Genomic DNA, 68881 nt, shown 5'->3' on the forward strand with positions numbered 1-68881 from the left:
TTGTTTAGACAAGCCCACCACGAAGCTTAGAAAGTTGGAGGCAATTTTATTGCTTTAACTTTTGTACGTTTTAAAGGACGGCGGTGAGTTTCCCCTCCATTTTCTTGCTGTTACTTTTGAGTTTTCTTGCGATCGAGAGCCACGCATAAATCTCACAATTTCCATAGACAAAAACAAACAAACAAACAAACAAAAAAGAAACGAAGAGATCATGTCCACACCCTTTTTTTTATTGACTGTTGTTTTTTTAAAAAACAGCAGATCCATCACCAATTTCTCACGGCAACACAAGGCAAGCATTCAAAATCTCATCTTATGCACAAACCTACCGGCATCCATCAAATCTTAAGCCATTCACACTCCATATTCATCATACCATGCAACCAATCCAGAAGGTCAAGTTCCAAAAACACACACAAGAAACGAAGGCATCGCGGGGAAGGGGAGGGTTGGATGGAGACCAACGGCACCTGAGTCAGAAAGATAATCTTGAAAGCAGAGGTGCAAGTTGAGAACCCCACAAAGCGCCAAAACCACACAAGGCATCAGGGGACGGGGGGGGGGGGGTAAAGAGAGAGAGAAAGTCAAAAAAGGCCAAAAAAGGAGGAGGAAAACCAAGCTTGGGGAGATTAAGAAGTAGTCTACATGGTGTCTGTACAACACAGTTCTCCACAGCGCAGACAGGCTTTCGGGTCCCTCTCCTTTGACCCCCCCCCCAGCCCAGAAATGCTACCTGCTCCCCCCCGTAAGCCTATATTAAGTTGACCCCCCCCCCACAAGGCTCGCAAAGCTTAGTGCCGCAAAACAGATTTCCCCCGCCCAATCGTGTTGTAGAAGCCCCTGGTGCCATCCGGGCCTTGAGGACGCCGAATCACTTTCAGCCGGGCATGGAGCGATTCAGGCACCCTTTTGGAAGCAGGCGCTGAGCTAAGGGTTTCCGGTTTCAGGGAGGGCAGCGGCTGTTGCTGCTGCTGCTGCTGCCTGCAGGCTGGTCCCTGCTGCTTTGGGGGCCACAGAACCCCCACGCCGAGCCCGCTCGTCTCCCAGCAGGAGTTGGGCGTCTTCTGCAACCCGCAAGGGCCGTTGCTGGGCTTGGGCGCGGAGAGAGGAGGGAAGCAGAGCGGCCACGACAGCGGCTTGTGCAGGAGTGGTCGAGGGCCGGCGCAGGGCATGCTGAAGAAATTGGGCTTGAAGGCCTGGCCAGCAGAGGCGCAGAAGCCAGCAGTGGGCCAGACTGGAGCAGAGAGGAAGTTCGGAGGCAGGATGGGAGTGGATACCGGCGTGCCGTCGGACTCTGTCGATGAGCTGTAGAAGGAGTCTTCAAAGGCAAGCGGAGGGCCTTCAGGCAACACGCCGGTCCACATCCTTGCAGGCTTCTCAGCCTCCTCGGCCTCTTCACTGTCTTCCTGACTGGTCACGCTCTTCTTCTTGGAGCCCCTTCCAGAGAGGCTAACCACCTTGATGGTGTCCCCACTCAGGGACGAGCCAGTGGCTTGGCTGCGAACCAGCTCCTCAAACGCCTTCCGGGTGCTTTCCAAGCTGTCGTACTCCACCACGGCACAGCACTTGGTCAAGAGCTCCGGGTACCGCGATGAGCACTTGCTGACATCCGAAGGGAGCTTTTTGCCGGGCCGGAGGATGCGGATGGAGGCGATGTCGCCGAAGGGGCTGAACAGCTTGGTGATGTTGTTGAGGAAGGTCATCTGGAACTGGAGAGAGCTGTGGGTGGCCGGCTCGTACGGAAGGATGTTCCAGGCCAGCAGCATCTTGCTCGAAGGGATGTTCACCAGATGTTCGGGGACGGGGGTCTTCCTGCGCACCTTCGTCCCTTCCTCATTGACCTCCAGCAGCTCCGAAAACTGCAGGGCGTAAAGGGTCACTCGCCAATCTCTGGTTAAATATTTCACCTGGTTATAAAAGGGCGGGGGGAGTAGAAGAGAAAGAGAGAGGGAGATTTGCATGCTTTAAAGTAATAAATTTATTATTATTATTGGTTTTATTAGATTGATTGAATTTATATACCGCTCTATACCCGGAGGTCTCGGGTCGGTTCACAGAATGAAATCAAAATATAAAACCACAAAATGCATAATCAAAATAAGAACAACTGCCCAATAACACCCCCACCCCAAAGAGCGAAGTTTTTAATGTTTGAGGTGTTACTGTGTTTATTTGCGCAGACAGGCGGAGACCCCCCAAACCCCAGGCAACCCCCGGGTGGAATAATGACACCTGGCAACGTGTTATGGGATTAAAATTGGCCACAACTTTATTAAACTTTCAGATGTAGGAAGACCTTGGCTTAGGCATTGGGCGAAGATCTGGAGCCGACTGAGGACTAACAGGTAAGCTACACCCTCTGTTGTGAATGTGGGGCGGTCCTAACTCTACCTGACCAACTCCCCTGGCAATGCCCCGCCCCCAGCCAGGATTGGTTAATTGTCAAAGCTAGGTGGGAACCTCCAGGTACCCAGCTGGGGGGGGGGGGTGAAGCAGGCTACATTGCCGGGATTCTCATAGTCTGGGGCGGGCTGCGGACAACCACACAAAAGCCACCCCCCAGTTAATGTGGGGAGCGGTCATTGCTGGGGCAATCCAGTCAGATGGGTGGCATATAAATAATAAATTGCTATTATTGTTATTGTTGTTATTATTATTACCCACCCATCTGACTGGGTTGCCCCAGCCACTCTGGGCAGCTTCCAACACATACAGTATAAAAACAACAAAACGTCAAACATTAAAAGCTTCCTTAAACAGGCCTGCCTTCAGATGTCTTCTAAAAGTCTGGTAATTGTTGTTCTCTTTGACATCTGGTGGGAGGGCGTTCCACAGGGCAGGTGCCACTACCAAGAAGGCCCTCTGCCTGGTTCCCTGTAACTTCATTTCTCACAGTGAGGGATGGAGCTGTGCAAATATTATTATTATTTCCTCAGGCGCAGCTTGCTAAACATGTGATCACTGCTACAGTGGCTTGGAACAGAGCATACATCAGACACAGAGTCAGACCATTAGTCCTTCCAGCTTAGCATTGTCTGTACTGAGCTGCAGTGGTTCTTCAGAGATTTGGAACAAGAGTCTTTCCCCTTGGAAATTGCAAGAGATTGAAGCTGGGATCATTGCCATGCAAAGCGGTTGCTTGACCACTAAGCTATAGCCCCCTTCCCCCAAACTGCCCGAAGACAGAGGTCCATAGCTGTCAACATTTCCCTTTTCTAAAGGGCAATTCCCTTATTCTGAATAGGATTCCTCACAAGAAAAGGGAAAAGTTGACAGCTATGCAGAGGTCGTAGCTTTGACCTTGGGATCCAAACGCATGCAAAAAATGGAAACAACAATAAATACCAACGAAAGAAGAGTGGCAGATGAAGTTGATGGACTTTGCGGAACTGTCGAAGCAGACCGGAAAAATCTGAAACCAAGGTGATCAAACTTTCCAAAAAGACTGGAGTAAATTGATACAAGACTTGAAGGACCATTGTAAGCAGTTAACAACACCAGCAGGGTTGTAAGAAGACTTGTAACGATAATTGTCACTGCCCTTTATTTATTTAAAAATTGTGACGTTCTGAATGAGTGACACGTAAAATGGAAAACATATAAATGCTATGAATTTTGAAAACCGTGAGGCAGGAGAGAGGGAAGTCAACAGGCTCATATGAGCAATAGAAGTAAAGTGGATAATGAAGATATGTTTAAATATTGTAAAATGGAAAATTAATCAAAATATTATATATATAAAAAAGCGCATGCTGTTCCACCCTCCTACCACAAATGCTTTCTGAGTGCCGCAGCCTTACCTTTTTGAAAGATGTCAGGAGCTTAATGCTGACGAAGCCCAACCTGTTCTTCTGCACGTGCTTCAAGAGGAAGGCATCCTTTGACAGGTTCTCATCAGAGAGGTAGAACTCCACCTGCGAGACAATCCTCCTGATCAGCTGCAAGTCGGGATAGGGCCGGGGGATGCTCTCAAACAGGTCCGGGCTGAGGAGGTCGCTCAGGTCGTAGGGGCTGCTAGCAGGAGGAGAGCGAGGGGGGGGGGGAAACCACACACAGAATTACTGCCAGCAGGTCAAAAGCGTAAGCAGATTCACATTGCTTCAGTCGTAGGAGAAGATACAGTGGTACCTCAGGTTACAGACGCTTCAGGTTACAGACTCCGCTAACCCAGAAATAGTGCTTCAGGTTAAGAACTTTGCTTCAGGATGAGAACAGAAATTGCGTGGTGGCAGCAGGAGGCCCCATTAGCTAAAGTGGTACCTCAGGTTAAGAACAGTTTCAGGTTAAGAGCGGACCTCCAGAACGAATTAAGTTCTTAACCCGAGGTACCACTGTACCTGGCAGATCAGACCAAAGGCTTATGTCCAGCATTTTTTTGTTTTGGGGGGTGGTGGTTGGTATTTGTTTTCTTCTTCTTCTTCTTCTTCTTCTTCTTCTTCTTCTTCTTCTTCTTCTTCTTCTTCTTCTTGTTCTTGTTCTTATTATTTTACTTTGACAAAGGATTAATAATAATAAATAAACAAGAATAAAATGTGCATGCCACCCCCAAGACCATTCCATTGTAACTATCCAACCTCCCAAAATTTCAATGCCTCTTGCGATGGCTTGACCCATTTCCGTTTTAACAATACAAATTCTACAAACGTCTTCCATATCTCCTCAAAATCATTTCTCCTGCATATTCCCCATCTTACCTTAATAGCACATGTTAATTTATCATTAATAGCTACATCCCACACCTCTTTATACCATTCTTCCATTTTATATTCTGCTTGCCCCTTCCACTTCCTCGCTATAATAACTTGTGCAGCTGTCAATAAATCTGTGAGCAAGTCCTTCACTGCCTGCAAACCTTCCACCCCATCGTAAATGGATAATAATGCTACCTCTGGACTTTCAGCCAGCTTTAACCCAGTGATTTCTGTTATCTCCTTATACACCCTTTGCCAGAAAATTGTACAGTCATACCTTGGTTTGAATGTGCTTCAAGTTGAGTGTTTTCAAGTTACACTCCGTGGCAACCAGGAAGTAACAGAGTGCGTTACTTCCGGGTTTCGCCACTCGCGCAAACGTTCAAAATGACGTCTCGCGCATGCGCGGCAGCAGCAAAACGCTACCCACGCACGCGCAGACATGCGGCCGCATTTTACGTTCTATTCAGGATGCAAACGGGGCTCCGGAACGGATCCCATTCGCATCCCGAGGTACCACTGTACATATTTACACCCCCACCACATGTGAACGTAATTCCCAGTTTCCTGGCACTATACAGGTCCAGCATTCTGACTGAATAGCGGTCAATCTGCTGTCTCTGTGAGGCCTGCAAAAGAGTTCCCACATACTAGGTGTACTCAATAGGAGTAAGCCACTGAAATTCAAAGGTGCCACACTTAATATTGTGGGGGGGGGGCTGAGGAAAGCTCCACCCCACATAATCACAAGAAGTAGCACACGCACACCATTTGAATGGCAATGACCACCAACTTGGGGGAGGGGGCCCAAATGCACCTTGGCTCCAAGGAGCTGGCTCCTGTGCTCCTCAGGCTTGGTTCCCCTCAGAGGCAGTTTAGGGGAGGGCAACCGGTTCACCCTTACAGGGCACCGGGCCAAGAGGGGGCTGCAACAACGAGGAACAACGGAAGGTGAGAGTCCGGCGGAGGGCGGGATTTTGGCATTTCACACTGCACTGCTGAAATTTTAAAGCCTGAAGTCCGCCACTGTTTCCTCCTCCCCCCCCCCCACATTGCACATTACATTTTTTAGATGCAGCGACTGGCACTGTACACAATATTCCAAATATTGGTTGCCCTGCAAATTCTAGATGAAAAGCAACAACTCCAACTGCTGAAAGCTTTCTTGACAGTTTCATGATCGTTCTAGAGCCACCAGACCCTCTGAGCTCTTGTTTATGAGATTTTTCTGCTTTGAGCAGGGCTTATTCCCAGAGTTTCCCAAACTTGGGTCTCCAACTGTTGTTTGTTTGTTTGTTTGTTTTTTACTACAGCTCCCATCATGCCTAGCTTACAAGATCAATGGTCAGGGATGATGGGAATTGTAGTCCAAAACCAGCTGGAGACCTAAGTCTGGGAAACACTGGTCTAGTTTGAAAGAAGGTCATCAATTTCCCTCTCAGCCTAGAGCAGGCTTTCTCAACCTTGGGTCCCCAAAGTTCGCTGGACTACAACTCTCATCATCCCTTGCTAGCAGGATCAGTAGGCAGGGATGATGGGAGATGTAGTCTGACAAGCTCTGGGGCCCCAGGCTGAGAGGGCACTTCTTCTGCACACCACTGGGATCGCGACAGCTAGAGCAACATCCCGTCCACTTGCTCGCAACAGGGATAAGAGAGGGAGAAGGTTTCAAGGCAGCCTCAAGAAGCAGTATCTCCAGAGGAGGACCATTGAGGAACTTGACTTGGGATGGACGCAGGTGGTGCTGTGGTCTAAACCACTGAGCCTCTTGGGCTTGCAGATCAGAAGGTCAGCAGTTTGAATCCCCGTGGCGGAATGAGCTCCCGTTGCTCTGTCTTGGCTCCTGCCAACCTAGCAGTTCAAAAGCACACCAGCGCAAGTAGATAAATAGGTACCGCTGTGGCAGGAAGGTAAACAGGGTTTCTGTGCACTCTGGTTTCCTTCCAATTGCACCAGAAGCGGTTTAGTCCTGCTGGCCACATGACCCGGAAAGCTGTCTGTGGGCAAATGCCAGCTCCCTTGGCCTGAAAGCGAGATGAGCGCCACAACCCCATAGTCGCCTTTGACTGGACTTAACCGTCCATGGGTCCTTTACCTTTCTACTTACCCATCCAGAGTCTCTGCCAGCTCCTCCTTGGTCAGCAGAGGGAAAGACCTGTTGGTGTGAGGGAAGAAGTGGAGAGTGGAGTACGGGCCGCCCTGGACCGGAACCGGACTGCTGCGCTTCAGGTGGGAGGCCAAGGCCATCTCAGGATTGCACAGGGCCATCGCCCTTCATCTGTTGAGATGGAGAAGAGGGTGGTTGGGGTGGGGAGTCACACAACAGCACAGCCCTCCAACAAGACTCCCCATGCCCAGAAGATCATGGGGAGCACCTGGAAAAACAACCAAACAGGTAGAGCGTGAGACTCAATCTTGGGGTCATGGGTTCGAGTCTCACATTGGCCAAAACATTCCTGCTTCATGACCCTCATGGTCTCTTCCAGTTCTGCAGTTCTATGATCAAACGCTTCCTGCAAGGCTCTCAGCTATAGGCCAGGCATCCCCAAACTCAGCCCTCCAGCTGTTTTGGGACTACAATTCCCATCATCCCTGACCTCTGGTCCTGTTAGCTAGGGATCATGGGAGTTGTAGTCCCAAAACAGCTGGAGGGCCGAGTTTGGGGATGCCTGCTATAGGCGATATCAGTTTCAAGCCAATTCAGCTTTAAGAAAGAGCAACACAATCGAAAAACTACTTTCAGCCCTGGATTGGGACACGAATTAAGGTTTTAAAGCAACCGAGCTGCTATGCGTTAATATACAAATACAGACCTTTTTTAAAAACAACCTTTTTTGGAGAAGGAGATAAAGAATAAAGGGGGGGTGTTTTACAGTCATGAAGGCAGTAACTGGAAAATCTTCAGACTTTCTGCATTGAGAAACGAAAACAAACTGAGAGCACCAGCTGGAAGGCTGGGAAAGTAACATCCAGCAAAGGGAGGAATAATTGAATAGATCGAGCATTTGACTATTTTGAAGAAATAATTGTATACACAACTGATAGGCGGATAGCTGGAGGTCTTTACTTCTCTCCCTTTTCTCTTTACTTTTATCTCCCTTGGGAGTTTATCATTATTCTTATATTACTGCTCTCTCTCACACACACACACGCTCTCTCTCTCTCTCTCTCTCTCTCTCTCTCATTGTACCTTGGTAAGAACTGCACACAGAGGAAGGGAAAGGAGAGTTTGTACCCCTTTTGAGAGCCTGTAAGAAGGGGAAGAGCCCAGGTGAGAGCTGGGAGGGTACACCTTCCTCTGTAGGGGATGAAAATTAAGATAAGGAAGGATCTTGTAGTTTCTTTTTCTGTTCCTTCTACCTTTATTTTGTTTCTTTACTTCCTGTAGATTGTATCTGAAGAAGTGTGCATGCACACGAAAGCTCATACCTAGAACTAACTTAGTTGGTCTTTAAGGTGCTACTGGAAGGAATTTTTTTATTTTATTCCTGTAGATTAGCTTGTTTCTTTTATTGTATTGTGAAAACTTGCCCCCAAAAATAGAAGCTACTTTCAGCACCTGTGCAAAGCTACAATTGTGAGGGGGCTTGGAGGCAGAGGTGATAAAGCAGTGACAGTTAAGCCATTTCATTTCTCTATCTAAAGTCATCCCTTAATTGCTGTTCTGCCACTCTTTGCAACAATTTCAAGTTCCTAGTCCTTAACTGTCAAGGCCTCTCGTCTATGCCTCTTCGTTTGCCCCCATTCATTTCCCACAGGCCCCTCAACTTGCACACCAAGCCTCCCATCCCTCCCTTCCTTTTTTCATGTATAACTTTTATTAAATTTTCTGTCTTACAATTTAGAATATTCGTTTAAGCAACCTTAAAATGCCAATGACTTCCTTTCTTCTCTTTCCATGGTTCATTTTGCATATCATAAATCCCTGCATATTTTACATAAACTAAACCATTCAGTAATCCATTATTACATCCATCAAAACTTGTTTACACTGTTGAATTTATTGTAATGCTACCAAGGTTTTCAAGTGTACACAATCTCCTCCCCCATATATTCAATAAACATTTTCCTATCTTCTTTAAAAGTATGTTCTTCTTGTTCTCTTATTCTGTATGACATCCCTCACTTCCCAATACTCAAGTACTGGTTGCTAGTTCCAGAAAAGGCACTCTGCATATGCCTAAAGACACATGTTTCCATTTTACCCTTCTGCTTGTCTCCCTATCCTCACTGAATCAAGATAGAGGTCAAGAATGAGTTTTGTCCTTAAGTCTCTTTTCAGGGTACCCTCCTGCTGCCAATTGAGAGACCATTTTTAAAGTGAAATAATAAAAAGAAACATGAACATCCCAGAGCCAATATACTCTGGTGTGTGGCAGGCCCTCTGGAATATACATTTCAACCCTAACCCACCCTTGCAGCTATAACGGTTCAAAAGAAGCTTTACCTAGATTCGAAGAACTCCTGCCAACGAGAGTCGCTCCAGGAGACTTTCGACTTTCCAAAATGGAGGTTCAGGGAAAAGGAAGGAAGGGGGGAAACAGAGACAAGAGCTACAGAGTGATGGGTGGAGAGCAAAGCCTCTGCACTGCTAGGTAGCAGGTTCTTAAGAGAGAAAGGAGCTCCATGAGGGACAGAGGGGAAAATCAGGTGGTGGTCCTTGAAAATTAAGGCAGCAAGAGGAGGAGGAGGAATGGCCTAAACAGAGATCTGCAGGTGAAGTCAATCTCCATCATTAGGTTCAATAGTTAACAGCTGAAACAAGGGAGCTTTGTGTGAGGAGACACATCAGTTTTCTCCTGTGCATGTTTACTCAAGGTCTCTCCAGACCGATGTGGGGTTTTTGTGGCCAGTATTTCCTGCAGCATATCACTGATGCACTCAATAATAGTGCACAAGTCGTGAATTTATTCTGCAGTGCTTCCCTAACGTTTTCACACTGTGGCCACATTCACAACATTATGTTTGAAACACTCTGATACCACGCTTAAACAGTCATGGCTTCCAACACCCCACCCCGAATTTCTGAGAGAATAGGGTGCTGAACGTTGTTTAGCAGCCCATTTTCCCCTCACAGAGCTACCGCTCTCTCAGAGTGGTTTCACAATCTGTCCGTCTTCACAGGGAACTCTGGGAATTGTGGCTCTGTGAAGGGAAAAGGAATCACCAACTCTCAGCACCCTTAACAAACTACTGCTCCCAGAATTCTTTGGGGGAACCCATGGCTGTTTAAAGCAGTATTTTTGTTGGCAACCGTCTGTCTCTAAAGTAGGCATGGCCAAACTTGGCCCTCCAGCTGTTTTGGGACTACAACTCCCATCATCCCTAGCTAACAGGACCAGTGGTCAGGGATAATGGGAACTGTAGTCCCAAATCAGCTGGAGGGCCAAGTTTGGCTATGCCTGCTCTAGAGGCAATGGAGTGCGCCTCTGCGGGTGAAGTAAAACTATTGGAGAATCACAGCACCTGCTGTAGCTGCAGAGACCAGTAATTTGTAACTGCTGCCTCCTGTGTTGGAATCGGTTCTGCCCTCCCCAAATGCAAAGCTTGCTTTAAAGGTAAAGGTAAAGGGACCCCTGGCCATTAGGTCCAGTCGTGACCGACTCTGGGGTTGCGGCACTCATCTCGCTTTATTGGCCGGCGTACAGCTTCCGGGTCATGTGGCCAGCATGACTAAGCTGCTTCTGGAGAACCAGAGCAGCGCACGGAAACACCGTTTACCTTCCCGCTGGAGCAGTACCTATTTATCTCCTTGCACTTTGACATTCTTTCGAACTGCTAGGTGGGAAGGAGCAGGGACCAAGCAACAGGAGCTCACCCCGCCGCGGGGATTCGAACTGCTCACCTTCTGATCAGCATGTCCTAGGCTCTGTGGTTTAACCCACAGCACCACCCACGTCTCCTAAGCTTGCTTTACGGTGGTGCAAAATGTATTTAATTGGGTTGTTTCATCCTTAGTACCATGTGCATCACTTGCTGAAATCAGTCTGTCTCGAGAGACAATAGAGTGCGCATCTGGGGGTGAAATCAAACCACTGCATGAGCAGCACTAAAGTGACCTACCTGGGGCGCAAGCCTGCACAGTGTGTATGGAGGTCCTAGGCTGCCCAAACGACAAGATTCCCTCGCTGGTGGGGTCCAAAGGAAAACAGAGCAGTACATTTAGCACCAGCTTGGCTGCAGGAGTTGCTGGAAGGAGGTGTGCAAGGCACCATTCAACTTTCTTAGGGAGTCCACTCTGGATTTGTGTAGGGCTTACTTCAGGCTTCCTCAACCTCGGCTCTCCAGATATTTTTGGCCTACAACTCCCATGATCCCTAGCTAGCAGGACCAGTGGTCAGGGATGCTGGGAATTGTAGTCTGAGAGGGGAGGGAGGGAAAATGGGGGGGGAATAAGGATGATATGTTTCTGGATAATATGTTTTGTTTTAATTTTGAATAAAAACGTTATTTAAAAAAAAGAAAAGAAAGAAAAATATGGTAAGTTGGTCAGTTAAGCCAGATTGATTCGTATGCTGTCGGTGGATTTTTGTTGTCTTGTTGGGCTGTGTATGTGATAAAGGCGAACCATATCGGGGTGAAGGCGTCTTCATCTGTTTGGCCCCGTGTCAGTTTCAGTTTATTGGTTAGTTTTTCTAATGCTGTTTCTCGTACTATTTGATATCATTGATCTATGCTTGCTCCTGACAGGTCTCTCCAGTGTCTGGCTATGATGCTTCTGGCTGCTGAGATTAGATGGGTTATGAGCTCTTTATGATGTGAGTCGCATTATTATCTTGGAAGACCCCAAAACACACACATACATACCCCACTCATACACAAAAACAGATCTCACTACAGCCAACCAAAGACAACCAACCACACCACCTAGGCTACACCCAACCTCCTTCACCACCAAGGAAATACAACAAGCGAATAGTAACAGAACCCACACAGCTGATGTTGACCCACACAAAACCCCACACATACACTAAGTAGAATAGAAGCCTTGCCACCCCACCCAACCCACCAATTCCCCCTCCCTTTCTCTTCCCCTTTTCTTCCTAACCTAACAATGTATGTGACATTAATGTCTCACAACAAATGAAACTGATCTGTAGAAAACACAACTTGAAAAAAGAGAGACAATGCACGTAATTTTTGTAAACTAAGAAATATTTAATAAAAAATATATTTTTAAAAACCCAAGCACAAGTCAGTTGGTGAGTTGATCTAACGGAAAACGAAATTGTGTCTTTTCTTTTAAGCAAATGCTTCCAGAACCTAAGACGGTGCCTGTTTGATCTTACGATCCTTCAGGGACTACGTTCTTAATTGTTCGTTGTTGCCATAGAAAGAAAAGTAACTGGCGTTGCTATAAATCAGCTAGGGCTGATGTGCATTGTAATCCAAGATGTCTGGAAGGAACCAGCTTGGTGAAGACAGTTACGAATAATTTAACCTCAAGATTTTAATAGCTATATGTAGCATAACTCTCATATTTCAGGAATATCCGTTTATGCACATATATTTGATCATATTCATGGAACGGTTGCAATTTGTTTTTAGGAAAGCCTGACTTGATTATTCACTAAACAAAAACAAAAAATTACTATTGGGGAAAAAAGAAGAAAGGCCCGTATTTTATGGACCAAAATAAAGGGAAACAATGTCAAATGAACCCCCCAGGTGGAAATAACAGGGCATGCACCTAACTTTCCCAAATCCAGTTTGTTGATTGGAAAACTATAAAATCAACAGGGACCCCCCGTATAATTTACCCCCCAAATCAGTCCTTTTTATGCCATACATAACGAGCGCCGCAGACAGACGTAATTTCTGCCACTTTCTCTCTAGCACACAATGGGCTCAAATCAGCGTTGGACGGGAGCCTCAATCTTTATGTATGCCAAATGAGGCAATAAAGGTTTCATGCTGGATAAAAGGAGCCCACGTCGGGCCAGTTTGATCAAGTATGAAATTGTGCCATTGCTGAACCAGTTTGGTGACTTGCAAAATTGTCTTTTTCTCTCCCCTCTAATAATTCCCGCCCCCGCCCCCCCATGAAGCCATCCCACCTACACACATACACACAAACTTCCCCCGCCTTGACTTCGAGGTTCACATCGGGCTTTGGCAGGTACAATTATAGCTTCTCTCGTTACATTTCTTTAAATACCGATGATTTTTCAAAGCACCCTCAAAAAGAAATAACATAAAGGGAGACAATTAAACAGCCAACATCCCAAAGGTTTTCATTAACTGTGACTCGCCAGAGTTATATGTGAGCTTGCGTTACCATAGATACAGTTGCTGGAGTTATTATGGTCCCAGGTTTGGGCTTATTTGGTGTTGTGTGCCGGCTCGTGTAATATAAATATAAACTTGTGCGCAAAGATATGTTTCTCCTTCTGTCAGCCCCATCTGCCGCTACCTGGCCCTGAAATGATGTTCTCGTTTTCTTGTCTAGGAGAGACAAGATGGGAGTGGGGTGGTGGAGAACAAGCCAAAATGCAAAAGCAGAAGAAGAAAATTGAACAGGAAGAGGAAAAACAGATGCCAATGGACATCTGTTGGACAGAATAAAATGGAAAGAAACAGCTAGTTGGCAAACCCCCCCCCCAAAAAAAAACAACCCCAGATGTTGGAGGGGACTGAAATAGAACTTGGGTGTCTTATATTTCATTATTTATTTTTAAACATTTCTATTGATGCTTCAGAATTATGGTGCTGGAGGAGACTCTTGAGAGTCCCATGGACTGCAAGAAGATCAAACCCATCCATTCTTAAGGAAATCAGCCCTGAGTGCTCACTGGAAGGACAGATCCTGAAGCTGAGACTCCAATACTCCGGCCACCTCATGAGAAGAGAAGACTCCCTGGAAAAGACCCTGATGTTGAGAAAGATGGAGGGCACAGGGAGAAGGGGACGACAGAGGACGAGATGGTTGGGTAGTGTTCTCGAAGCTACCAGTATGAGTTTGACCAAACTGCGGGAGGCAGTGGAAGACAGGAGTGCCTGGCGTGCTCTGGTCCATGAGGTCACGAAGAGTCAGACACGGCTAAACGACTAAACAACAACAACAACAAATCCCACCTTTCCAATTTTGCATTTCATGGCACCCAGCATGGAAGCTGGACTCCACCACACAGTGGTACCTCAAGTACAGTGGTACCTCGGGTTACAGATGCTTCAGGTTACAGACTCCACTAACCCAGAAATAGTACCTCGGGTTAAGAACTTTGCTTCAGGATGAGAACAGAAATCGTGCTCTGGCGGCGTGGCGGCAGCGGGAGGCCCCATTAGCTAAAGTGGTGCTTCAGGTTAAAAACAGTTTCAGGTTAAGAACGGACCTCCAGAATGAATTAAGTTATTAACCCAAGGTACCACTGTACCTTGATTTTTAGTTCAAAACAAAAGAGAGAAAGAGATAAAAAAATGCAACATTTTAAAATCTATTTTGCAGATCTGAACATTCAGATTTGAGGCATGGATTTCCCTCAAGCCAATTCGAAACCTGGTCCCTAAGTCACAGACGGTTGTAGGCCAAGCTTTGCTTAAGAGTACGACTACTGACACCAGACAGATTTAAGTTGTTCATGATGACCAATTTATGTTGATAGCTTTCGATGGGTTTGCTCTGAGCAAGACTGGGCTGGCTATAACCCGAGCAAATGTGTTCAGCGCCGTAGACCTTGAACTCAAGATGGTAGAGCGTGAGACTCTCAGTCTCAGGGTCGCGGGTTCGAGTGCCACACTGGGCAAAAAAGATAACTGCATTTGCAAGGGGCTAGACGAGATGACGATCACTGCAGATGGTGACAGCAGTCACGAAATTAAAAGACGCCTACTTCTTGGGAGAAAAGCAATGACAAACCTAGACAGCATCCTAAAAAGCAGAGACATCACCTTGCTAACAATGGTCTGTATAGTTAAAGCTATGGTTTTCCCAGTAGTGATGTATGGAAGTGAGAGCTGGACCATAAAGAAGGCTGATCGCTGAAGAATGGATGCTTTTGAATTCTGGTGCTGGAGGAGACTCTTGAGAGTCCCATGGACGGCAAGAAGATCAAACCTATCCGTTCTGAAGGAAATCAGCCCTGAGTGCTCACTGGAAGGACAGATCCTGAAGCTGAGGCTCCAATACTCTGGCCACCTCATGAGAAGAGAAGACTCCCTGGAAAAGACCCTGATGTTGGGAAAGACGGAGGGCACAAAGAGAAGGGGGCGACAGAGGACGAGATGGTTGGATAGTATTCTTGAAGCTACCAGAATGAGTTTGACCAAACTGCAGGAGGCAGTGGAAGACTGGAGTGTCTGGCGTGCTCTGGTCCATGGGGCCACGAAGAGTCGGACATGACTAAACAACAACAGATAAGATGATGCTCATGACCCCTTCTATGATTTGAATAGCTCACAAATTCGTTCATTGTTCCTGAAACACTACCCCTGGTGTATTTCCTAGTGATGAGCGACAATCCTCAGGATGGAAACAGGCAATGCAAGTATCACAACACGTGGTCTCCCATCCAATGTAAAACCATACCATACCCTGCTTAGCTTTGCAAATGTGCAAGCATTTTTATTGCTGCGCCAAGGCAAGGAAAGACCACATCCGGCAAATGCAGTACTACATGTTGCCAGCCCTTAGCCTGCCCTCTGAGTTGGAATAATATGGCAGTGGGGAAAAGAGAAGTGAATGTTCTTGGACAAGAAAAAAAATACAGTGGTACCTCGGGTTACATACGCTTCAGGTTACAGACTCCGCTAACCCAGAAATAGTACCTCGGGTTAAGAACTTTGCTTCAGGATGAGAACAGAAATCGTGCTCCAGCGGCGCAGCAGCAGCAGGAGGAGGCCCCATTAGCTAAAGTGGTGCTTCAGATTAAGAAAAGTTTCAGGTTAAGTACGGACCTCCGGAACGAATTAAGTACTTAACCTGAGGTACCACTGTAATTAATTCAGCCACTGGGAACTAGATGTACTTCTTTGGGGTCTTGAATTTTGGAGCGATGGGGCAGGCAGAAAACAGATCAGCATCTTACAGGTAGATCTCCAAAAGTGATCTGCAGTGGACCGGCACAGGTTTCTGGCTCCCACAGTTTAACAACAGTGGCCACAAAATGCCTTTCTCCTCCTGCTTCTAAATCAGGTGGATAAAACCTGAGCTTTGCACTTGGCTCTGTTTTTGAGATCTAACAAGCCTGCAGTCTGACCAGCTCCACCTGAAGCCCTCACAGCGGCCCATCTCACAGAAAATTGGACTTCAATAAGGGATACTTGAGGTTGCCGGCGTTCTGCCAACAGATTCGCCCTCAAGTTGTGTGGACTGTTGCGTTAGCAGAAAAAAAAAAAGCCGTCTTGGCAGCTTCATGCGATCCACTGTCCTCCTTTGCAACTTGGCAACCTTTTATCACCTATTTGTGCCATGGCGATTGTACAGGAAATCCAACTCAAACACAGAGGGCTGCAGAGGGGCTTATTGATCTAATTTGTATTTTCACATCCTTTATTAATCTTTTGTCATGCTTAAGTTTCCTAAGCAATGCACCTGCTGGGCTGCATTTTCCTTCATTCAAGTTTCTGGAAAGAAAACAAACAGGTGAACACAATTTCTCCTACTCTAGAGGCTAGGACCCAAACCAAAGGATTCAAGTTGCAAGAAAATCCTATGATTCTTCCTGAGATCCATCTTGATTAGTGGTGGAAACATTTTTTCCGTTTCTCATTTTTCCATTTTCACTAATATATTCAGGGGGGGGGGGCACACTTTCACCTAATATATGCAATTTTGTAAACATCGCTTGCGGTCGGAGAAATTCCTAAATTTGGATAAGCGCAAACATTGAAAGATGGCTGTGTTTTGGTTCTCACATTGTTCCAGGAAGGGTGGATTTGAAAGGGTCAGTTTTAAAGGCAAACTGAATCCAATCACTGCCCCACCCCTAACCTTGGTAGCAACTGGCCCTCCACGTTTCAATTCAAAATTCTGAAAATGAGTCCGTTCCTACAGTGACATTCTGCTACTCCAACCCCATAAGACCTAGAGCGGAGTGGAGGGCTGGGTGAGGAGTCATACTTCACTTTGCTAAGAGACTCCAGTGCAGCCTAATGTCTGGGATGGTGTGGGTGTGTGGGTGAGAGAAAGAGAGAGGGAGAGAGGGAGAGAGGGAGAGAGAGAGAGAGGGAGAGGGAGAGAGGGAGAGAGAGAGAGAGAGAGAGAGAGAGAGAGAGAGAGAGAGAGAGAGAGAGAGAGAGAGAGAGAGAGAATGCCAAAATGGTGGGAGAAAGAGCAGGAAAGATGAGGAAAAGAGATTCAGATCACAAAAAAGTGTTCAAGCGGACCTTTTGTAGCTCTGAACTGACCGCCTTGCTGGGGTGATGCTGGGCTGCTGTTAAACACAGACCTTTTTTGCATAACAAGCATGTCGTGCTTATAATTCCACCTTGGCTACCAGGTGTTATTTTAAATGCGACTTCTGCTTCCCAGAGCTGCAGTAATTGGACAGCTCACAGGAAGAACGGCAAATGCGTACGGCTGCCACCAGGCTGTGACACTCCTGATACACACACACACACACACACACACACACACACACACAGCTCTCTTCTACCCAACGCTACTGTACTACAAAGGGGAATAGAAGGAGGTGGCTTTCCCAAACTTTATTAGGTCCGTTTTTGTCACATGCCAAAACTGTCATTGATGCTGTCCGCCGAGTACACCCACTTGTGAGTGTGTTTGCTGCCATTTGAGAGGTGTTCCACTTTCAACCAAAAACATACCGCCACTGTTTGATGGCAGCATTCACACTCCTTTAATGGTTAGGAGCCTGGCTAAGTGGCAGTGGTCTGGGGGCTGGCCTTGCAGAATTATTTGGTTTCATTTGGAGGGGTTTTTTTTGTGGGGGAGCAATGAATGCACAATGGGAGCCTTAGACAACACCTCCCACTCCTCAAGAATCAGGGCTGGGTTCATATTTGTATTTACAGCATACACTGCCCAATAATAGTAAGATCTCTGGGCAGTGTACCATAAAACCAACATCACACACGTTCTTCAACATAGCTTGGAAACACGCTTGTTTTATTCGCTCTTAAGATAGCGTAACCAAATTCAACACGATGGTTCCAGAGTTTGAGTAGTAGGTTTCTGCCTGTGTTTGCATAGAATTTGTATTGAATCAAGATGGCAGACAGAACCTCTCAAAGCCACACTGATTTTAACCACTGGTTTCAACGATGTGTCTGTTGTTGCTGCTGCTGCTGCTGCTGTTTTCTTGGAATTCCAAAGCAAAACTGATAGCCAAACAGAATATGAGCACCTACCACTTAGAAATAAAGTGGGCCCATGCTGTTCCCCGCTGTTTGCGCCTGGATGTGGGTTTCAAAGCCGAATAAAACAAACGAGGCCTGTCAGCCTTTCCCTCCCCTGCCAGAAGAAACTAACAAGGGAGCTGTCTGTCTGCCTGGGATCCTTCCCTTCCCCGGTCGCTTTTTCAAAGTTCTCCACTGCCTCAAGGCACTAATCAAAAGGTAGGCAAGCAACTGACTGCTCTCCCGTTTGCAAACTCGGTGCTGAAGGCAGCTCTCCACCCTGTGTCCCCCGCCCAAGGCAGCAGGCCTCAAAGGATTGCTAGACACGGCTGGCCTCATTAGGGTAACCTGCAGACAGGCACAGCCGCAGCAAGGGTGAGGCACCCTGGGCTGCCAGCACCACCTAATGAGGCACCCGGATTCCAAGGCACCCTGCTGACACTGACAGGGCTTCAGAAAGGGCATTTTTGCCATCTTTCTCTCATTATTGTTATTGGGTTGTTGTTTCTTAAGCGAGAGAACGGGCAGCGTAATGTCAGTCGAGCTAATTTTCTAGGTAACCGTGCAGAATACCTCCCTCCGTTCCGAGGGAGACAGGGAGGCACAAAGCCTAGATACCCTGAAGCTATTACGCCTCCTTCACAGTTGCAGGCCGCCATCTTTTCTTCCCTTCCTTCCCTTTGTTCTTTCCATACTACAGTAGTACCTCGGGTTACAGATGCTTCAGGTTACAGACGCTTCAGGTTTCAGACTCCGCTGACCCAGAAATAGTACCTCGGGTTAAGAACTTTACCTCAGGATGAGAACAGAAATCGTGCGGCAGCGGGAGGCCCCATTAGCTAAAGTAGTACCTCGGGTTAAGAACGGACCTCCAGAACAAATTAAGTTCTTAACCTGAGGTAGCACTGTACAAGCTGCCAGGGCAACGTACAACTGGGAAACGTGAAGCGCCATTAAAAATAATTCAAATAAGCACCAGTCAAATAAGCAAAGTCCTGTCAGCGTAAAAAGGCCTTTAAGAGATGCCTGGGAATCAAAGGCTTTGGGAAGGAGGCCTTCTGTCAGAGGCCTGGTGCCTCCTTCCCAAAGCCCAGGCTTCTGCCTGGCTTAGTGAGGGAGGCATAATGTCACGCACACCATGTCAGCCTCCCATCGCCTTGAAAGCTGGTGCCTCTGGCCTTGTTCACCTATGAAAAACATGCCACTGTCCCTAACCAATCCTACATGTATAAGTGGGGACGGTGTTCTTTCCCGCCTCAAATATGATGATCAAATAGGCACTGAGATTTAATGGATGCTATCTCAGCGAGGCTTTGAATCAACTTTATGCCACCATCCTTTTTTTCCCATAGTTGCCTTTGTGGTGCCTCAGAGGAAGTTCTCACAAAACGAAAGCACCTCTCATGCCCACAAAGGGAGGAATCAGACATGTAATCACAACATGCCCAGAAATCAATCCATATCACTTTTAACCAACATTTGATTATTTATGAAGCAGCTAGCACCATTAGCCCTAGCACAGAGCAATTAGACGGATAAAGCCCTTTAATAAAAGCTTTTACCCGTAGAAAGTGGCTTTCAAACATTCCGGCTTCGTATGGACTTGTTTACCACCAAAGCCACTGCGGAGAATTCTGGGAAACATTCTCTGGGAAAACACACACAAACACACAAACACACACACACACACACACACACACACACACACACTGCCTCTGGAATACGCTTTTTGAACAGAGGATGCTGCCACTACTCTTCAGCAGCAATGTGGAGGGATGGCCCATAACATTTAGCTTGGTAAAAAAAAAGGTAAAGGACCCCTGGACGGTTAAGTCCAGTCAAAGGCAACTGTGGGGTTGCGGTGCTCATCTCACTTTTCAGGCCGAGGGAGCCGGCGTTTGTCCACAGACAGCTTTCTGGATCATGTGGCCAGCATGACTAAACTGCTTCTGGCACAACAGGACACCATGACGCAAACCAGAGCACATGGAAACGCCATTTACCTTCCCGTCGCAGTGGTACCTATTTATCTACTTGCGCTGGCGTGCTTTCAAACTGGCAGGAGCTGGGACAGAGCAATGGGACCTCACCCCGTCGTGGGGATTTGAACCGCTGACCTGATTGGCAAGCCCAAGCGGCTCAGTGGTTTAGACCGCAGCGCCACCCACATCCTTGGCACACAAGGCAAGGTACATAGAACTCAAGGCTGGCCAAGTTATTTTGGCACCTGAGGCAGACCATTCTACAAACGGCTCTTTCTGAGAGTAAAAATAAAATAAAAATACAACCGTTAATAGTGCGGGGAAGGGTCACAGCTCAGTGGCTGAGCATCTCTTTTGCATGCAGAAGATCCCAGGTTCGACTCCTGACATCTCCTGGCATGGCTGGGAGAGATGCATGTCTGAAACCCTGGAGAGCTACTGCCAGTCAGTGTAGACAATACTAAGGTTGGTGGAGTGATGGTCTGACTCTGTCTAAGGGAACTGTCTATGTTCCCTGAAATGGGCAATATGAAAGGAACGGTTGAGAGGTGTCAGGCTTCAGGGAATCTGATCCCTCCCACAGTGGGCAGCCAATAATTAAATAAACAAGGAGGGTTCTTACCAAGTTTTTTATTCAATATTCACAGAGAGAGGCCTCTCTTGCATTAATGGCATTGCTCTGAGTAAAGACTCACCCCCTCCGTCTCTCCTGTTATATGTCATCCCTACGGTGGCTGATCTCTGCCTTCTGCCTCTGCGTTTTCTGTTCTCCTACTTTTAATTCCCACCATGTTCTGGAAGAGGAGGGATCTGGCATGCTTTCTAAGGACACCGAGTCAGTCAGCTGTCTCTCCCCCCCTCCTCCTCCTCCTTCTTCCTCCAATATTTCCCAGCTTCTCCCTTCTGCAACCTCTGAATTATGACCATCTGCCAACCCCTGTTCTAAATCTATACTGTCTCCCTCTTCTCTGGCAGGTTCAGGCGGAGGAGGTGGTATCCACCATTCCTCCCCCTCCTCTGCCCAGTCCCCGACAAGGGGCTATCAAAGAATGGACAAGCAGCTGAGAGAGGACATGGAGTCAGGGCCAATGGGCGTGGCCCCCACTGTAAGTTATAAATGGACGAGGGCTACAGGTGCTTCAAAATGCATGCCATTCCCTCTTGTGGAAGAATCCCCGCATCCTTTTCAATAGAGGGGAGGGCTGTGGCTCAGTGGTGGAGCATCTCCTTTGCTTGCAGAAGATCCCGGGTGCAATGCAGAGGGTTGGACTAGATGACCCTTGGGGGTCCGTTCCAACTTCATGATTCTATGATTCAGTCCCTGGCATCTCCAGGTTAGGGCTTCTGTCTGAAACATTGGACAGCAGCTTCCAGTCTGCATAGAGAATTCGGAGAGCTAGAGGGAGCAGGGAAGGGTCCTATGTTCCTAAATAACCAGCTTGCCGCCCTTTCGCAACACCGCAAGTCAGCTGCCTGAGACTGTCTGTGCAATGCAGGGAAAGATGTGTACTCAACTAGCAGTGTGCTAGGCTTGTCTTTCAGGAATGCTTGCCCTTCTCATGGAGGGAGCTGTGATAAGGCTTCTGCAGCAACCCAGCATCTCCCAGGAACACAACACAAAGAGGGGGGTGGGACTGATGAAAGAAGCGGGTGAGAGTTTCTTCTCAAATCCCGAAGGCCCCTCCAATTTTTATTTTTTTTAAGAAGGACAAAATATTGTCTGCTCCCAGGGGCATAGCCAGGATTTTTTGGGGAGGGGCAGGACTTTTGTGGGGGGGAGCAGAACCGACATGACTGGTCAACTAGTTAAGTATTTTTATGGTTTACAATGTGCTCCCCAAAAAGGAAAAGCTTCCTTCTCCCTCCCGAAAGTGCATTTCCACAGTTCCCGGTGAGGCAGGCTCTCAGCATCAGGTGGGAATTGGGAGCTGTCCAGGTGCTGAAATGAGACACCTTCCACCTCGCTCTCAACGGGACTGCAGCCCACGCAGCTCTGGGAGAGAGAGGGGAGGGAGGGAGGGAGGCAGGCGCTGCTCCAAGCCCACCGTGGACTTTGCTAATTACAGTTTGTCTAGATGAGTCAGATGCAGGCTCTTCCTCCAGTCTGGGGTTTTGCATCGGAGCCAGCTAGCAACTGCCTTGGCATCTTTGCAAGACAAAAGGGTTCATTATCAACCATCCACGCATTCCCTTGCATTGCTAGTTAAGCTTCCCTTTATTGACCTTTTTTCATACCCACCCAAATGCTTTGCATCATCTGCTTAGGGCTACTGGTGGCCCGTGGGCTAAATCCAGCCCACAACCTTTTTGGCCGTTAGTCATATACCCCTCAATTGACCAAAAGGGACCTTTTAAGCCCCCTAACCATGCCCCCCACACACATTTCCCTTTGCTTACTGGGGCAGGGGGGCATCCTTATAGCGAGTCAGGGCACAGATTCTTCAAGCCTAATTCTGCCCTGCTCAGACTGGCAGCAGATTCTCCAGCAACCTTAAGCAGGGGAACTCCCCACCCAGAGATGTTAGGGAGAAGTTGAAGCATGTATTCTCCCCACTTGTCCTCCTCTCTTGCTCTCCCCAAAAGAGTCTGAGCCTTTGACTGTGTTCCTAGCAAATGCTCACAAAGGCCCTGCTGCTCCACCCCCCAGATTTCTTGAAACTTTCTGTGGGGCAGAGAGAAGGGAGGGGTGCTAGCCAGCCCTCATGGACCAGAAATCAGCAAACTTTTTCTTTCTTTTTTAAAAAAATATTTATTGAAGTTTTGAAAGTTACAGAAAGGAAAAAGAAAAAGAATTAAACATAACAAAACCATACAATACAATACAATACAAAAACAAAAATATTACATATACATAACAAAAATAAAAGAAAAGCAATTAAAAAAAGAAAAAAGAAACACAACCTATACTTTCAATGTTATTAACTTTCTTTTACTTGTTTCAGCGACCTCCTCACACCTCCCTTTTTTTGTATTCCACTTTGATTAATTGTTTCAGCAAATCCTTTGCATCTTCCTCAAACTTCAGTCCTATCATTTAACTTAACAAATTCTAACATTATTTTTTCCTTTAATCCAATTACAATCTATTATACTTAATTCTTTATAACATTTCTGCTAAAGCCATGTAACTTCATTCTAACACCTTTCTAACATTCCTTAATTTTACAATATTTCTGTAGATAATCTTTGAATTTCTTCCAATCTTCTTCCACCGACTCTTCTCCCTGGTCTTGGATTCTGCCAGTCATTTCCGCCAGTTCCATAGAAATCAGCAAACTTTTTCAGCAGGGGGCTGGTCCACTGTCCCTCAGGCCTTGTGGGGGGCCAGACTATTTTTTTTGGGGGGGGGAATTAACGAATTCCTATGCCCCACAAATAACCCAGAGATGCATTTTTTAAAAAAGCACATATTCTACTCATGTAAAAACACCAGGCCAAATAACCCAGAGATGCATTTTAAATAAAGGGGCACATTCTACTCATGTAGAAATATGCTGATTCCCGGACCGTCCGTCGGCCAGATTTAGAAGGCAACTGGGCCAGATCCGGCCCCCGGGCCTTAGTTTGCCTACCCATGACATGGACCATGTTTCCACACCAGGGATTGGACTGGAACTTAATAGTCCCAGCACCCATGGCAGGACAGTGATGCTGCACACATGATTCCTGATGTGATGACTTTGAGGTCTTCTAAGTGGGAATCACATCCCATCATTTATCTGCAAGGGAGGCTGGGACTAGAAGCCCCAGAGTTAACCCACGACAGGAGCACATGCTTCACCAGGGCATGGGAGCAGTTCAAAAAAGCCGCCTCTAGAGCTGCGACTCCCCAAGATAATATTTTTTGGAGGGACCTTAACACAGGAAGAGAGGCCACTGGCAAGTTACAATATTTATTTCAAACATCAATTGCCTGTTGTTCTAGATCTCTATGGCCCTACCTTTGCAAGGATCCTTGCAAAGGGACACGGGTGGCGCTGTGGGTTAAACCACAGAGCCTAGGACTTGCCAATCAGAAGGTCAGCGGTTCGAATCCCCGTGACAGGGTGAGCTCCCATTACTCGGTCCCTGCTCCTGCCAACCTAGCAGTTCGAAAGCACAAGTGCAAGTAGATAAATAGGTACCGCTCCGGCGGGAAGGTAAACGGCATTTCCGTGCGCTGCTCTGGTTCGCCAGAAGCGGCTTAGCCATGCTGGCCACATGACCCAGAAGCTGTACGCTGGCTCCCTCGGCCAATAAAGCGAGATGAGCGTCGCAGCCCCCGAGTCGGCCACGACTGGACCTAATGGTCAGGGGTCCCTTTACCTTTACTAGATCTCTATGGCCCTACCTTTGCAAACATCCTTGATCTGAGTGCTCACAATACCCACTAAAAAGGAACCTCCAGCAAATCTAGCTGGACACCAGGACTTTACACATAGACCCAAAAAACCCCACCTAGCATCGAATGATCTAGAGGACGGTAGGCAAACCTTAGAGATATACTGCATTGAAGAAAGCTCTGAAGGCTCTGCCCTGACTCTGGTTTCACAGCAGTGAAAGCTGTGTCTTGTGTGAGGAATGTCGGCCGCCACTGTTGAGGAAGAGGAGAGGTGATGTTCATAGTAGGAGCACAATGGTCAAGCTCCCTTCGCTGGTCAAGACAAACTCAGCCTAAAGAACTTGCTTATTTTGGGGGGTGGGACTGTGTGCCTTCCCTTCCATTAACATTCTCAGCATGGTTCACATCTGAAGTACAATGAAAATCAAAATATAACTAAGGATACTAAAAAAATGTAGCTTAAAAACTCTGGAAGCATGAACAGTCAGCTAAAGCCTGTAAAAGAAATAAGCTGGAAGCCTGGATTTAAAAAAGAAAGTCTTCGCCCAGTGCTGATGTACCATTGAACTTGGTGCCAAGCAAGCTTCTCAGCTGCAAGATGCCATCCTTGAAAAGGGTCCCACTTTCCACTCATTTAATTTCGGAGGTCCTCTCCCAAGCCTGAAGATAAATGTAAGTTTCAGACAAGCCTCGGTGGTCATTCAGTAAGAGCTGTTTGGCGGTGGAACGGACTCCCGACGGAGGTTGTGCACTCTTCTTCCTTGGAGGTTTTCAAGCAGAGGTAGTGTGGCCATCTGTCATGGATGTTTTAGCTGAGATTCCTGCCTTGCATGGGGTTGGACTAAATGACCCTTGGGACCCCTTCCAACTTGATTTTATGAAATGGAAGAGCCATAGCTCAGTGATGAAATATGGCCCTTGCTTGTACAAAGTCCCAGATTCAACCCCATTTTCCTTTAAAGAATGAAGAGCTGGGATTGATTTGTGCCCAAGACTGTGCACTACAAGGCTACATGGGCCAGCAATCAGTATAAGGCAGGGGCATATGAAGAGCCACACGTACTATTGATTTCAGGACAATTGTTTGATCACTTGACTTTTTTCTAATTCATTCTCAAAGGAGCCATTCCTGCTGGGCTCATGGGAAAACTGTAAAAAAAAGAGAGAAAGAAACTTGGCTTTTCTTAATCCTGGGAATGAGAATTGTGAGTCACCCCTGGACAAAATCTTGCTCAAAGAGGCCAACGCAGCAGGAGTCATTAGCTCTCCTAAATACTCTTGCAGCAAACATGGGCCAACACAACTAGAACATGACTGCCCTCTCCTGGGCTCTTCAGGAAAGTCAAGGAAATGAAGCCGTCTCGTCCCAGAACCGAATGAATCAAATTCACAGGAAGCAGGCTTATGCCGATAGCTGTCCTGGCTTATCAATACCCATGCAGAACCTTCGCATCCACGGACAGCAGCCTCCAGCAAGAATATGTTGGGATCAAACAGCAAGGAGCAGTCATCACCGCCACGACCCACATGCGAGATTCTCATCGTTCGGCTAACATGCCTGGCTGCTAGAAGAACCCATTTGTCAGATCTGGCAAGACGATTACATTTCAAGAAACCAAATGCACCAAAGCCCCAAGAGAAGCCTTTTTTTTTTTTTCCAAATGTTTGATCGCTTTATTATCATCATTATTATTAATATTCTGTTGGGAGCCACCCAGAGTAGCTAGGAAAACCCAGCCAGATGGGCGAAGTATAAATAATAAATTATTATTATTATTATTATTATTATTATTATTATCTTTCTACAAAGCAAGGCTCCCCAAGGCTACATCTCATCTGATGTGCTGCGCTCCAGGATGGATGCCCAATATAAATACACATGTAGAGTTTACCTGAGTGGCACATGTGCTTTTGGAATATGGCTGCTTTTCTCAGAAGTATCTGAGGAAAGGGGGCCAGACCCTTTCCAAATTGCCACTCTTGTGTATTTTGATAGAGTCGTACCTTGGTTCTAGAACTTATATCCTTTCCGGGAGTCCGTTCGACTCCCAAAACGGTTTGAAAACCAAGGCACGGCTTCTGATTGGCTGCAGGAGCTTCCTGCACTCAACGGGAAGCTGTGGAAGCTGCGTCGGACGTCCGGCTTCTGAAAAATGTTTGCAAACCGGAACATTTACTTCTGGGTTTGTGGCGTTTGGGATCCGATTTGTTCGGGAGCCAAGCTGTTTGAGTACCAAGGTACCACTGTATACACCAGGGGTCAGCAAACTTCTTTAGCAGTCCACTGTCCCTCAGACCTTGTGGGGGGCCAGACTATATTTTTGGGGAGGGAATGAACAAATTCCCATGCCCCACAAATAACCCAGAGATGCATTTTAAACTCATGTAAACACACCAGGCAGGCCCCACAAATAACCCAGAGATGCATTTTAAATAAAAGGCCACATTCTGCTCATGTAAAAACACGCTGATTCCAGGACCATCCACGGGCCGGATTTAGAAGGCGATGGGGCCGGCCCCGGCCCCCAGGCCTTAGGTTGCCTACCCATGATATATACATATTCCACTTAGAACTTGAGAGTCAACCTACCCCCCCAAAAAAGGAAGGAGAGGAAGCAGACAACACTGGTTGTGGGCTGGCAGAGGTTGGTGGGGAAGTGCCCCATCTGCCCTAATGGACCAGCTTCCGCAGTTCAGCTAGTAAAATGCAAAGGTGGTTGGTTGAAGCTTCCATGGAAACTCAAAAGTTTAAATAAAAAAGAGGGGAGGAAACTGCCTTGGTCTTCTGCATCACAGCTCTTCTGTTCCCACTGCCAATCTTCCAAATATTTCTACATTGGGAGGGGCCGCAGGAGAGCTGTTTGACCTGGGCCTCAAGCTCAGAGGCGGTGCTCAGATATAGACCCAACTTGTGGTTATGCACATTGGGCCAGCCAAAATGAGGCATCCTCACTCTCAGCTAAGAGCGGCCAATTTAAGCACGTGAGAGATGTGGTTTGGTGCAGGGTAGACTGCGCAGTTGCACAAAAGCTAGATTTTGCCTCAATAAAACAGAAAAAGGCTCAAAGAGCATTCATTTTAAAATAAATATTCAAATTATATTTTGCCTTTTTTGGAGGGAGGTGCCTTATTCTTCCCTTACCTTCCCCTTCCCCTTCCCCTTCCCCTTCCCCTTCCCCTTCCCCTTCCCATTCCATTCTGGCTAGAGACCTCAAAAATTGGACAAGGTCTGGGCCTCTCTGCACCCAAGACAACCTGCCGATCTGCAGTAAGGTTTGATGAAACACCATTTTTGAGCTTTGGGCTTGGTAGCAAATCACAATAGCCAGCAAGGCTGCTCTTCTTCTTTCCTGGTTTGCAAAAGCATGTGCCCGTTGCCTGGCTCAAGGGGGTGATGTTGCAGGAGAGAAGTGGGTGGCTCTGTGTGTGTGTGTGTGTGTGTGTGTGTGTGTGTGTGTGTGTGTGTAGCAACCCCTCTCCTCCAACCCACGCCACTGAGGCTGTGTCCCAGCCCAAGGCACCGACATTGTCTGATTTTGAAGGAGGGATTTTGTGTTGTCAACAGATTTTTAAAAAGGTTATTCATGTACAGTGGTACCTCAGGTTAGGAACTGAATACGTTCTGGAGGTCCGTTCTTAAACTGAAGCCATTCTTAACCTGAGGTACCACTTTAGCAAATGGGGCCACCCACCGCCAGTGCGTGATTTCTGTTCTCATCCTGAAGCAAAGTTCTTAACCCGAGGTACTATTTCTGGGTTAGCAGGGTCTGTAACCTGAAGCATCTGTAACCCGAGGTACCACTGCACTGTACTGGAGTACACAAGCCAGTCACCAGGTGAGAGGTTTTCAGTTCACCACCAGAGGAGCCTGGAGTTTGCATAATTTGCCAGTGAATTAAAGGAAATGGGGTCAGCAAACTTTTTCAGCAGGGGGCTGGTTCACTGTCCCTCAGACCTTGTGAGGGGCCGGACTATATTTTTTGGGGGGGGATGAACAAATTCCTATGCCCCACAAATAACCCAGATATTTTAAATAAAAGCACACATTCTACTCATGTAAAAATACCAGGCAGGCCCCACAAATAACGCAGAGATGCATTTGAAATAAAAGGACACATGCTACTCATGTAAAAACACACTGATTCCCAGACCATCTGCAGGCCGGATTTATAAGGCGATTGGGCCTGATCCGGCCCCAGGGCCTTAGTTTGCCTACCCATGGGATAGGGGCTACACAGTTTGCTTAAAATTCCTTTGGAAGTGGGGAGGGCAAAACCGGAACATTTTTAAAAGGTGAAAAACACATTTATCACCACTAGAGGGAGAGCCTTGCTTGCAAAAAGACTTCAGGGCTCTTAAACATCTCTAAGTCCGGCGGCAGCAAGTCGATTGAAGAGGAAACAAGATAACACGGGGAAGTTTTATCTCCAACACAAGTGTGTTTAGCCAGCATAAAGAGAAGGGTGTCCCCTGCTTTTGTGCTCTCAATCCCTTGAACCTAAAACTACACACGATAAACTTTGCTTCCATGGCGTCAACAGCCTGGAAGGCCGACGGCACAGTGCCAAACAGGGAAATAATTAACCACTTGCCCTATGGATCCCTTCTCTTTGCTCCCAGAAATCCCTGCAGCACCTATAGAATTAAGATTATTAGGGGCAAGCCGGGACCGGATACATTCACTAAGGATATGCTGGGATTTCAAACCTGCCGTCTGAACTGTGGTCCCGCCAGCTCAAGGAAGCATCTCTCCAGCACGTTCCTTGGGATAACTGGCTAGAAAGACTGTCACATTGGCCACTTGCCAACTTGAGTGGATGGCTGCCATTGGCTGAAGTGTGGAAAGGAATGGCTCACTCACTTGAGCCAGCTGTTACCATTGGCTTTGCAGGGATACTTTCCGTAGCACCTCTACCTTGGGGCCTAAGGAGCATCGTAATTGTGGATTGTAATAAGCAGATCAGGAGAGTTTAGGGTGGGTAAGGGGGAGTTATGGGGCTGGGCTTTGTGGCCACCTGGCCCCGTTCTCACTCCAGGCACACATAATTCCACTGGGTGAAGATCAGAAGTTCAGTCACTTCCTTTCCCATCATAAGGCTTTGAAAATATATATATTTTTAACTAAAATTTGTCGGTTTCAGCTCCACTCATGTTCTTTTGATGCACTTGCACGAAGTCACTTCGGATTATAACTCTCAACCCTGTGAATGTTCATGAACATATAACAGTGGTTCCCAATTATCCAAGTACTGTAGATCCCCCGTTTTTTCAAAAGCCAAGCCATGGACCCCCTACTTTTGAAAATGCTGATATCTCTGTGGTAGTTTTTGTCACGTGAATGGTGCCCCGGACCCTCCCCTCCCCCGGGAGGGTATGTGAAACCCCTGGGGTCCGTGGACCACCAATTGGGAACCACGGTTCTATAACATTACTGTAACAGCCACTTTTACTCAGTTGCACGTAACCAGGGGTTGGGGGGGGAAAGGAATGAATGGAACTGGGTGCTTCCAAAGAAGAGACACTTCTGCTTTTCTTGCTTAGGAAGTTTGGCATCCAAGCTGAGAAGGCCAGATTGCTGGACTCTGATTATTTAGTGCTAATTGATCATTTGCTCTCATGATGTCCCTCCTGCATTTCCCTGAAACCTAAAGAGTTAAATGCTTATTTAAACAAAAAACACCCATACACAAACTCTCTTGGAATTCTACCTTAATTAGAAAAAAAGTGACATAATAGCACATCTACAGGTGCCTAGAAAATTGCTCAACTATAGATCTCCTCTTAAACACAGCACCTGATTTTCCAAAGAGGGAAGGAAAGGCACTTCCGTTTGAGGAGGAAAGGGGTAGGCAAGGAACGCCCGGGGGGGGGGGGGGGGAGAAGTAGAGTGAAGAAACCGCAGCTACGTTGAATGTTTACCCTGGCTATTTTGGAGCCGTTTTTAATCTGCTTGAACCAAATCAAACACTGTTGATATCAGTTTGAATGGAGCAAGAATCAAATACTGGATTATAAAGGAACGGGGCCCAGATAGCGACTCCTACGTGACACTACAATGTTTATTTCAGCGCAAGGCAAAAAGCTGCTGTTGTGCTAATGCATTTGGCAGGGGCAGAAAACGCTCCACGCTGCAACCTCTGATAACACAGCGATTAAGTGCAGCACAGCCTGTAAGTATGGGAATCTGCAACCAGAAGAGAATGTGTCAACTGTTCAGCGATGTGATCAAACCTGAGCACGTGGCACAGCCTTCCCTCAGGTCTCCTGCAGTTTACAGGGCCAGCTTTGCTGGCTGCAAGGTGGGGTAATATCGCTACATGTTTATCTCTAGCTACCTATAAGCAGGGGTGGCACTGTGGTCTAAACCACACAGCCTAGGGCTTGCCGATCAGAAGGTCGGTGGTTCAAATCCCCGCGACATAGTGAGCTCCCGTTGCTCGGTCCCTGCTCCTGCCAACATGGCAGTTTGAAAGCACGTCAAAATGCAAGTAGATAAATAGGTACCACGCTGGTGGGAAGGTAAACGGCGTTTCTGTGTGCTGCTCTGGTTCGCCAGAAGCAGATACTGGCCACATGACCCAGAAGCTGTACGCCGGCTCCCTCGGCCAATAAAGTGAGATGAGCACCGCAACCCCAGAGTCGGTTACGACTGTACCTAATGGTCGGGAGTCCCTTTACCTTTACTTTACCTATAAGCAGACAGAGTACTACTGCCCAGCTTCCATTTTTTGCCTTTTCCTGTTGCACAAAGAAACAAAAGCATTCATGAGAAACATTCCTTTTTAACCAGGCCTTTGGTTGATCTGATTTACATCCTATGCCCCTCTAATATGTGGTTTTTGGGGGCAGCTACTGAGTTGTTGTTTTTATTATGTATTTTGTGGTTTTATATCTTGATTCTATTCTGTTAACTACCCTGAGTATAGGGCGGTATGTAAATTTAATAAAAATAAAATAAAATGAGATATTTGGAGATGGGGGCAGCTTACAATATGAGTCAGCCAATCATGTTCAACAGAATTTATGGCATTGCCATCGTAATCTCGAGAGTCATTAAAGCCAGGCTTCATCTTTGTAAGCCTCCACTTGTACCCATGAAGACTAGAAACTTTTAAAATTAAAAACTGAGACTCTCATATCCTTTGCTGTTGGTGCAGGGTACTTGCTACAGCCTATTATTTGTGAACTGACCCAATGGCCCCGATTGTGATAAAACCTTATTTTATAAGTGCCTTTTGCAAGTATATTTGCAAATATATTATACTTCCAATGGCAGCCAGGATGTCCCCGTAGAAACGTACCTACTAAGTCGGCAGTTCTGCCCCAAACATTTTGCACCAAGAGCTAGCTTCTGCAAAGTGGAGGGTGACCGCTGCCATCCATTACCCTGAATATTTTACTATTGTTCAAAAATGAGTTACCTTGCTGTCTAGCCTTCAGGATCTGCTTATTCTAAATAAGAGGCAGGCACACAGCTTCCAAAAAAGAAGATCTTTTTGGCCCATGAAGATTTCTACTTGTTTTAGCCATGGCAGGACAACACTCTCCTTGCATCCTGGGACTATATAAAGGTAAAATAAATCAAAACCGCTCAGCTGACCACAACGTTCATGTATGTAACCTGGTTCGTAAGAACACCAAGTGGGTCTGCAGTTCCACGGACTGCACAGTCGTGCAGTATTCTTAGGTTCCGTCACGATTGCACAGGGGTTCTGTGACCACATGAATGTGCACCGCTCCTGTGAGCAGCACATGACAACCGCATGCCAATGTTCGCTGAGCCTGCGTGGGGCACAGAGAGACAGCCCACCACCTGGCTGAAGAATTACATCGCGTCTCGGCACCGTGTGGCTTTGTAGGAACCCCTTCAGTACCAAGCGCCTGAGTCCACGTAAGCTGAATCTGAGCCATCTCATGATGCCGTAAGGAGAGTACATGACCAGTCCAGAAGGCAGGAGGTTCGCCATTACGTTGGGAGTCTATGAAGAAAGGCAGTCAGTCCATCACAGTCCACTGAGAAGTTCTCTTGCCGCTCACGTCAGGTACTGCACCACGAGGAACATGAGCACGCAGGTCACAACCATGCCTCCGATCATGAAGTACTTATCCTGGAAGGCACGTTTCTCAGTGAGGCGCATGACTGTGTTGGATAAGCCGAGCATGTTTACAACATCCAGGATTTTCTTCTGGGTGCCCTGAAGGTGAGAGAGAGAGAGAGAGATGCGGCAACGTTAGGGAAACGAACAGGCAGACTCTCTGAATGGCTTCGGCATCTTCCACAGTCAGATGTTGTTTACTAAGAATCACAGAATTGTAGAGTTGGAAGGGTCCCACACGGTCATCTAGTCCAACCCCCTGCAATGCAGGAATCTCAGCTAAAGCATCCGTGACAGGTTGCCATCCAAGCAGAATGAGCTTTTACAGAACAAGGACTTGCTTTCCACTTCCCTCTGAATTGCAGGGCCCACTCCACCTTCCCATCTCCTTTCCTCTGCCTCCATCCTTCCCTGCTGATCTTCTGTTGTCAGAAGTTGGTTAGGTTTCCCATGCCATCCCAAAACCATACTTTCAACACTTAATTTTTTTTTGGGGGGGGAGGGGGAATATGGAACCCTCTGTTTGATTTAGCAGTTTCCTATCCAGCGACACTTCATTTTAGACAAATAGACATACTGTGGTTTTTTTTTAAAAAAATGGCAGCACCAGTGCTCTCACAAAGCATCTTAGGCCAGGTAGCAACAGGGTTGTGGGTCATGGCCCATGTGCTGGAAGGTCAGTGCTAGAGAGGCACAGCTCTCACCAGGAAAGCACAACCTGTCCCATGGCTATCACCCACCTGCTTTTCCATGCAGGTTTTACCTGTGCTCCGATAAGACCAGGAAGCAGGAGGACCAGTCTTCTACCAATCAGAATCAGCACAGTAACACACAAATAAAGGTATATGGCCCCTCCCTCCATCAGGAATCAGAAATCACAGGTAGGCCAGGGGGATATGGAAGAAAAAGCCACAGTGGAGAACACCTTTTTTAAAAAAGAAAAATTTGGTGGCCAAATTCCATATACAGTGATACCTTGGTTCTTGAACGTAATCTGTTTCGGAAGCCTGTTCAGCTTCCGAAACGTTTGAAAACCAAGGCGCGGCTTCCCATTAGTTGCAAGAGCTTCTTGCACTCAGCGGAAGCCGCATTGCACCTTCAGGTTCTGAAAAATATTAGAGAACGGAAGCATTTACTTTCAGGCTTTTGGCATTCGAGAACCGAAACATTCGAGAACAGAGCTGTTCAAGTTCCGAGGTACCACTGTATTTCACTTTTAAAATTGTGTTTGGTGAAGGCTTTCACTTCACTGAGGTCCTCCCTTAGGAAGCCAGAATTATGCTGCAGACTCATGTAACCCCAATGCTTCCTTTTCCACAGGGAATCTATCCTGGAGCAGTGCCACAATTGGTGTGATGGAAAAATCGGGAGTGGCTCCAAGAACAGCAGCAAAGGTGTGTCGTTGTGTAGGGGAACAGCGAGAGGAGAGCCAAGAAATGTGATACCTCTGTGTTGCCTACTGAGATGCAACTACACAAAGAATGAGAATCCTCACCCCAGAACTCTGAAAAGAAGCATTCCACATTTCCATCTAGGAATATTCAGCCTGTGAGCTTCCATCTAGGGAGAGCCATGTCAACATGCTCATCTGATCCGATGTGATTACTAACGGGATGCTAAAAGGCTACAGTTCATTTCCAGGATGACATCACTCCAAAATGAACATTCAAGCCTGCAAGGTCACATCCTGTAACGCCTTAAGAGGCGAGAGACTGCTGGAGTGGGTGTTTGGACAGCTGTGTTCCAAGTGGGGCCAGGGCAGCGCAGGGAAGCGGTTTCTCTAGCTTGGCAGGAATATCAGGGGTTGCCCGGTGGCTCAAGCCTACCACACCCAGCCTGCTTCTTGCAGAGGAAAAGGGCTGGGGTTGGAATAAAAACAGGCACGGGGTTCGGAAACGGCATTTACGTCAGCGGCTACCGAGGACACTTGAGCTTTTAACCTCTGCATGGCAGGGAGTGGCGGCTGGGGAGACAATAGCACCCGGCGTGGCTTAGGGACCCCAGAAGCTGCGTGCCATTGATAGTGGGGTGCCCAGAGAACAGGGCAGAGAGTTAGGAAGAAGACCCCGAGGGCAGAAAGTGATGGAGATGCAAGGAGGCAGAACGACTGGTTGAAGGGCGGAAGGAGACCAGAGCCAGCAATAGCTAGAGGAGGAGAAGGAGGGCAAACAGTGGAGTGAAGGAACAGTGGGCCAATGAGAAGAGGGAAGGTAGGGGAAACCTCATATGCAAATAGTCTTGCTCTTTTTAGGAACCGCTGGCATGGAGGATCCTGATTCAGGAAAAGGTTTTGGGTAGGATAGGCAACCTTCAGATTCTCTTTTAAGTCACAAGAAGCTGCCTTATACCAGGAACAAAGGAATTATCCAGCTTAGCCGTTTACTGTCTGCTTGCCCCATGGTCTCAGGAAGACCCTTTTAATAGGTGGAGCCAAGGCTCCTGAACCTGGGACCTTCTGCATGCAAAATATTTTCTCCACCACCCAGCTTTGCCCCCTCCCTGGACCGATACTCAGAGCTTCTTATCCAGGAGTAAATTTGCAAAACTCTGTCCAAATTTGCAGCAGGGCACAACGAAGCTACAAGAAAACCTGACAGGTTGAATTAATGCTACATTCGCAACATGTGGAATTTGGGTGTATCCAAAAGCCTTGAGTGCAGCTACAGCGGTGGCGGTTTCAAAAGGGGAAGATTGGTGTGGAGTTTGCCTCCTAGGATGAGTCATAAGGAAAGGGTTAAAATAGGTGGGATGTGATTGGCCAGTGAGAATGCAAGGGGGGAGTAAAAGTTAAGAGTGGAAGATTTTGAAAATTGAGATGAGTTGAGTTGAGTTGAGTTGAGGGTTGAGGTTGGGGAGCTGAAGAAGGAAGAGGGAGGAATAGGTAGTGGGTTGGTAGAGTTGTATTGTGAGAGAGTGAGAGGAATTGTTAGGTGGAGTCAGATAGATAGTTGGAATAATCAGTTTGGAGCTGTTAGGAACTAAGAATAAGAAACTGACAAAAGAACAATTACCGTATTTTTCGCTCTATAAGACGCACCAGACCACAAGACGCACCTAGTTTTTGGAGGAGGAAAACAAGAAAAAAAAAATCTGAATCTCAGAAGCCAGAACAGCTAGAGGGATCGCTGCGCAGTGAAAGCAGCAATCCCTCTTGCTGTTCTGGCTTCTGGGATAGCTGCGCAGCCTGCATTCGCTCCATAAGACGCACACACATTTCCCCTTACTTTTTAGGAGGGAAAAAGTGAGTCTTATAGAGCAAAAAATACGGTAACTGAAACCATAAGCTTGTTCCTGCATTTAAAAATAAACTTGATTATTTGTTTATGTTAACAACTGACTGGACTCTGTGTGTCCCCGTGAGATACGGGGTGGGGGCAGCGGAAAAAGAAATCGCAGTGGCGGCACAGGGTCAATAGACCGTCAAACATCCGGGGGTCTTGTGTGTGTGATCGCTACACTTGGCTTTGCCGTACCGGGGGGGGAAGGAACAACAGAGGAGTGACAGGGTGACCGAGGAGAAGTTGGAGAAGAGACACAGAGGGCGAGAATGAAAAGAACCTGCACCTGAGTTTTACACTTTTCAGAATTCTGGAAAGTTATTAGAATTAAAAGAGGGGGGAGAAGAAAAAGTGGGTGCCTACTCCCCATATACAAATATATTTTAAAAAGCTGGAGGTCCCATCCTATGCCCACCTTTAATGTCATTCTCTGATCCCTCAGGCCCTGCAGAATGCTGGTCCCGCTGCCAATGAGATCGTCCATGCCACGGTGAGCATTTTGGAGGGACTCGTTATGCTGCAAGGTTTCATCAATCGGAATGGTGGTGTCAGAATCCTGCAAAGGGGGAGGAGGGGAGGGAAGCATGTTGGTTATCTTTCCTTGGCACTCTGAACCCAGAAGGACAAGGGTGTCAACAAAAGCCCATGTTTGGGTTTTTTTTTTAAAAAAAAAGAATCAGCATTATTCTGCAGCAGTCAAGTTCAAACTTTCTGTCCTTACATTTTCCACATAAGTGTGACTGCCACAAAATCGAGCTGCCGCTCCATGTGTCCTCAAAGACTAAGAAAACTCCCCATGTATTGCAAGAGAAGATTGGCAGTGATGGGAAAGGTGCCTCGTGTGAGTTTGGACATCGTTGCTGATCTCCTTAAGCGCTAAACCCCATGATTTCTCGCCACCCAAAAAAACCCCATTTGAGAACGGCAGCTGTTAAATAGATGAACATTGGGACACGGGAGGGAGTCGAATATTAGCACAAATCCACTGGTTTTACGGGAGGACATACGTTAGTGGTGAATGTTCGGGCCAGAAGCTCCTCCCGCTGCCTCTCTTGCTGCTCCCGTGCGTAACGTCGGTGCTGGAAGTTCCTCAACGCTGTCTGCAGGTGCTGGATGTCGTATTTCAGCTGGTCAACTCGTCTGAGAACGACAAGTCACAGAAAGGAGGAAGAAAGCCATGAGCTTTGATTTTCATGTAAATACAAGAACAACGTCTAGCTACAGTAACTTGTCCTATGGTACATTATTATTAACCTTCATATGCAGTACACAAGCAATACGTACAGTCGTACCTTGGAAGTAAAATGGAATCTGTTCGGGAAACCAAAGCACGGCATCTGATTGGCTACAGGAAGCTCCTGCAGCCAATCGGAAGCCACATCAGACGTTCGGGTCCCAAAGAACGTTCGCAAACCGGAACGCTCACTTCTGGGTTTGCAGCGTTCCACAGTCTAAAATGTCTCAGCACCAAGGCATTCGGGATCCAAGGTACAACTGTACATTTATTTATGCATTATCAATTCAAATATAGTCTCCACGGAGAATCTTGTTCTGTAGGTGGAATAAAAGTATCTTCAGTCTTATTTATAAAGGAAAAGAAAGGAAGCCAAGTCTCGCCAAAAGTGTCTCTCCTTGAAGTGCCTTTAATTACCCTTCTGTGGCAAGTGAAGCATTACGATAGAGCTACATTATTCCAAATATTATTTACCCAGATTTCAATGGGGATTTCTATGGGTTGTTTCCAGCATCAGGCTACTGTGAATCAGGTTGCTGATAATAGAGGGAAAAAACACACTAAATCTCTGCATTTAAGGCTATTGTTTACATCTGAGTCTAATGAGAATAAGGCAAGAACTGAATTGGGTGGAAGGGATTGCTGTGTAATTTTGGAAATAATAGGAAACAGCTTTTCCTAAAAGGAGCATGCTATCCTGCAACTCCACCAAGCATGAAAATATGAACTTATCACTCTGCAGCCTTTCCAGCAAGAGGAGAGATGCTAGTGTTTATTTTGGCTAGGCGAGTCCAGTGCCAGCGAAATATAATTTTAAGTGAGGCCTCCTGAAGATGAGCAGAGATTGTTCGTAGGGTTGGGTTGTGTCAAACTGATTGCCATGTATGACCTGCAATTATGATCCCCAAGTCTCTTTCCCATACCGCCCGAAGGCTTCCTGTATCAGCAGGTTTCTTTCCTTAAGAGCTCGATTTTAAGCTGCCTTCAAGTTCTTTTGGAAATCGGTGCAATTAAGAAAACATTCACAGGCATAAGAAAGAGAAAAGCCTGCCACATAGCCTGATTCGTTCGTAATAATAAATTTATTGCCCTGCACCTTCTATCCCATATGGAAGGCAGCAAGCAATGCAGTACCATCACAACAACAACAGCAACCACAACAACCACAACTTGCCCCAAGAACAGGTCAGAAGGCTGCACTAATATATGTCCCAAGACACAAGAAGTAGTTTGGGAGGACGAGGAAGAAGGAAACTCACAGCTTGGCGTTCTGCCGCTTGCTAGGAGGCTCCTTGTTACAAAAGATTTCCAACCGTTCCAAGTCGCTGAAGATCCTGTCTATTCGCGCCTGGATTTCGTTTTCCACCACTGAAAGAGGAGATGAGGGAGGAAAGGTAAGAAACATCAGGGCCAGATGGACACTCGCTGTTTTAACCAGCACAATGCCTTCTTGCCACGCTTTGCCACGCTGTGTGAAATGGGAGATTTCTACCAGAGAAAGTGGAAGGTGTTCATATTCCTAGTGCCACCCATCATGAAGCTAGGTGGAGAAGGTGCCCACCACAACCATCGGGCCAGGGAGTGTGAGGAATGCCCTGCCACTTCAGCATGTGGAAAACACTTTGCCATTCACCAGTAGCGGTATTGCAAACATTTGTTTTGAGTATTTTATGGAATGTGGAAAATAAAGCAACAAAACAAGGAACAAATCTCCTCTATTTAGGGCACGATGGGCAAATACACATAGATTTTGGTGGGGGGCAGGACATTTATATATATATATATATATATATATATATATATATATATATATATATATATATATGCTTTCGTAGATTTTCACGGGTACAGGAATGCAGGTTTTGGTGTCCTCGGGTGTCTTCCCGTGTAAAAGTTGGGGTGTCTAGGCGACGTTTCGACGAGGTCTCACTCGTCATCTTCAGGCTGGTGCTTTCGGCTTCTTGTTACTGGAACAGAGCAGGATCTCAGTGTTTGAGTTCCTATAAATACTGTAGAGGGGGTGTGGTGTATAGCCTCCAATGTTCTGGGCAGAGAGGAAGTTCCCAGGCTAGTGTGCCTTTTCTTCTTTTGTTCCTTAATTACTTGAGAGATATCTTGAGTGATTTCTTGAGTGATATCCTGAGTACCACTTAGGTGGGTCATTAGGTGTGGATTAGTTGTTAAAGTCTTTGTGTCTTGACCTCTTGAACTTTATATATAGCCAGAGATTCATGCTGTCCAAATTTCTGCTGCTGTTGGCAGCAAATATTCTTGCTGCCAACATATGAGATGTATGTGTGAGAAATAACCACCTGTGGGTTCTTTTTTCGCTGCAGGATTCTGATACTGTGTATAATCTTCTCGGAAATTACAACTGTCCAAAAGTTTCTTAGGTAGGCAGCGGTATCCAAATTGTTCAAGTGCCCGAGTCACCTTTGTGTTACTGACTACTGCTACCAGAGGACGCTTTATCAAGCCTTTAAATTTACATTTTAATTCCCTCTTTGGACACATAAACCAAGATAATAAAGAAAGCTCTGCTAAAAAAGCTGCTATAATTATTATTATTATTAATAATAATAATAATAATAATAATAATAATAATAATAACAACTCTCCTGTATGTTTTCCACAATCCTGATAAAAAGTTAGCCAGAATCTTTGCATTTTAGAGCACTATCACCAAAGTTGATTATAAAATTACAGAACTGGAAGGCACCACAACAGACAGATAGTTCAAGCCCCTGCCATACAGGAATCTTTTGCCCAACATGGGGTTCAAACCTCTCCAACAATTTGGGCCAGCCTGTAGGGGCACGTGAGAGAGCCGTACAGGGGTCATGTACTCACTGTAGTATATTTCAGTGTGGTTTCTCTCAAGTTTGTTGGACTCCAACTCCCATCAGCCCCAGCCAGGATGGCCAATGATAAAGGAGCTGTGGTCCAATAACATCTGGAGGGCCACATGTTACCCACCCTAGTCATAGAAGAATGCTTCTTCTAAAATGTGACCTGCCAGCCACATCTCTTTTTTTGCAATTATTTGTATGTTGAAGTGCCTTTCCAAAAGGAAATTTACCCCACTGGGCTAATGAGGATATAAAAAATCTACCACCCACGGCTTTCCCCATATCCTACCCTTCACTCAGTACAGTGGTTCCTCGGGCCAAGAACTTAATTCGTTCCGGAGGTCCATTCTTAACCTGAAACTGTTCTTAACCTGAAGCACCACTTTAGCTAATGGGGCCTCCCACTCCTGCCGCGCCGCCACCACACAATTTCTGTTCTCATCCTGAAGCAAAGTTCTTAACCCGAGGTACTATTTCTGGGTTAGCAGAGTCTGTAACCTGAAGCGTCTGTAACCCGAGGTACCACTGTACAGCAAAATGGAATCAGAGAATTGTAAGTCAGAAGGGACCCAGAAGGTCATCTATTTCAACCCCCTGCAACGCAGGAATCCCACCCACAGCTGTCCCTGGGTGGGCTTGAACTTCCAACCTTCTGGCTAACAGCCATTGGCACAGACCCATTACACCACCTAAAGGTCAAAACATATTAATGGTTTCAATAGGACACATATTGGAAACACAGGTCAGGGAGCACTGGCCAAGCCAACGGTGAGGTTACCCTCTTCTATTAATTACTCACAGTGGACTGACTGCTTGTCTGATGTCTCGAGGCGGCCCATGTATGACTGGACCTCATGGACCTGCCTGTTGAAAAGAAGAAAAGCTCTAGTCAGGCACAAGGTTTCCGGCAGAAAAGGAGGATTTCCCAAGAAGGCAAACACACGGCAGAAATGAACCATCAGTGCTCAGAGCAATCAGAATATTGAAGTAAAACCCTTGGTATAACAGTAAAAATACTGTGCAAGTCAAGGGTAGCCAACCTGATGTTCTCCACATGTTGCGGGACTACAACTCCCATCATCCCTGACAGTGCAGGCTGGAGCTGATGGGAGTCCAATAACATCCACAGCCACAAGGTACTATGATGGCCATCCTGGCAGTATGTAATCTCATACTTTGCAGAACAGATTTCCTTAACATTTCTCATATACAGTGGTACCTTGGTTCTCGAACGTAATCCGTTCCAGAAGTCCGTTTGACTTCCGAAACGTTCGAAAACCAAGGCGTGGCTTCCGGTTGGCACAGACGCCCCAGAAACCCTAGCTGACAACCGCATCGGACATTTGGCTTCTGAAAAACGGTTGAAAACTGGAAAACTTACGTCTGGGTTTTTGGCATTCGGGAGCCGAAATGTTTGAATACCAAGGCGCTCGAGAACCAAGGTTTCATTGTATTCTCTGAAATATTTACAAGGCAACAAGGACACAGGCAAAAGCAGAAATACAAAAAGCAATCTGCCTCATCACTTGTGGCAAGACTTGCCTCCAGGTGACCAGAGAGGGAATATTTGCAAAAGATGGCACTTCTCTTCTTACGGCAGAAATGACTGGCATGGGTGTGGGGGAATGGTTTTGGTTTTTTTAAAGGCCACAAATTTATGCAGTCTTGCTGACAATGCGGGGTTCGCATGAACTTCTTTCCATTTTTAGAAATGCACTGCTTCAAAAATTAGGTTGCAACGTAACAAACTGATAAAATATCTGTCAAATCAGTCAATTGGAAAGGCTATAATACCAGTCCAACCTAAAATCAAATCTGTAATTAGCTATTTTCAGGTGACTATCTTTGGGGAAGCATCTATATTTGTGGACACGAGCATGCTGAGAATTTAATATGCTAACCATTCTATACCATCATTCTGCTCCCCCCCCAAAAAAAATCTGAACAGAATCTTACACCTTTGAATTGTCTTAATATATTTACAAGAATTAAATTGAAGATAACTTCAAACAAATTCAAAGTCTGACTTGGAAATTAACATTTTAAAACACATTCAATGTGTTTTATTGACTCCCCCCGCGCGCCCGAATATTTCAGTTCAACCATATTTTGGCTATTGGAAAAATATCTGAAATATTTATGTAGCATGTAAAATTAACACAGCCTATTTTGACCTTCTTTTCTATGTGTTCGTCAAATAAATATGCTATATGAATGAAACCTCAATGTATTTAAGGCAGTAGAAAGTTTCCAGATGCATAGTTGGTTCAAAATCTCTTTCCATTGGCTAAAGGAGCATCCAAATTCTGAATGAACACTGTAGCACTTGAGCCACTCTATAAGCAAGAAAGTTAAAAGCTGGGATATCTCGCCATGATTATCTGGCATTTCTCTTTGGGACCTCCTCCAAAACAAAGAGTGGGAATGGCTCAGCCCTGCCAACTAGAAAACCTGTTTTGGAAACAGACTGAGGATATCAGGCCAGAGGCAGAGAAAAGGCAACAGGACGTGGGAGATCAGGTAGGGCAAGGAGGGGAAGAATGCTCTGCCCCACGGGCACCTCCTGGAAACGGATGCGTGGCAGAAAAATCACTTGAGCACACCAAGAGAATGACTAAAAGCAGGGGTCAATAAAGGGGGGGGGGAGAATGAGACTCAGCATCTGACAAAGAGAAGCAGCTCAGGTGTGCTAGAGTCTGATGGGCAAGACAGAAAGGCTGCAACACTAGCAATGCCACAGAGAGCCATTCGCTTTGCAAGCACCTTCTTGGAAATCATCCCAGCCAACTATCACTAGAGCCTAGAAGGGATCAAGGACTGATTCAGGGGAAGCCCCAGTTGCTGGATGTCAACTCCCATCAGCCCCAGTCAGCATGGCCAATGGTCAGGGGTGCTGAGAGTCCAATGACGTCAACATCTGGAGAGCACCCACTTGGCTACCCCTGGATCTGTTGGTTTCTGCTGGTTTGGGACAGAGAATTGAATGAGATGGCCTTCAGTCCAACTCTTTATGATTTACTCAACTATCTTTAGCTCATTTTCATTTTAGTCAACACAAACAGGCTCCACCAGGTGAGGAAACAAGCATGACAACAGCTTCAGCAACCTCTGAAGTCTCCACAACCTTGCTTAATGTTTTAACGTTTGGAAGGTTTTCAAGAACATGCCAACTCAACATCTGAGCACATGCCAAAACTGAGCACATGGTATGTCCATGACTAGCTCTGGACATTTTTTTAAAAAGAAAAACACCATAAGGGCATGTAATGTTCTTTTCATCAGATTGTCAAGGTGTATGGTTTTTAAAGCTTTAAAGATTAAACAGTGTAAGATGCAGGAATGTAGGACTTGGCTACAAAGTTCAGTGCTAGACTATAGAAACAGGGTGGAACTGCACTCGCCAACATGGTGCCCATGGGCATAACGGCACCCTTGAGGTCTTCCCCTGGCACTCACCCTGAACACCCCACTTTGTCATGAAGTGCCATGGGTTGTTATCTCCCCCAACCCACTGAAAACTACAGAGTTGTAAAAGAAGAAGATGGAAGAGTAATGCTCTTTCCTACTTCCTCTTTCAGCATGATATATAGTTTTCAAGCTCAGATCAGCAGCTTAACAGAATATAAAGTGTCTGAGGTAAAAGGGAACAAGAAGCAAGTAACCAAAGAGAGAAAGGGAATGGAGACAGAGAGGGAGAAGGCATATATTGCTGGCATCCACCTGCCTCAAGAGACAATGGAAGAATGCACCATCAGAGATGAAGTCAAACCATTGGAAAGATACAGCAGCTGCTGTGGCTGTACAGACCAACATGGGAGGGACATGTTTTATTGCAGCTGGGGCAGATGAAGACATCTGGTTTCGCTGTTACAGATTCACACACATAATGTTAGATCCAGTAAAATAGATCCTCTTGAAATTGAATACTTTTCTTATGAGTTCCCATCATTCCCCAATCATCATCAAATCCATCTCCACTGACCAAAATATAAAAGTCACATATCTGGTGCTTTCTAGCACCACCATGATACAACAGGGATTCAACATGCATATGTTCTTATAGATCCTCATATTTCTCCTGAAAATCACCACCAAGTGATAGGAGACTGTTTTATCCACAAATGTACTCGTGGTTTGTTGACGGTTTTAACATCCCAGGCAAAAGTCATGAAGATCCATGCCTTGGGTATGTGGTGGACAAACACCAGCTCTGTATTCATACTGTGTGTTGAACTACTTTTAGCTTTAATATAATGGTGGATTTTGCAGGATGCTGTGAATATCATGCAAATTCAAGAGGAGCCATGTTAGTTCCACTGGTTCCAGCTTTTATCCAGACCCCTTGGAAGATCAAAGATTCTGTGTGTGCTTACTCAGTCTGGGGCGAGAAAGAGAAGCCGAAGAAGTGGTGCCCATGGCACTCTTACAAGATTCCAAATTTGCCCATGGGTTCAAAAATATTGGCAACCCATTATGGCAAAGAATCACTCTAGGATTAGAAGGGTGATGGCAAAGAAGAGTCTGTTTTAAAGAGGCACTGTGTTGAACACTCAGGATTTCGAAAATCTGAAAGCCATCCTTTCCACCCAGGCCAGAGTTGAGTTTGTCAGAAGACAGCTACTGCTCAAAGCCATACACAATACAAAAGGAATGTGTCTATGGCTGGGGGGAGGGGGTAATCCACTGTGACCCAGTGCCTAGAGAACAGAGTCTGGACCTTGTGTAGATTAAACTACACATGTAAATCTGGGGAATCAAAGTACAGCTCAATCTTAGATTTTAATGGCACAGCAATCGCTCTTAGTTTCAGTCTTGGTTGCCCAGTATCCAAATGGATGACCTTTGAGTTGTTACAAGGATGAACAAGATACAAGCGAGAAGCCCTCTGCACATTTCTTATCCCCATTTCTCTGAGTGTAGGACCCATACAACTCAATGAGAGTAGACAGGAATAAGATTACACAATAAACCAGTGTTTCCCAACCTTGGGCCTCCAGCTGTTTGTGGACTGCAATTCCCATCATCCCTGACCACTGGTCTTGCTAGCTAAGGTTGATGGGAGTTGTAGTCCAAAAACAGCTGGAGGCCCAAGGTTGGGAAACACTGCAGTAAACAATGGTAAGCAATCACCTGACTCCTGCTACCAGGTCTACTTACTCCCCTTCTCAGTTATGAAGTCTCTCATAGTAGGTGGGAGAAGGAAAGATTTCCAACAGCAGCCCTTGTGACAGTCACTAAGGTGGTGATCTCCCTTTTCTTCTACCCTCCAGAGCCCCAAGTGTATCCACAAATTTACTGGTGCTGATTTCAGGCACAAATAGTCCCTGTTTGTGAACCTCTGTCCTTGCCACCTGATGTTACCCTTTGGTGTCCCATATCAATGACTGTTTCCCCCCTTCTTCCCAACATGGATACTCAGCCTGCTTCCTAAGCTTCACGCTGCTTCTACCCCTACACAAAGAATCATCATCCTTATTCTTTCCTGTTCTCGCTTCCCTCTCAACATGCCCCCAATTATTTATCCCCATCCTGCTGTTCACAATCTCCCCCACCCAGGGCTGTGTTTTCAAAACTTCTTATTTCTGAATTGAAACTGGAGGCCTACCCAGTGGGATTTAGCTGCTGAACAAGATTACAATGATGAACCGCATTACGCTAAAAATTATGCCATCTGACCCAAAGGCTCTGTGGAACAGCATAGTGAGACAAACGTAACAAAATGGGGTGGGAATAATAATGCCCAGGACCTTTTTTCAGCCGGAACTCACCGGAACTGAGCTCCGTCACATCTCTGGTGTGTTCTGGCACCTCTGTGCGACAGAGATAGAGGGTGACATGGTGCTCGCGGTTACGCAGTGGAGGCAGCAGTTTATATTTTTTGCCGTGGCAGTGCGGCAAAACTTTTTTAGGTCCGCCCCCTAAAAAAATCTCAAGAACTACTGACCACTCTAGCTTTTGCTAGCAGGATAACTTTTTTGGTGGTGCAAACAGACGCACCCCCACCCACCCTACTTATCAAAAGTTTCTACCACTGCCTTTGCTATTCGGCCGAGAATCAGTGACGAAAGCGCCAAGGCTACCCCCCCCCCAATATAGCAGGCGATGTACTTCTAATAATAATAATAATAATAATAATGTATTATTTATACCCCGCCCATCTGGCTGGGTTTCAAACACTGTCAGGCAAATGGTTCAGAGATGTTGTGCAAAGATCTTTCAGTGGGTAGGTAGGCAGGCAGGCAGGCACCAGAACCAGGTTACACTTCCTTCAAACTGCCACAGACTTTTTACTTACGTGGCCTTCCACTCAGCCCCTCCTCCTTGATATAAATACATAGTACAGCAGGGCTGTTGCTACGATTCACATATACGAACGGGGGGGGGGGCATATAAATGCAGAGTATGAACTGGAATATTACAGCCCTCCGTCCCATTACCATGGCTACCACTCCCCTCCCCCACACCCACCCCACTGAAACCTCCCTCCACCCCACGGCTCTCCCTCGGTTTCCCCCCATTTATTGAAACACCTCCGCCCCGCCGCCGCCTTCCCTCCCGAGAACGAGGTACTCTGGTTATTAATAATAATAATTATTATTATTTTTATTTATACCCCGCCCTCCCCAGCCAAGGCCGGGCTCAGGGCCTATTACTATTATTATTATTACTACTACTGCAAGCTCCCGCCCCGCACACGCACTTGTTGGTCTGGTGGTAAAGCGCCTCCATGGCTGCCGCTCGGCTGACTGGGCTCCCACACAGCTCCCACTCTTTAACACGTCACCCGGTCCCTACACCGGCGCTTCCGGTTTCCGGCTTGCCGAAGGCCCCCGCCTGTGACGTCACCCGCTCGGCGCCGCCTGCCCCTGCCGGCGCCTGAGCAACGGGTGCAGAGAAAGGAGGCGGGGAGGCGGGGAGCGGGGCGGAGCTGGCGGAAGAGGCAGCCGGGATGATCTTTATCAAACCAAGTCGCTGCGCTTTCTAAGCCGGGGTTTTGGATTTAAGCTGCCTCCCCCATCACCACCACCACCACCACACACAGTTGATGTCAGTTTGCCATCATGCAGTACGTTTTTATATTTGCATGCACTGCAATTGACATATGCAGCTGAATAATAACATTAATGGCAAAGTCCATTTCCATCTCTCTCTCCCCGTTCTGCAAGAGTACAGAAGGCGAAAATAACCCTACCTGTCCTCAGTCTGCGGGAGATTTTGTTATTTTCACGCGCTGAAATGGACACGCGCAACTGAATAATAAAACAATAATAACAGTGGCACCGCTCTTTTCTCTCTTTTCCTCAAGTGTTGTTGTTGTTGTTTAGTCGTGTCCCGTTTAGTCGTGTCTGATTCTTCGTGACCCCCTGGACCAGAGCACGCCAGGCACTCCTGTCTTCCACTGCCTCCCGCAGTTTGGTCAAATTCATGCTGGTAGCCTCGAGAACACCGTCCAACCATCTCATCCTCTGTCGTCCCCTTCTCCTTGTGCCCTCCATCTTTCCCCACATCAGGGTCTTTTCCAGGGAGTCTTCTCATGAGGTGGCCAAAGTACTGGAGCCTCAGCTTCAGGATCTGTCCTTCCAGTGAGCACTCAGGGCTGATTTCCTTCAGAATGGATCGGTTTGATCCATTCAAAGCAACTCCTCCAACCCAGTTATGTTGCTGGAATGAAAATTGGAAAGAGGTGGGAGGGTGTAGTCTAACAAAAAGTTGCCATACACAAACTATTAATTCAGTTCAATTCTTCCGTCTATAATTCTTTTTGCATCTGGTATCGGGTTTGTGGGTCTCACGGTTCACTTCAACCTTCCTGAAGGTTGCTCACCACCCTTGCCCACCTTCCATTTAATTCGCTACTGTCATGATTCTTCTCAGCTCCCCCCGCCCCCCATGCCCACTCTCATGAAAGGGGAGAATTTCTGTGAAGCGCATTCATGCATTTAACAGAACCTCAAGGTTCTGATCCTTATTGTGGCAGGACCAGAAACAGCAATCGGAGATGTGGAGGGGAAAGATTTCTGACTTTCTTGAGGACACTAATTGATTGCCTGGATTGAGACAAACAGGAATGAAATAGAATTTCAAATCCAAAACTTTGCCCCACCTGTTGTGGGGTGTACATCCAGTGTGAATGACTATATTTTGCCTGAGTGAACAATTGTGCTCTTTCTGTGCTCTCTTTCCAAATCCCGCCCCTGGAAAGGCATTTGGTCTGGCTGGTGTTGCAAAATTCTGGACTACAAGAGGGACCTTTTGATCTGATGCAGCAAGGGAACTCTTACGTTGATGTTTACCTTATGAGAACTTAAAATGCTGGGTAATTTCTAAATACCTTCTTGGTATTATCTGAAGATAATTGCCTTTCAGGAAATTCATGGCATGACCTTCAACTGCTAATAGATTAAGGAGAAACGTGCCTCTAATTATTCAGCCACAGGTCAAACTGAGGACTTCGCAAATTTACAGGAAATTACCTTTCCACTAATATAACCAACTCCACATTCCTTGACCGTTGCTCCCACCTCCACCCACTTCTGTTCTCCCACCCCCAGCTGGGGCCTGTATGGCCCTTTAGGAGTTGAGGACTGATGCCCCCTGATTTTAAGTGATGTTCATGTAGGTTGGTCTTTCTCAAGCTCAGCTAACAATGGCACCTACAGTCCTGTCCCAGTAAATTAACTCTTCTTCTTTGGCGATCACTCGTGGCTGAGTAAGATTGTCTTCCATAAACATGGTTTTAACAATGAGTCCGTAAGTGAGTGTGGAGGCCAATTCTGAATCCACATGTCCTTCCACAGTGGGGACATGGCGAAGGTTGGCCAAGCATGCCTTCCTCTTAGCACGTTTCTCCCTTGTGTCCAGAGTTCAAACGTCTTCAAAGCCCATGACATCTTTGGTAAAGTCTGTTCTCCAGTTGGAGGACTCACAGGCAAGTGTTACCCAATTGTTGGTGTTTATACTACATCTTTTAAGATTTGCCTTGAGACAGTCTTTAAACCTCTTTTGTTGACCACCAGCATTATGCTTTCCATTTTTAAGTTTGAAATAGAGTAGTTGCTTTGAAACGCGATAATCAGGCATCCGCACAACATGAATTACCGGTAAGTATGGGTGCAATAACAGAGGACATTGAGGAGCTGCAACTAATATAGTCATATTAATGCACATGGATTACTGTTGGGGGTTTTTGTGTGTGTTGTTGTTTTTTTGCTGGCTGGTAAGCGCACTTTTATGCTGGCAGGCATATGCTGGAGGAGCGTGGATCATCTGGGATAGTCCTGGGGGTTGGGTACAGAGGGCAAGGGATCCCTAGACCTAACGCTCCCCCATCTTTGTTCTCGTATTGTGGAGCTGCCTTTTAAAAATCTTTAGGAATGCCAACAAGTGCAGAAGACGGTAACCAAAATAGTTAACTGGTACCGACCACCATGAACATCTCACTCCAGGGTTAAATATCTTCAGTGGCTCCCAGTTTGTTGTCAGACACCATTCAAATCTGCTGGTTTTGACCTCTAAGGAGCCCTCGACAGCCTGGGGCGAGTGTCTCTAAAAGCCTTTTCCCACATGAACCTGCCTGCCAATTAAGATAATCTTCAGAGGCCCTGCTCCAAGTGCTTCTGCTTCTGGGGTCAGGCAGGTGATTACCCGGCAGAAGGACTTTTTCTGACACGATGTCCAGTCGAAGGAGAGCCCTCTCTCCAGACGCATGTTCACCTGGCACCATCTGTTAGGCACAAGGCACCGAAGGAGGCAAAGTCTTGGGCGGACAGTGAGGAGGGGGCAGGCAATTGTGAGGGAGAGTTTGTGAGAGTGTTAAAGTGTTCCTCTTTGAAGGGGAACTATCTGAAAATCATTTACAGATGGTATCTAAATCTGAGCAGACTTGCTCAAATTTATAAGTCTGAATCAGAGAAGTGCTGGAGATGTAATGCTCAATCATAGAGCACAACATAAAGCAGAATCATAAAACTACCCCCAAACAATGAAAACCTAAAAGACAAGCAGCTAAATGCCAAGTGTAAAGCTTTTAACAGGCCTGGGGAAACAAGAAAGTCTTAACCTAGGGCTGGAAAGATTGTAATGTCAACAGCTGTTGAGCCTCTTTATGGAGGCGGGTATTCCGAATATGGGGTGCCACCACGGAAAAGGCCCACTCCTTCACAACTATAACACATCCAGGCCTGTATGAGTTAGTTATGGCGAGACAGAACAGCATCAGGGTGGTCGTGTGAACCAAGCCACCAACACGATCAGTTGTGCTTTCCCAGTGAGAGAGGTCAATTGATACTGCCTCTCTCGTTCTATATTTTGAAAACCGAATTTATTTGTTTGTTTAGTCCAGGTGCAGCTACCTGGTACATACATCTCGAGAAATGTGGATGGTTTGGGGGAAGGGGGAGACCAGTAAATTGGCTCAAATAGCCAGCACCCAGGAGCATGAAGGGGTGTGTTTAGCACACACACACAGAGAAAGCATTTTGTTTGAGGAAAAGCTGTTGTATTGTAAACAGGATAGAAAGAGATGGAGACAATCACTTAAGGCTTGTCTGCTGTGTCCTCAGGTCATTCCTGGGCAGGATCCTTGCCAGCAGCATCTGATGGCGAAAAGGCGATTGCACATTAGCAGATCTTGTTAACTCTGAGGGCAAAGGTTACAATTTCCTTGGTCTGACTGAGTGATTTGCAGATATACCGTGCAGTCAACAAAAGCAGGAGATGGCCTCTCTGTTGGTCCTCTGCAAGGGTGAGAGCTACCCCTTTTTTTGTTTGTGGCACAAATCCCTCACAACAGCCTTTCACCAATTCACCCCTCAAGCTTCAGAGGACATTTGCCTTCTCATCTTCTACGCTGCCCAGGACAGTAAAAAGCTGCAGCAAAGGAGCTTTTCATATCAGTCATTTTAAAGCATATATCAAAAGAGAATTGTTCATCAGAATGCACAATAATTGCCATGTTGGGTTGTGGAATCTGAGAGGGAACAAAAGATCCTGCAATCCAACCCTCTTCCCTTCTGGACTGAAAATACTGGGTCATAACATGCATGTTGACACACTCAGTTTCCAACTATTAATTTCTAATGTTGTGGCATGTCGAGCATAGTGCTGTAAAGTTGGAAGGGATCTAGTCCAGCCCTTCTGCAATGCAGGAATCTCAACTAAAACATTCCTGACAGGTGGACACCCAATCTCTGCTTAAAAACTCAGAGGAAGGAGAGCCCATTACCTCCTGAGGGAGTCTGTTCCACAATCAAACAGCTCTTACTGTCAGAAAGTTCTTCCTGAAGTTTAGTTGGAATCTCCTTTCTTGTAACTTGAAGCCATTGGTTTGAATCTTACCCCCCAGAAAAGGAGAAAACAAGCTAGCTCCATCTTCCATGTGAGATATTTGAAGATGGCCCTGGAGATATTTGAAGATGGCTGTTGTATCTTATCTCGGTCTCATCTTTTCCAGGCTAAACATACCCATCTCCTTCAACCGTTCCTCATAAGGCTCGTTTCCAGACCCTTGGTAATCTTGGTCACCCTCCACTACTGCACACGTTCCAGCTTGTCAGTCTCTTTCTTAAACTGTGGTGCCCAGAACTGGACACAGTACTCCTGATGAGGTCTGACCAAAGCAGAATAGAGTGGGACTATTACTTCCCTTGATATTGACACTATACTTCTGTTGATGCAGCCTAGAATAGCATTAGCTTTTTTTTGCTGCAGCATCACACTGTTGACTGATGTAAAGCTCGTGGTCTGCTAACAAGAACCATGAACCTGGCCTGGAAACATACAGGCAGGCAATACAAGATTTTAAACACCTGCATTGCATTTTGCTGGCAATCTGCCCCATCAACAGTTTGTTGGCAACATTTTCCACCTGTTGCAACTCTGAAAGAATGTCAACTCCCGTGAAGTGTTTCTAAAGAGCAGTTATAACTTTAGTGTTGTTGGTTTTTTTAATGATCCACTAGTTGCCTCCAAGCATTTAGGACAGGCACCCCCAACCTTCGGCCCTCCAGATGTTTTGGACTACAATTCCCATCATCCCTGACCACTGGTCCTGTTAGCTAGGGATCATGGGAGTTGTATGACAAAACATCTGGAGGGACGCAGGTTGGGGGTGCCTGATTTAGGAGATGCTGAAGTACTCAAAGCAGATGGAACAATGGCCCATCTTCAGACGTTCTCCAGATGTTTCCACCATCAGGCCAGTGGTAACCAGAGAGAGACAGACAGAGCATTCTGAGTGGAGGTGACTTGTATTAAGAATTCCCTCCCAAGAGAGACCTGCCTGGTAACTGCATTGCTACCTTTCCATGCCTGGCAAATATTTATTTTCTCCAAGGCTTTTCAATGTGTATTAATATATTTTTTGTCTTTTAACACACAGGTTGTTATATTCAATGTATATCTTTTACCATGCTTTAATAAGTATCCAGGAAGCTCTACTGAAATATGGTAAATAAATTACTATGTTGTTAAGAGAAGCCTTGGTGCCCTGTAGTTTATATTCAACTAACTTTTACTCAAAGCCGATGCACTGAAACAAACGGCTGTGCCTAGCCTAGGTCCATGAATGTCAGTGGATCTACTCTGAGTAAAAGTTTGTTGGAGACAACCCTGCAAGATGTGAAGCGGCCTTTATGCAACTGCCCTTTTTGGAATTTGATCCAGACACTCAGAAATGTCCCTTGTTTTACTAGCTATTCCTAAGCTGTCTAAGAAACATGCCTGTCCTTCTTAATACCAATAATTTTATAGTGGGTTGGGGGGTTTTTTTGAAAGCGAAGGAGTGCTGGGCCTGAGGGCACAGTGAAGGAATGAGGAATTTCAGTTAAGTGCTGGATGGATGCCTCCTCATTTGGTTGGTTGGTCCCCCTTCGGGCCACGATGGGGCCCGCCTGTCCGAACGTTGACAGATTCGCTCTTACACAAGCCAGAGCTCAGAAAAATGCCTCGAAGCCCTCAGAGGGGGAAGAGGAAAGCAAGACAAGTACCAGAGGCTCCCCCAACAAAAATGCTTACGAGTGACAGTCGGCTTATGAGATCCCAGTTCCACCCAAAAACTTTTTTCGATTTTCTGAAGAGGGCCCTCAGTTCTGAGGGAACCACTTCTCTGGGCAAATGAAAAAAAAAAAAAAGGCAATCTAGACACTTTCATTATTTTATGGTTCCCACATAGAAGGCCACTCAACCGGCTCCCCGAGTTTACAAAATGAGTTGCTTCTGCAGTCACGTTCAGCTGTCCTGATTTTATGTGCAAGGAACAGGAAGACCTTGTGAGGTAGGAATTTGCTAGGCACTCTTCCAATGGTGTGTGGGTGTCTTTTGTTGTTGTTGAAGTCACCACTATTCAGAGTTAATTTGACCGAATGCAACCATCTTGGTCTGGCACAAATTCTCTCCACCAACTAGTAATAGTCTCCCTTTTCTTCTTTGTACCATTCGTTTCGTGCAACTGCACTGGACTGTTGAAGAAGATCGGTTTCTATTTTGACATACTGCACTATTTGCTCTGCTCTAGAACAGGAATGGGGAACCAGATGCCTTTGGGATGTTGTTGGACTCCCAGTTTCCATCATTCTTCACCTTTGACTGCTGACTGAGGCTGATGGGAGTTGGAATCCAAAGTTTGGAGGACCACAGATGCAAAACAGTCTGCATCTGTTTGACTTTAGCTGCTTTGTTTTATTGTTGATGTGTTCACTGCCCTGGGAGGAAAAAAGGGTAAAGGGACCGCTGACCATTAGGTCCAGTCATGGCCGACTCTGGGGTTGCGGCGCTCATCTCGCTTTATTGGCTGAGGGATCTGGTGTACAGCTTCCGGGTCATGTGACCAGCATGACTAAGCCGCTTCTGGCGAACCAGAGCAGCGCACGGAAACGCTGTTTACCTTCCCACCAGAGCGGTACCTATTTATCTACTTGCACTTTGACGTGCTTTCGAACTGCTAGGTTGACAGGAGCAGGGACCGAGCAACGGGAGCTCACCCTGTCACGGGGATTTGAACCGCCAACCTTCTGATCGACAAGTCCTAGGCTCTGTGGTTTAACCCACAGCGCCACCCGCATCCCTCCTGGGAGGAATGGTGGGATATAAATTTAGTAAGTAATAGTAACAAATCATAATAATACACAATCCCATTCTAACATTTTCCTCTACTTCCCACTCAGACATTGGACACATTCCTATAAGGCCCCCTGCACCATGGCAGAAGAGAAGATCCTGGAATGTCCGCTTTCCCTTAGGATGCCTATATTTTCATTAGATAAATGTTGGAGGGTATGGTAGGACGTCCCTCTTTTCATCAGAGAAATAATGGAGGGGAGGGGATGTCTCTATTTTCATCAGAGACATGTTGAAGGGTATGGAATAGGATGTTCCTATTTTTATCAGAGAAATGTTGGAGGGTATGCTACAGTGGGAAGAAACTTAAAAGGACCGAGTGCCAGAACGGTGAGGTGCTGTCTCTACTTATGGACTTAATTGAGGGCATAGCTGTTTTTGGTGCAAGTTCTGAAACCTGGAATATTAAGTACCAATAAGAGACTTCTGGTCAACAGATTGTGTTCCTTGTCCTGCTCTCTAACTAGAAAGAGTCCCCTCCACAGACACACACACCAGGTGATAAGGGAAGGGGAAAGGCTTCCACGTAGAGACTGGGATACTTTTTCATTGTAGGCCAAAGTTGGAGAACCTGTTGTGTCTCCAAAGGTTGTTAAGCTACAGGTCCCATCAGCCCCTGCCCAGTCTGGCCAACTGGCTGGAAATATGGCAATTTTAGTGTGACAACACTGGAGGGCCGCAGATTCCCCATCCCTGCTGTAGGCATTGTAGGGATTAAATCTGGAAGGAACCTTCTGGAACCTATTTGGATGCCCTTGTTTCGGAACTATTTCCCTCCCCCTCGCCCCACTTCCATTGCTAAAGACCCTGCGATGTTGTTCTATGGGACTGCAATGTTTTCGGAACATGGGGCAGCTTTTTAAAACGGAGAACATATTTTCTTTTCTTTTTAAGTGCATTGGGGATTAAAAATGTAACTGCGTCTAATTACAATTGCCCCCAGGCTCCACGTGTTTCATGAAAGAAATTCAATGTCTTATCGCTTCTAGAACATGAACAGAGCTATTAGAAACAGGTCAAAAGTTGAAGGCACTCTTCTGGGCCCAGCTATGATTCATTGTGACTTTTTAATCCACCGTTGTGTGGCACCATTTCTCTGGCAGGAGTTCTTAGCTTTGAACAGCTATATGTGACGGGCTTCAATTCAGGATACGAATATTTCCCCCATCACTGCATTTTGATCCGGGGTGGGTGGGCAGACAGACTGCACTGGTTGAATTTCTGCCTAGCAAGTAGCTATTTAATGGCGCAGAATATTTGCCGAGGGAGAGAGGAACTGATAGGAAACCCAAATTCACCTAGTAGCCATTTTGGGACAGGGCTTTTGCAATGCAGCCGACAGCCGCACAGGCCTGTCACAAAAACTTTGGTTAACTTGTGACAATGCATGCCATCTGGAAATGCAACACTTTTGGGTGGTTTCTGCAGGTGCAGCTACACTTCTCCCTATGCAGAAGAGATAACTGGAAGGGCATCGGACGCATGCATGTTCACTGTCTGCATACATTATTTACCAATTGTATGAAGGTATGCTTCCTTTTGCCAACAAAGGTCTGTATAGTTAATGCTATGATTTTCCCAGTAGGGATTTATGGAAGTGAGAGCTGGACCATAAAGAAGGCTGATCGCCGAAGAATTGATGCTTTTGAATTATGGTGCTGAAGGAGACTCTTGAGAGTCCCATGGACTGCAAGAAGATCAAACCTATCCATTCTTAAGGAAATCAGCCCTGAGTGCTCACTGGATGGACAGATCGTGAAGCTGAGGCTCCAATACCTTGGCCACCTCATGAGAAGAGAAGACTCCCTGGAAAAGACCCTGATGTTGGGAAAGATGGAGGGCACAAGGAGAAGGGGACGACAGAGGATGAGATGGTTGGACAGTGTTCTCGAAGCTACCAGCATGAGTTTGACCAAACTGTGGGAGGCAGTGGAAGACAGGAGTGCCTTGTGTGCTCTGGTCCATGGGGTCACGAAGAGTCGGACATGACTAAATGACTAAACAATAACAATACTTCCATCTCTAGCAGTTTAGGAAGACTAGCAATACTCTGGGGCTCGTATGTCCATGGGTGCCATAGCACGTTCCCAGCCTTTTGCAGCTCTGTGTGGATGCAGGATCAGGGTCCCTCACTCTCCTCCATCCCAGCATGACACCTATCAATCAAGTTCATGGAGGCGGAGGAAGAAGAACGGTGCAAAGATAGGATTAAGCAAGACTCGGCAGAAAGCCCCCACTTTCTCCACACGGTTAATACCTAGCCACCTCACAGCTAGTTTAATGACAAGCATAAAATCAGATAAACAAAAGAAATTCCTGGCGTCTAGGAGTTTGAGGTAATTAGACTTTACCCTGGGATATTCAGACTGGCTGCCATTGAAGTTGGAAGAAAGACAGAGTCAGTGTGGGCCAGGTCAGAGGATACTGTCACCCAGCTCTGTCCCCCCATGCATGGAATCTTAATTCTGGAAGGGGTCTGGGATGATATCGAGCCCAAAGCCCTGCTCAGTGCAGGATGCAACGTGAGCAGCTTCTGCTTAAATATCTCCAGCAAAAGAAAACTTTCAGAGGCAGACTGTTTCACTGCAGAACATCTCCTACCCCAAGGAAGTGTCTTCTCTTGTTTGGCCAGAATCGCTTCCCTGCCCACTCAACTCATTGGTTCTAGAAGGCTGTGTACACACCACAGGTTGAAAGCACATTCAACGCACGTGATTTCCCCCAAAGAATCCTGGGAACTGTGTTTTGTTATACGGGTACAGGAATTGTAGCTCTGTGGGGTGTAAACTACTGTTCCCAAGTTTTTTTTTGGGGGGGGGAGCAAGGTGCTTTTAATGTGATTTCATTGTATGGTGCGTACATCCCAAATCTGCTCCCTTTTCTGCATGATGGCACTTCAGATATATCTGAAAACAGCTGTCACACCTTCCATCAACATTCTCTTCTGCAGGCTGAGTACACCCAGTTCTTTCTACTGTTCTTCACATAGCTGTCAACTTACAGATTTGAAAAGAAGGGACCAGCAGCCTTGAAAATAAGGGACCAGCAGCCAAAATAAGGGACCTGCAGCCTCACCTGTTCCAGGCACTCCAGTCTTCCTGTCCTCCTGCAGTCTGGTCAAATTCATGCTGGTAGCTTTGAGAACACTGTCCAACCAACTTTGTAACCAGAAGTTCAACTGAACAGAATCTGAATCACATGCACCACAAAGCCTATGCAGCCTCAACTTAAGATGGCTCCCCGGCCTGGCTTTGCACTGCAAAGTTTGCAGCAGCACGTGCAACAAAATGGCGTCCAGCATTCAAAAAACTCCTCAGCTTGCATTAACTAGCCACACACAAGGCATGCAAGCTCCACCCCCCAGTCGTTCTTAGACTTCTTATTGGGTGAGCAACACAGCCAAGCAACACAGTTGGAGCCTCCCTCCTCCCTGGCCAGCAGGGAGGGAGGGAGAGGAGCTGCTTCCTTTGAAATTTAAGGGACATCATTTAAGGGACATTTAAGGGACATCCATCAATAAGGGACAGCAGCGGGACATGGCACTGGAATAAGGGACTGTCCCTTCAAATAAGGGACACTTGACAGCTATGGTTCTTCATTGGACTTGTTTTCTGCAGAGGGATACTGTAGATAGTTTTCACTCAGGTCCACATATTCAAATAAGGAATTCAAAGTGGCGTTCAGTGATTGGACAGTTACAGAAAGTTGTTACTGTTGCTTTGTAGTTGAGCTCTCTATATATAACCAGGTTGGCTGAACCCTTCAGACCAGTTCTGTTCTGGCCAGTGAATAAGCAAGAGCTGTTTGAAGAATCGCGGTGTGATGGCCTGGGATTCCGATTCTGAGGATGAACCAGAGGAATCCCAGCCTGCACAGGAGTCCCCGCCTCCAGGGCCGGCTGAACTGGGGCAAGGCCTAGATGCTGAAGAGCCTGCACCTGTGACAGAGCATCAGGAGCTGGCCCCAGGTGAAGCCCTTCTGGCCCCAGAGGGGCTTGACGACTCAGTGGCCACAGGTGAGCCTCCTCCAGGGCCCAGTAACCCTTCGGCCTCTCCTGATCTGCAGAGGCTTAGGGCAGAGAGGCGAAGGGAACTGGTTGCCCCCAGGAGGAGTGCTCGCCTTAAGGCCAGAGGAGGCGGGGCTCCTGGGGGTCGGGACCGCCCCCGGCCTTAGAAGAGGATAAAAGCCCAGTCAGCCTGGCCCCAGGTTGCGGGAGCAACGTCGTTGTTGGCTTTGGACCTTCCTGTGTTCCTGATCCCTGCTTGGCCTCCTGTTCCTGACTATCCGGTGTTCCAGTTCCCAGCTCGGCCTCCTGTTCCAGCGTACCTGTTTCCCGCCCGGCTCCCCGTCTTGGACCTCGCCCCTCTTCGTGTGGACTCTGCTTACACCCACGGTACCTTCCCCCGGGACCAGCACACGCTGTGTCGTCTGATATGTTCACCCACAACTTAACAGGTTGCTTATTTTACAGTTATGTTTTATTATCATCACATTTTTGTATTGTAGTGGATTGTTCTAAGGTGTACATTCTTTGTTTCTTCAGCTTGTAAGCTGACTTGGGTATTATAAGAAAGAAATACAGTATACAGATTAAAAGTGATGATGATGATGGATCCCTCATCGTCTTCATTATCCCTGCAACAGAATGCATTCCCTTTTTTGCAATTTAATCTTTATTGATTTTAAATATTAAGTCCCTTCACCACAAAAAGAACAAGAAAAACAGATCACATCAAATACAAAGAAAATGTTATATATAAAATAAAGTTCTTCCATATGTTGAGACTTCCGTCACCCTCAGTATGGGTCCTTCGTTTCCTTGTTGACTGCATATTTGTATATTCTTTAACTTAACATGAATTATCCATAATCTTTGTAGCATATTACATTGCAGAAGTTAACCAAAGCATGTCAAGGATTTCATGTGAGAACAATGTTCTTTTAAATATAATCTGAATAAATCCCATTCTTTGTTAAACTTTGTTAAACTGTCTGGTTCCTAATTTTTCCTGTCATCTTTGCCAATTCTACATATTCAAGTACTTTCACCTGCCACTCCATTTTAGTTGGTATTTTATCTCCCTTCCACCATTTAGCTATCAACATTCCAGTGGCGGTAGCTGCATACATGAATACATTTCTCAGCTCTTTCGGAATATCTGCATCGATGATTCCTAAAAGAAAGGCTTCCAGTCTTTTGAGAAAAGTTAATTTAAACATTTTTTATAAATTCATTATAAATAATTTCCCCAAGGAGGGGACGCGGGTGGCGCTGTGGGTAAAACCTCAGCGCCTAGGACTTGCCGATCGCATGGTCGGCGGTTTGAATCCCCGCGGCGGGGTGAGCTCCCGTCATTAGGTCCCAGTGCCTGCCAACCTAGCAGTTCGAAAGCACCCCCGGGTGCAAGTAGATAAATAGGGACCGCTTACCAGCGGGAAGGTAAACGGCGTTCCGTGTGCTGCGCTGGCTCGCCAGATGCAGCTTGTCACGCTGGCCACGTGAACCGGAAGTGTCTGCGGACAGTGCTGGCTCCCGGCCTCTAGAGTGAGATGAGCGCACAACCCTAGAGTCTGTCAAGACTGGCCCGTACGGGCAGAGGTACCTTTACCTTTACCTTAATTTCCCCAAAGTTTCTTATCTTTTTACATTTCCACCACATGTGGTGCATTGTTCCCTCAGATTATTTCCATCTCCGACAAAGGTTTGAGCTGGTTTTGTCAGCTTGCTTGGTGTAATATACCATCGATAAAACATCTTCATATAATTTTCTTTTAAGGGAACGCATTCCCTTTTTATCCTGCAGATGCAGCTGTCTCACTTCCAACGTTGCCAAACATCCATGCAGGTAAGTGACAGTTCATAAGCATGCCTAGATCCAGATTGTGTAGCCCAGGGGTTGTCAACCTGGTCCCTACCGCCCACTAGTGGGCGTTTCAGGATTCTAGGTGGGCGGTAGCGGGTTCTACAGCACAGCCAGATGGGCGGGGTATAAATAATACATTATTATTATTATTATTATTATTATTATTATTATTATTAGCTGAATCCTTCTTCCATCAAGCACTGGTGGGTGGTAAGGAAATTTTACCATCAAGAAAGATGCATTAGTGGGCAGTAGGTATAAAAAGGTTGACTACCCCTGGGCTACACAATTTGGATCTAGGCATGCTTATGTGGGGGACGCGGGTGGCACTGTGGTTTAAACCACAGAGTCTAGGACTTGCCGATCAGAAGGTCAGCAGTTCGAATCCCCACAACGGGGTGAGCTCCTGTTGCTTGGTCCCTGCTCCTGCCAACCTAGCAGTTCGAAAGCACGTCAGAGTGCATGTAGATAAATAGGTACCGCTCCAGCGGGAAGGTAAACGGTGTTTCCGTGCGCTGCTCTGGTTCTCCAGAAGCGGCTTAGTCATGCTGGCCACATGACCCGGAAGCTGCACACCGGCTCCCTCGGCCAATAAAGCAAGATGAGCGTCGCAACCCCAGAGTTGGCCATGACTGGACCTAATGGTCAAGGGTCCCTTTACCTTTACCCCTGGTGTAGCCAATGCCTATATTTTAATCTGTGTTATTTACTGTGTACACTGGACATATGCATGTTGGATTTTACGTGTGCACGTCCAATTTGAAAGCTAATACTCTCATCTGGCTGTCTGGTGGTCTTGAAGGTAGAACAAAGGCCTCAGGTGGCAAAAGAAGAAGGCATGTTGTTGCTCTGCTCCCCCATCAGCAAACAGTCAGATCTGGGTAAAAGCACTGTTAAATGTAGAAGCTACAGTGGTGCCTTGCAAGACGAAATTAATCCGTTCCGTGAGGCTCTTCGTATAGCGTTTTTTTCGTCTTGCGAAGCAAGCCCATTGACAGCGTAGCGGATTAGCGTTATTAGCGGTTTAGCGGCTTTTAGCGGATCAGCTGATAAGCGGCTTATCAGCGGATCAGCTGATAAGCGGCTTAGGGCTTAGGAAAAGGGGGAAAAACCCCGCAGGAACTCGCAAGACATTTTCGTCTTGCAAAGCAAGCCCATAGGGAAATTCGTTTTGCGAAGCGCCTCCAAAACGGAAAACCCTTTCGTCTAGCGGGTTTTCCGTCTTGCGAGGCAATCGTCTTGCGGGGCACCACTGTAGTTGCCTTTAGTGGATGATATTGCTAGCAACTCCATAAAAGCCAGGCCATCCTGTATATCTGATAGTACACAAGCATGCCAGTGGCTAGCCTGAAGCGGTAGGCAAACCCACAACACACACACAGACAGAAGTTTTCAGGTTTTAATGAATGCTAAATGTTTGTAGAAACCTTTGACCTTGCACTAATGGCTGAAGCTGACCATGTCAAGACCTTTTCTAATCACCGGCCCACCCATTAGATTCAGCTGCTTATTTCGGTGTCACAAATAGTACAGGGCAATGTTGTTTCACACAAGATAGGTTGTCTGAAAGAAGGTGGTGTGTGTGTGAAGATTCCTGCCTTGAGGGAGATAAAGATAGAGAGAGAAAGGAAAGACACACTTCAGGAGAAAAACTTGTCAAACTCATCGCTGAGGGTATTTTACAAGAGAGGTTAAAAAAGTCTGGCTGGAGGGACTGCAGCTAAAAACAGGGTGGCCAGAGAAAGAATGGAAGAGAAAGGCATGTTGAGAAATGTCCCTAGACAGCAGTGGTGGGGTGGAGGGGGGAACTTAATTCTCAGTGGACTGGTGTCTGAGTCCTTTTGGTAGAGGCTGCCCCATAGGGGCAAATGAAAGCATTTGATTGATCTCTTTATCAGTTTGGTTTCCTGTTGGTCTTTACTCCACCCTTGGCTAGCCTAAAACAAAAGAGATACCCACACTGGTCAAATTAGCTGGTATGGCTGGTTTCGCTATACAGTGGTACCTTGATCCTCAAATGTTTTGGTACTCAAACAACTTGGAACCCAAACACTGCAAACCCAGAAGTAAGTGTTCCGGTTTGTGAAGTTTTTTCGGAAGCTGAACGTGCTCCGTTTGAGTGTTACGCTTCTGTTTTGAGTTCCACACTGAGGTGTCTGTTTTTGCTATTTATTTTGCATTTTTGTTTTTGCAGCTTTTTTTGTTTGTTTTTGTGACTGTGTGGAACCCAATTCAGCTACTGATTGATTGACTGCAGTACGTTGTTTATTGCTTTCATTTTATGGATCCATGGTCTCGTTAGATAGTAAAATTCATGTTAAATTGCTGTCTTAGGGGTTGTTTATAAAAGTCTGGAACGGATTAATTCCTTTTGCATTACTTTCTATGGGAAAGCATGCCTTGGTTTTGGAATGCTTTGGTTTTGGAACAGACTTCCGGAACGGATTAAGTTTGAGAACCAAGGTACCGCTGTAGTGGCTAAGGAGCTGAGCTACATCTCAGGAACGTTGTGGTTTGAATCTCACCTCTACCATAAGCCTTCAGCAAGCGACTGTCTCTGAACTTCACCTCCTAATAATACTAACCTAGCAACCTGCCTTATAGCAAGCCAGAGAATCAAGCCATGATTATTCTGGTTCTATGTTGTTTAGACTGACCTGCAACAGCTCCCTCCAGCATTTCAGACAAGAGACTTTCCAAAACTTTTAGGACTTTTCCCTAACTGGAGATGCCAGGGAAATGAACTTAGGATAGATAGATAGATGATAGATAGATAGATAGATAGATAAAGAGATAGAGATAGAGATAGAGATAGAGATAGAGATAGAGATAGAGAGAGAGAGAGAGAGAGAGAGAGAGAGAGAGATAGAGATAGAGATAGAGATAGAGATAGAGATAGAGATATTACATGCAAAACATGCTCTATCACTGAGCTGGGAACCTGCCCCAAATATCCTTTCTTCCCTGCTGACAAAAACCACCCTCTTCCCTCACTATGGGAGCAAACAGTGTGTGTGCGCAGGGGGTCATCAGGAGTATGTCAGAGGAGGAAAGAATAAAAGTTCCTTCCCTCATGCTGTGGTTCACACACGAACCCACATAGGTGTGCCGGCTACAGCCGATGGAAACTGAAGTCCAAAATATCTGCAAGGTACCACATAGGGGGAAAGCTGGCGTAGGATATACTGTGGTACCTCAGGTTGCATACACTTCAGGTTACATACGCTTCAGGTTACAGACTCCGTTAACCCAGAAATATTACCTCAGGTTAAGAACTTTGCTTCAGGATGAGAACAGAAATCGTGCTCTGGCGGCGCGGCAGCAGCAGGAGGCCCCCATAGGCTAAAGCGGTGCTTCAGGTTAAGAACAGTTTCAGGTTAAGTACAGACCTCTGGAACGAATTAAGTACTTAACCTGAGGTACCACTGTATAATGTAGACACAGTATATGGGAGCCTGAAGCTTGCATGCTCTCGGGAGGAACAGAGAAGGTGCGGGCTTAGAGGTTGACCTCTCTTCTTCAGCGCTCCCCCTGCCCTGCAACTCTCAGCTCGCTCTGTTGGTGGTAGAGGAAGCCTGTGAGGTCAGGCGGTGGAATTTTAGCTGCAGGCGTCTCAGGCGAGATGCTGTTCAGCTCAGCGATCTAAGGTGTGGGGCTGCAGCTAAGTAGGAGATCAGCCGTTTGGCGAGGCCAAGGCCTGGCCCGTTCTGGAGTCACTCCAACATATTTACTCCTTCCCTTTCGCTCCCACCCGCAACGCCAGCCTTCAACCTTTATTGTTCATGTCTCTGGTTTAATCTTTAATGCGTCTCCCATCGCCCCGGGCTTGACCCACCCCACCCACTCCATGAGGCAGAGCCACGATAGAAGCCATAATTACTTTCTCCGCCATTTTCTGCTGGAAGGTATATCTCGTGGGCAGCCTGCTCACTGATTTCTACCAGCCGTCCCGCCTAGAACAAGGGCAGCAAGGTTGCAAAAACAGGAGTCATGAAACAAAAGTCCCATCAAGGTCTGTATGTGAGCCTTGTTGAGGCTTCCCATTCTGCATCCTCCCCAAAATGGCGTCTACCAAGTGTTTCGACAAGAAGACCTTATGGTGAGCTGAAGCACAGTGGCGTAGAATGGGCCAGGGCAAAGGGGCGATTGCCCTGGGTGCTTAATGGTTAAGGGCACAACATTTCAACACCCCGTGCTGCCTCAATAAAAGGTAAAGGGACCCCTGAACATGAGGTCCAGTCATGACCAACTCTGGGGCTGTGGCGCTCATCTTGCTTTATTGGCCGAGGGAGCCAGCGTACAGCTTCTGGGTCACGTGGCCAGCATGACTAAGTCGCTTCTGGCGAACCAGAGCAGCGCACGGATACGCCGTTTACCTTCCTGCCAGAGTGGTACCTATTTATCTACTTGCACTTTGATGTGCTTTCAAACTGCTATGTTGGCAGGAGCAGGGACCGAGCAACGGGCGCTCACCCCGTCGCGGGGATTCGAACCACCGACCTTCTGATCGGCAAGTCCTAGGCTCTGTGATTTAACCCACAGCACCACCCGCGTACTGCTGCACATTTTCATTGAAAACGGCTTCTCCATGCAAACCAGGAAGCGACCTCTCCAGACAATGGAACAGCTCTTCTTTTCTTATCTCCTGGGTGACACAGTTGCCGTTAGGCAGTTGAATGCACATGTGTACTCGGTCCATTTCCCTCCCTCCCTCCTTCCCCTCCGCACAGCCCCCAAGCACTGGCAGCCCATGCTACACCACTGCTGGGGCACGTTCCGTGAACATAGTATTGGGCCTTTATTTGCATTTTTCTGACTCATATTTACAACTTCCTTTTGTTGTATTAGGACTGCTTTCCCACACCATCTTTCCTAGGAAGACTACCAGCTTCCCACACCTGTCTCCTGAGTGGGCGTCTCCTCTGTGCTTCAAAAGAAAGGGCAAGGATGGAGATTGGTTGAGGCAGCTGGTTGAGAATATCGGTGGTGCAGCTTGGATTTAATGGTCTTACCCGAGAGAGAGGGGTGCTTTTGACAGCCATGTGTGTTACTTCATTTATGGAGCACACAACGAACATGTTTCTTCCCCTCTTCTCACCCCCTTTCCATGCTCTGCTGCTTCTTTTAATGTTCCCTACAAACAAACAACCAGGGATGTGGGTGGTGCTGTGGGTTAAACCACAGAGCCTAGGACTTGCCGATCAGAAGGTCGGCAGTTACCGTTGCTCGGTCCCTGCTTCTGCCAACCTAGCAGTTCAAAAGCATGTCAAGTGCAAGTAGATAAATAGGTACTGCTCCAGTGGGAAGGTAAATGGCATTTCCGTGCGCTGCTCCGGTTCGCCAGAAGCGGCCTTGTCATGCTGGCCACATGACCTGGAAGCTGTACGCCGGCTCCTTCAGCCGATAAAGCGAGATGAGCGCCGCAACCCCAGAGTTGGCCACGACTGGACCTAATGGTCAGGGGTCCCTTTACCTTTACCTAAGGTGCTACTGGACATTTTAAAAAAAAAATTATTTCGATTGGCAAGTCGGTTAGGGACAACAGAGTGGGATATTGCAGGCCTGGCAAAAACTGGCAAACCATAAATGGAGCCTTGCAAAGTCCAGTGTCTTTGGAGATCCCAACTCTGGTTACCCCGAGCAACTTTTCTTTTGCCCCCTCCCTTTTTCGTTGTTAGTTGAATCAACAAAATATTAGTGTGTTGCCAGCCTCGCACCTCAGGCACTTCTCGGAGCAAACATCTACGGCAGTGGCAATCCCTTCCTCTACTCCTCCCAACACGTTTGCCCTCTGCTAGTCCATGAGGAATCTAATAAATGACTGCCCCGAGGAATTTCTAGCAATGCATTCCTTCCTTGACACCCTCTATCATCCGGGCAAAGCTTTCTCCTCATGCAGGTCTTCTGACACATTATGAAACCGCAAGTATTTTAAGCTGAGTCAAAGGGAATGACAGTGGTCTGTAATCCAAACTGACAAGCAACCAAAAGGGCACTGGTGGGAGGGAGTCGGGAGAAGGAGAAGAGTGAGGGAAAAGCCCCCGAAGAACGAAAATAATTGTCCTCTGCAGCTGCTTTCGGTGGGGCGTGCGGTGGTGTTGAGGAGAGGTGATGAGCAGAGGTGAATCGATTGCCTCTGGGAATAGGATGTGCATGTAAGGCCTCTGGTGGTCAAGGGGAAGTCTTATTTGTCAGGTACAGTACCCAACACATCTCCAGTATATTCTTGCCTCATACAAAACCCTCCAAGGAAGCAGACCCCACAGCTGAAGGCCACCTGGTGGGTTGAGAGCCAGTGTGGTGTAGTGGTTAAGAGCAATAGACTCGTAATCTGGTGAACCGGGTTTGATTCCCTGCTCCTCCACATGCAGCTGCTGGGTGACCTTGGGCTAGTCACACTTCTCTGAAGTCTCTCAGCCCCACTCACCTCACAGAGGGTTTGTTGTGGGGGAGAAAGGGAAAGGAGATTGTTAGCCGCTTTGTGACTCCTTCGGGTAGTGATAAAGCGGGATATCAAATCCAAACTCTTCTTCTTGTTGTTCTTCTTCTTGATGGTACATCAGCAATGTCTAGGCAACATGATGACCATGTACATACGCAATAGACATTTTTTTATAGAATACCTTCAAACCATAACAAGTACAAAATGAAATCTTTAGTCTGAAAGTCTCTGAAAACCTTTAAATGAAGCGAGGTACCAGCATGGTGGGAGGATATAGAATTGCTTCATAAACCCATCTTATTTTGAATGAATGTATGTAAATGAAAACATCAATGCTCATGTAATAGTCATTATTACATGAGTACTGTTTCACAGCATTTTATATTTTCATTTACATACATTCATTCGAAATAAGATGGGTTTATGAAGCAATTCTATATCCTCCCACCACACTGACGAAGAATTCTATGAAACAGTAGTCAATATCCGGAATCACTTTTCAATGTTGGACATATTTGCTGAATACACAAAGCTTCACAGCTTGTCTTTCATCATACAAAGTCTGGTACCTCGCTTCATTTAAAGATTTTCAGAGACTTTGAGACTAAAGATTTCATTTTGTACTGTTATGGTTTGAAGGTATTCTATAAAGATTGTCTATTGCGTATGTACATGGTCATCGTGTTGCCTAGACATTGCTGATGTTCTCCTTGCAACACAGGGGTTTGTTTGCCTGCCTACGGGTTGATGGTACAGGCAGGGCTTTTTTTTTTTCAGCTGGAACTTGCCGGAACTCAGTTCTGGCATCTCTCAGGCAGTTGCCATTGCCATTCTAACACAGGAAGCATTCTTGGTGAGTTCCAGCACCTCTTTTTCCAGAGAAATGACACTGGGTAAAGGTGAAATTCAAGTCACAATGTTCCTGAGATATAGTTCAGCTCCTTAGCTGCTGCAGCTAAACCAGCCATACCAGTTAAGTTTGCCAGTGTGTGTGTCTCCTTGGTCTTCTCAAATATCCCCAGAACAGGACATCTGTTCCTTGTTTCCACCACAAGTGTCCCCAGATGCTGGACTGCTGCTTGCATAGGCTGGGGAGTTGGCCGCTGACAATATCTGCATAGCCACAGTTTCTCCACCCCTGTTGTGGTGGAGATGAGGGAGCCATTAGCAGCAACAGGGGAACCTACATGTATGTGACAGAGACAGCCGAAGAGATGGGAGTCTTGCCACCGTTTGATCAAGCAGGTCTGATCCTGGAGCAGCACGAGGGCAAGCAGGTGTAGGCCCGAGTTCAGCAGTGGTATAAGGAAAGGTGGCAAACCTAAGAGTTGTTCCGAGTAAGTTAGAGCAAACCTGTTTGCCTCCAGTCCATGGTACTTTGTGGTTTCTTATAGTTTAGTCAGTAGCCCATGAGACTCTTAATCTTAGGGTTGTGGGTTCAAGCCCCATGTTGGGCAAAAGATTCAAGCATTGCAGGGGGTTGGACTAGATCCCTTGTGGTCTCTTACGATCCTGTGATTTAGCATGAAGAAGAAGAAGAGGAGTTTGGATTTGATATCCCACTTTATCACTCCCCTTAAGGAGTCTCAAAGCGGCTCACATTCTCCTTTCCCTTCCTCCCCCACAACAAACACTCTGTGAGGTGAACGAGGCTGAGAGACTTCAGAGAAGTGTGACTAGCCCAAGGTCACCCAGCAGCTGCATGTGGAGGAGCGGAGACGCGAACCTGATTATTGTAACTCGCTCTACGTGGGGCTGCCCTTAAGACTGACCCAGAAACTCCAGCGGGTGCAGAATGCCGCGGCGAGACTCCTTATGGGGTCTTCGCTGCGAGATCACATTCAACCGGTACTATACCAGCTGCACTGGCTCCCGGTGGAGTACAGGATCAGGTTTAAGGTGCTGGTTTTAACCTTTAAAGCCCTATACGGCCTAGGACCCTCGTACCTACGGGACCGCCTCTCCTGGTATGCCCCACAGAGAAACCTACGGTCTGCAAATAATAACATCCTCAAGGTCCCAGGCCTCAGAGAGGTTAGGCTGGCCTCAACTAGAGCCAGGGCCTTCTCGGCTGCGGCTCCAATCTGGTGGAACGCTCTGTCACAAGAGACTAGGGCCCTGCGGGACCTGACATCCTTCCGCAGGGCCTGCAAGACAGAGTTGTTCCACCAGGCCTTTGGTCAGGGCGCAGCCTGACTCCCTCCTCTGGCAACCTGCTTAGAATCTTGCTTAATTAGTTGCCATTAATTTGATTTTAATTGATTTTTATAATGTAATATTTTTAGAATGTGTGAATATCTGATGGTTTGATTGTTGATTGTTGTTAGCCGCCCTGAGCCCGGCTTCGGCTGGGGAGGGCGGGATATAAATAAAATTTATTATTATTATTATTATTATTCACCAGATTACGAGTCTACCGCTCTTAACCACTACACCACACTGGCTCCGTTCCAGCCAAGGGCACTGTGAGAGTGGGGAGGGAAAAAGCATAATCCCTGGTATTTTTTGCATCAGGCCCCACACAGATCTCCTGCCCCTTTTTCGGTGTAGTTTAACAGCCAGACCCTCTTCCCTGTAAACTCTGGGAATTGCAGTTATGGGAGGGCACACTCTTAACAAGCTGCAGTTTCGAAGTTACGTGGTTTTAGCAGAAATGTTAAAAAGGTTTAGGAAAAAATTGGACTGTTAATTGGTGAAAGGAGGGAAAATAAAG

At 46.6% G+C, this 68881-nt stretch overlaps 2 protein-coding genes and 1 long non-coding RNA gene across 8 annotated transcripts; 1 reads left to right on the plus strand and 2 right to left on the minus strand.

Moving 5' to 3' along the window:
* Positions 1–202: 202 nt before the first annotated feature.
* On the minus strand, positions 203–31806 carry LOC309328072 (la-related protein 6-like). Of its 5 annotated transcripts, none has more exons than XM_081837974.1 (4): positions 26468–26564; positions 6799–6969; positions 3801–4014; positions 203–1907 (listed from the first exon to the last, which is right to left on the minus strand). In XM_081837974.1, exons 2-4 carry the CDS (start codon positions 6957–6959, stop codon positions 792–794), a joined length of 1491 nt encoding a protein of 496 aa, XP_081694100.1. In that variant the 5' UTR covers positions 6960–6969; positions 26468–26564; the 3' UTR covers positions 203–791. The 5 variants fall into 5 exon arrangements, 3 of the variants coding, with proteins under 3 accessions (XP_081694100.1, XP_081694101.1, XP_081694099.1); XM_081837975.1 differs by lacking the exon at positions 26468–26564 and adding an exon at positions 31712–31806 and having other exon boundaries at positions 204–1907; positions 3801–4011; XM_081837973.1 differs by lacking the exon at positions 26468–26564 and adding an exon at positions 31712–31806 and having other exon boundaries at positions 205–1907.
* On the plus strand, positions 2040–13573 carry LOC309328348. Its single transcript, XR_014150803.1, has 3 exons — positions 2040–2345; positions 11382–11449; positions 13141–13573. It is a non-coding gene; the product is annotated as an uncharacterized lncRNA (long non-coding RNA).
* Positions 31767–46575, minus strand: GOSR2 (golgi SNAP receptor complex member 2). 2 transcript variants are annotated; one of them, XM_081838284.1, is made up of 6 exons: positions 46448–46575; positions 40547–40611; positions 38158–38266; positions 36672–36804; positions 36080–36220; positions 31767–32485 (listed from the first exon to the last, which is right to left on the minus strand). In XM_081838284.1, exons 1-6 carry the CDS (start codon positions 46474–46476, stop codon positions 32324–32326), a joined length of 639 nt encoding a protein of 212 aa, XP_081694410.1. In that variant the 5' UTR covers positions 46477–46575; the 3' UTR covers positions 31767–32323. The 2 variants fall into 2 exon arrangements, with proteins under 2 accessions (XP_081694410.1, XP_081694411.1); XM_081838285.1 differs by lacking the exon at positions 36080–36220.
* Positions 46576–68881: the final 22306 nt, after the last annotated feature.

This window comes from Podarcis erhardii (assembly GCF_964252035.2).
Source record: "Podarcis erhardii genome assembly, chromosome: 13".
Taxonomy (NCBI): Eukaryota; Metazoa; Chordata; class Lepidosauria; order Squamata; family Lacertidae; genus Podarcis; species Podarcis erhardii.

Bases quoted from the DNA above. Each gene is read 5' to 3' on its own strand.
- GOSR2 (XM_081838284.1), bottom strand. From the start codon at position 46,476: ATGGAGGCGCTTTACCACCAGACCAACAA. The intron at 38,267-40,546 runs GTGAGTAATTAA...CTCCTCTTTCAG, and splicing joins AGACAAGCAGTCAGTCCACT to TGGTGGAAAACGAAATCCAG. The intron at 32,486-36,079 runs GTGGGCATAGGA...TCTCACCTTCAG, and splicing joins ATCAGAGAATGACATTAAAG to GGCACCCAGAAGAAAATCCT.
- LOC309328072 (XM_081837974.1), bottom strand. From the start codon at position 6,959: ATGGCCCTGTGCAATCCTGAGATGGCCTTGGCCTCCCACCTGAAGCGC. The intron at 4,015-6,798 runs GTAAGTAGAAAG...TCCTCCTGCTAG, and splicing joins CTGGCAGAGACTCTGGATGG to CAGCCCCTACGACCTGAGCG. The intron at 1,908-3,800 runs GTAAGGCTGCGG...TTTTATAACCAG, and splicing joins TCCTGACATCTTTCAAAAAG to GTGAAATATTTAACCAGAGA.